Source organism: Culicoides brevitarsis, chromosome 2, assembly GCF_036172545.1.
Source record: "Culicoides brevitarsis isolate CSIRO-B50_1 chromosome 2, AGI_CSIRO_Cbre_v1, whole genome shotgun sequence".
In the NCBI taxonomy this organism is placed as follows: domain Eukaryota; kingdom Metazoa; phylum Arthropoda; class Insecta; order Diptera; family Ceratopogonidae; genus Culicoides; species Culicoides brevitarsis.
The window spans coordinates 33,046,193-33,118,281 of NC_087086.1; the positions used below are offsets into that span (position 1 = coordinate 33,046,193).

Genomic DNA, 72,089 nt, shown 5'->3' on the forward strand with positions numbered 1-72,089 from the left:
AATTATTATGAACAGTTTTAACAGTCATAAAAATTTGAAAATAAAGAAATAGAGAAAATGTTCAATGAAAAAAATTTTTTGTTTGTATTTTCTCGTAAAATTCTCCATCGCAGTTTATTTTTAATTCCATTTAGACTAACGTTTATCTAAAATAAACAAAATCTTGACCTTGGACCGTTTTTCTGTCATCGGCGCAAAATAATTTCGAATCGCATTCATCATCGATGCACCTGAATTATTTTTTTAAAAAATTTTTTCGTAACCATGAGTCAATTTTATTATTTAAAAGCTGATATTTATGATTGTGATGACGAGTTTAAAATAAAAAAAAATCCACCTACGAGATAAATGTCGATCAGCAAAAAAAAAAAATGAGAGAAAATGAGCGTGAGAGTGGAAAAAATTAAAAATCATTAACACACTTTTTTATTTTTATCACATCATCCAGACATCTCGCAACTCATCTGACAACAACAACAACAAAATGGACTCAGTCGTCGCGCGGTAACGAATAACAATCGAATGGATGATTATTTATAAATTTCTTTATTGCTTCACACGCATGCAGAGAATTTTCTTGTACTTTTTATTACACTTTTTTTTTATTACTTTTGTGAGCAATTTGACGGTAAAAGATGTGAAATTGGGTTTGTTTGGGAAATGATAAATTTTTTCGTGGATTTTATTATTATTTTTGTTTTTTCAAGTGTTAAGGTTGGGCTTCAATGAAATTTTTGGGCTGAAAAAAAATTTTTAATATAACGAGGAAATGTCTTGTTCTGTAAAAAATATCTCATTGTCAAAAATATTTCCTGAATTGAATTCCATCAACGCAACTCAAAATGATAAATGGTGTCCATTGGTTACTGTTTTTTGCGTTGTTTCCAAGTGAAGTATTATCAAAAAAATATTTTTTAATGTTGAAGTGGATTGGAAAGAAAAGCTGATCTGAGTTTGAGTGAAAAACTTCACTTTTTTGTACTCCTCACATAAAAATTTTAATTTTTTTAGATGAGTTTTTATACTAAAGATGGATTTTTTGTCTTCAAAATATTTAAATTTCACTTTTTGGTACTCCTCATTTAAAAATTTTATGATTTTCAGAAATATGTTTATGATAAGAAGGATTTTTTTTTTGAAATATACTTTGGCTCCTCATTTAAAAAATTGAATTTCGCATTTGGAGCTTCAAAACACAAAAATTTCACATTTTTGTACTCCTCATATACAAATTCCATGAATTTTAGAGAAAATTTCTTTCTATTGAAAGATTTTTTATTTGAAATCACATTTATGTACTCCTCAATTCATAATTTTAAACTATTTAAAAAAAAAAAAACTTGGATATTAGAGCTTTTATTGAAAGATTTTTGATCCAGAAGACTTTCTACTTTCATATTTTTAAATTAAAATGCAAACTTTTCACTATTTAGTACTCCTCATTGTTCAAATTGAGGTTATCTTTAAAAAGTTTAAACTCCAAATAATTAAAGGATAATTTTCAAAGTCACTTTTATACTTTTCCCTCATTTTTAGTACAATAATTTAACCTTTTGTACTTCATGTTTCACATTTTCTTACTCCTCATGAGAAAAAAATCATTAACTGTAAACAATTTCATACTCCTCATGATTTAAAATACCTCATTTATGTCTAATTTAATCTTTCTTTGGTATATTTTCATTTTAAAATACAAATTTTGCACATTTTTGTACTCCTCATTTTACATTTTCATACTCCTCATAACTAAAATCAATTTTTTTGTAACAAATTTGGAAAAAAATATGTAAATTTAATGAAATAAAAAACTTTTTAATGAATTTTTTTCAGTTTTTAATAAATTTTTAATGTTCGAATAAGACTTTAAAGCTTTTGATAACGAATTTTATCTTAAATAAACCTCACAAAAAATTATTTCAACGACACTCACTACACAAGAATTTTTTTAAAACATTATTTCTGTTGTCAGAGCTAAAATAAAAATAAAACAACAAAAAAAAATCATCTCACTCATCACATACGCACACCTGAACGCCTCGCATCTCGTGCACGATCAAATAGATCATCGTGAAAAGTCTCTTTTTTCTCACTTTTTGTCACTTTTCCTCCATCCCATGCTCACACACATAATTTTTCGAGCGTTTTGGCGATGATCGTGTCAGTCGATTGCAGGCCTTCGGGCCTTACTGATCAAGAAATCTAAGCGAAAAAAAATTTCGTGCGTGCGAAAGAAAAAAAGAAAATCGGTCAAGAGAGTGCAAACCGCAAAAAACGCAAGAAGGAAAAATCCTTCGCCAAAAAGGATAAAAAGACAGGGAGCCCCCAAGGATTATCTTACGATCGAGCGGCTCCCTGGGAAGAAGTTGACGCAAAAAAAAAACTTTAATTTTTTTACGTAATACAAATGTGAGTTCAACATGACGAATTATTGGTTGGTTGGTTAGTGTTGGTGTAGTTTCCTCACGCAGACACAGAAATCATGATACACAATAAAAGAGTTACGATAAGAAAAATTTCACATGTGCAATGAAAAAATAATAAAAAAAATCTTTCTTCTTCGTCTACTTTCACCGTCTTTGTAGATAAATTACACGAATTGAGTTCATCTCTCATCTGCTTAGTTCTAGCGGCGCGCGGCAAATAATAGAAGAGAAAAAATTGAAAATAAAAAGTTTTGTATGTTAGAGACGGAAAATGCGAAGTGTGCCGTTTAAAATGAAAAAAAAGCGAAAAGAAAATAAAGTGAAAATTTATTAGAGAGAATGTGAAGAGTGGCGTTTATACAAAAAGATATACGAAATAATGAAAAGTTAGTTTCAGAAAAAAATAGTAAGTTTTCTGTAGATTTTTACTTTATCTGCAGAGTTTGAAGATCGACGAAAAATAAGTGTTCAACTGAAATAAATTTTAAGTTTAATATAGCAAATTTTTTAAAATATTTTTATGGAAAAGTTTTTAAATTGGAATTAAATATGATTTAAACTATTAAATTTATTGGAAAAATTATATAAAATGAAATAAAATTTAATATAAATAAATTTTAAAAATATAATTTTTAGTCAAACTTTAAATTCTTGATAATTTTTTTATTGCAAAAAATATATTTTTAAAGAATTATTTTATTGCTAATTTTTCATATTTTAAAAATTTTTTTTTTAAATATTTATTTATTTTTTTTAAAGTTTTTATGAAAAATTAAAAGTGAAAGTATCCAAAAATATTATTCAAATGCATTAAACATTTTAAATTAATTTTAATTAAAATAATTATTAAAAAAATATTTTTTTGTTAAAATACGAGTTTTTAATTAAATTAATAGTTTTAAATAATTTTTTTATCAATCAAAAAATATATTTTTAAATAAAAATATATTACGAGAAATAGAGTTTAAAATTTAAATTGATTAATATTAAAATTAATTAAAAAATTAAATTAGATTAAATAATATTAATTTAATTTTTAATTAATTTTATTATACAAAAATTCAATTATCGGTATAGATTTTTTTTAATTAAAAAAAAGTAAATTAAATTAAATAAAAAAATAATTGGAATTAAAAATAAAATTTTCTTTTTTTTTAAATTTTTTTTCAGAAAGATAACAGATAAAAATTATTTTTTTTAAATTATTTTTTTAAAATAAAAGCCCATTTAAAACCTATGATTTTATAAATAATTTTATTGATTTTTTTTTCATAAAATTTTTACTATTTATTTTTTTTTTTTAAATAATAAATCTATTTTTTTAATTTTCTTAATATTTAATTAATTTTTAAAAATTTAAAAATGCATTTAAAAAATTTAAAAGATTCAAAAACTTTTCCTATTTTTAAATCATCAATTTCAACTTCTTCACAACTTTCGAGACTTTCACGCTTCCCGCCTAACTACTTGAACACCATCTTTCACATTCAGCAACGAAAAAATAAAATAAAACGAAACACAGTGCAAATGAAGCCTTTCTCAATATTTTCTGCATTTATCTGCTTCAAACGTACAACTTGTTAAAAGAAAGAAGCGAAAAAAAATTGTTAACAAGTAAGTTGAAGCCCCAACAACGAAGGGGTGCGAATGACGAGAAGCGAAGCAGAAGGAGGAGGAATAAATTCAATTTGCAAAAGTGAAGTGAATTAGCGTTGTTTGTTCGTGAATAAAATATTGAACTTGAACTATCATGCGCTAGCGAAGAAAAAAGTTTTTATTGCATTTTTATTGAAAGTTCCTTAACTTTATTAGATTTTTATTTTTTTTTTTTTTGGATCAAATCAAAGACCAAGAAATAAAACTAAATTGAGTCGAATTGAATGAATTTCGCGAGAAAAGATTTTTTTCAATAAAAAAAATAATTTTCTGAGATTTTGCTATTTTTTACATTTTTTTCACATTTTTCATTCAGTTCAATGAAATTTTTGATTGAATTTCGTTCGTGATTTGAGTCCAATAAATTTCGAATAAAAGTAGAAAAAAACTTTTTTTTGATAAACATTTACATCGTAGAAGAAGTTTATTATTTACATCATTCGTTTATTATTCGTCGATCGTTAAAAATACAAAAATTATCTCATTTGTTTGAGTAAAAAAATAAAATAAAATAAAATTGGTGCGTTGGTCGTAGTTTTTTTGTTGACGATGATCGCCGACAAGAATTATGATCGAAACACATGAAAATCTAACAAGTAGGCGTCTAATTTACGATGACGTCACGGTTTTTCTCTCTTCGTCTCAAAAAATCGAGAAAATTTCATTTTCCACGAATTTTTGCTTAGAAAACGTCAGAGCGCGACTGAATGAATGAATTAACAAAAAAAATCTTCATTCTATTTTTAGAAGGTGAGAATCGCGTGTGATGTTCATTAATTTTGAGTTAATCATTCGTGACTGTCTATTTTTCCGTTTATTTATTTATTTACAAGAAAGAAAGGAGAACGCGCGACTGAGAGAAATTTGTGTCAATAAATCGCGATGCAGTTCAAGGATGCCTTGAATGGCGCCAAAAATAAACAAATTTTGCTTGAAATTTTGTGTCGTTTGAACTTTTTCCTCTCTGTGTTCCTTAATTGCTGCCTGCTGCCATGTAAATTAAATAATTAGCAAAATCTGTGTCTCTGCTGGCGTATTTAATGAAAAGGTCAGAAAATTTGCTAATTTAATTTGATGAAACAAACGGGAAAAAGAGCAAGAAAATGTTACAAGAAAAATTTCGTGGAATTATTTATTTGAGCGTATTTTGATGATTTTCTTTTATTTTTTAATAAAAATTAAAATTATTTTTTTAATAAAATTTTTGATTAAAAAAATTTCAAGGTTCATAAAAAAATTACAAAATTTTAAAAAATATTTAAAAAAAAATTTAAATAAATTTTTAAAACATGTTCAAAGATTTTTAATTTTATTTTTTTTTGTCAATTTTTTTTTAAATTAATTTTTTTCAATTCTCATGTTTTTCTTAAATTAATTTTAATAAATTTTAAAAATTTCAAAAAATTAAAAAAAAAATATTTAATAAAATTTGGAATTTTTGATGAAAATTTTAATCACTTGTCTTGTTAAAAATTATAAACTAAAATTTTTTGTTAAATTTTGTCTTTTTTAGATTTTTTTATATTAAAATTGATGCAAAAAATAAAAAAAATTAATTAATTGAAATTATTAAAAAAATTTTTTTTTATAAAAAAAATTGTTGAAATATCATCTGAAAAATAATTTAAAAAATTAAAAAAAAAAATTAAATCTAAAATTATTTTTCATTAATTTTTTTTAATTAAATTTTATTTAATTTTTTTAAATTTTATTTAATTTTTTTTAACAGACAGACGTCAATTTGAGCAAAAATTTTTTTTTACATTTTCTTCTTATGAATACGTTACAAAAAAAGTCCTTTCTAATTACCTTTTCATCCAAGCCACCTACTAAAAGTCACACAAAAGTAACCTTGGTTGCACCGTATCCCTCGCAATTTGCACGAAGCCGCTGCCTCATTAGCACAAAAAAGCAGAAATTTTCTTTGTAGCTACTTTGTGTTCCAGCACGTGTAAAAAAAATATGGATAAAGTTAAGAGAGCAAAAAAAAAATAATTATCATCACAAAAAAAATAAGCATATGTAACTGAGGGTGAAAAAAAAAATCTTTTATTATTAATTTACATCAACTTTTAAAACCATCACAATAAAAAAAACAACAACAAAAAACTGTTGTCTGGAAACTTTTTAATTAATTCCAGCGAATTCGGAAATGACAATCGATAAATTTTAGATGAAATTACCGTAAAATGCCTCTTAAAATGGACAAATGACCAAAAAAAATTTCCATTTTTATTCCTTTTGATTTTTCATGTGAAAATTCGTCGTGCTCGTCGTACGGTTCCGCCAAAAAAGGACCTAATAAATAAAACAAAAGACACACAGAAAAAATTCAATTAATTTTCCGAGACATTTGAGACGACATACCTATATCGCTTTTCCTTATTTTTTTTTGTTGGATACAAAAAAAAGATGAACTCAGAAAAAAAAATTGATCTCTCTCCTCATAAGAAGTGAATGAGCGGCGGCAAGTGTTTATCTAAATGTTTCATCTCATTTTCATTATTTTTATTATTTTTCTATACAAAACAACAACAAAACACGCACACGTCATCAATATATGTACATGTGACTCGAAGACAACATATCAGATGTGAACACTCAATTTATATGAAAATTTATAAGGAACTTGATATGAACCGAAAACCATACGAGTTATAAAATAAAATAAAAAAGAGGCGAAATTGGTGGTGTGTATGTGAAGATATTTCGGGAGATAATAAAAAAAGTGACATATTAAATTGGGCTTGATTGTTTTGATAAAACGTTAAAGATGACTCTTTTGTTGTTAAAGAGCGTGAAGGAAAATTTTTCAGATTAGGTTTTTTTTGTTGAATTTTTTAAGAAATAAAATTCTTGAGAATTTTTTTAAAATTCTTTTCGAATTTTTAACGGTAATTTTTTTTAAATTTAATTTAATTAATTAAATTTTATTTAAAAAAAATAAATAAATTGTAACATTAGAATAAAAATATTTTTTTATTGAAATTCATAATTTTTCATCAATTCGTTATTTTTTTTTAATTATTTAAAATTTTATTTTTAACTTAAAATTATTTTTAAAAATTAAATTAAATTATTTAAGTTTTTAAATTATTTTAAAAAAAAAATTGCTAAAATAATTTTTAAAATTTATAATTTTTTTTAATAATTCAATAATTAAATCAATTAAAATTTTTGTATTAAAAATTTATTTAAATTTAATTTTTAAAATGTCAAATAAAATTTTATTTAATTATTTAAAATACTTTTCTTTAAAAAAATAAATGATTTAAATAAATTTATAAAAAAATGAATTTAAATTTTATTTTATTTATTTATTTATTTTTAATTATTTTATTAATTTTATTATTTAAATAAATTAATTTTTAAATTAAATAAATATTATTTCAATAATTTTAATTTAACTAAAAACTGAATTATCTGCCGAATTTCTCTCAAAAAAATTTAAAAAAAATATTTTAAATGTCAAAATTAATTTTAATTTTATTATTTTTTAAACAAATTAAATGATTTAAATAAAATTTTTTATTTAACTTATTTATTTATTTTTTTCAATTTTTTATTAAATTTAATTAAATAAATAGTTTAAATTAAATTAAAAATTTGATTTTTTTTTCAAATTTTTAACAAAAAAAAAAATTATTTTAATTTAATTATTTATTATATTTTTTTTCTAAATTTTTTATTCAATTGAATTTTTTAAATAATTTTAATTAAAATAAGTATTGAATATTTTCTCAAATCTCTCTCTCAAAAAAAAAAAAAAAAATAAATTTAAAAAATTTTGCCAACCTGTCAAAAATTTATGACAAACACTTCAAATCACCTGACAATCATCAAACATTTTTTTTTTGTAATTTCCTAATTGTCTTATCTTCAGACAACAAATCACTTTTCGCACTGAAAAATGAGGTTACTACCCCAATACAAAAAAAATCTCGTTAATTGACTTGTCACTTAAACGAAAAATAAAAAAAAATACGCGTCAGTCGCCGCCAATCTCAGGCAAATCGACTCATCACAAAATACCGCGACACGTTTCTGTCGCTGCTGAAATTCATTTTCTCCGCTGCACGATTTTTCTCCTCATCCGAGAAAATTTTGTCTGTAAAATGATCGTGATCTCATTTTTCAATTGTCTCATTGCTCAGCGTTCATTTTCAATTTACATTTACATGTTTTGATTTTTTTTTTTACGAAAATAGAGTGAACGAGAGAGACGAGACTCGCTTTGAAAATGCGTTTTGTACGTGATCCGATCAGTATTAATTCATCTGTAGTGCGATTCTTCGCGATTTTTCCGTGTTCCGCAAGAAAATTTTAAAATTTATTAATTAATTTTTTTTTTCTAATAAATTGCATTGATTTCCGTGAAAAAAAAGTTTTTTGCAGGCATTTTTAATTAAAAGCCTTGTAAGAAAGTCAAAAAAAATTAAGAAGAAATTTTTTAGAAAAATTGAAGAAATTCTTCGTTCTCATACGTATACGGAAAAGAACATACGGCAACGTGAACAAGACGTGAAAAAGTTATTTTCGGATGAAATTTAATAATAATACGGCACAGTGGTGCATGTGAGCGAGATTATTTACTTGAACATACCAAAGACGTGAGTGTGAGAAAAAAAAGTAATAATAATAAAAAATTGCGAATAATTCATCATCATCTGTTGTTCAAACCCAACTATTTTCGAAGAGACTTTGAAAAGTGAATCAAAAAATCCTTGGATTTAATTTTAGCAGATCGAGAAATATTTTTTTGACCGAATTTCCGCAAACAACAAAGTAAGATATTGATAAAAAAAATTTACAAAAGCACAAAAAAGTTACTTTTCCATCAATTTTTATGACATTTTTTACGATTTTCTTCCAATTTTCTCGCCATTCATTGCTATCAACGAGCGAACAACGACGACGATGACGACGAAAAAAACAAGTACAAGATCATTTCTCGTGAATAATTTATTCACTGAAACATTTTCTTTTCGTATCTCTTTTTATTTGTTTTCGAGCAGCGATGACGACGACGAGCAAATTTTCCAAACGAAAAATATGAATATATGATCACTTTGACACCCATCATCATTTCCATTTTTATTGCCGATGCTTTTTGTCACACATACAGGCCCCAGCATTTCGTCATAAAACGAGGAAAATGGCATATGTATGTTATTGTCACTTCAGTCTCATAAACTGTTATTATTATCTCGACTTCGGAAAGAAAAATTGAAGATGATGACTTCAAGAAAAAAAAATGTTCTTGATGATGACTTTGTTGCCATGAGGAAGTGTCATGTCGCCATTGATAGACAGTGAGGATTTTTATTGAAAAAAAAAAATGTGAGGAATCAAAGATGTCTCGGGAGGAAAGTTTTTTTCTATGAAAAATTAGATATTTTTGCAATATTTTGAGCTTTTACAATTTTATTGAGAAATTTTTTAAAAAATAACTTTTTAATTTTAAAAAAATTACAAAAATAAGTTTTTTGTTAAAATTTGAGAATCGCTTAAAAAAATTTTTGAAATTCACATTTCTTCTAAAAAAAAAATTAATTTGAAAAACCTTAAAAAAAAAAAAATTTATGTTAAGTTTGACTAATAAAGTATGAAGATTTGTCAAAAGATTTGCAGGAAGAAAATTTTTTTGTTAAAAATTTGAGAATTGCTTATTGCTAATTCAAATCTTTCAGTTTTTTTATATTTTAAAAATTTTTCTTATATTTTAAAACAAAAAATTAACAATTTAAAATACTAAATTTTATGAAAAAAAATGGAAAAAGATAAATTTTTCGTTGAAAATTTGAGAATCACTTATTGCTAATTCAAGTTTTAAAAATTCACCAATTTTTCTCTATTTTATTTAAATTTAGAAAAAAATTAAAAATTATAAAAAATACAAAGTTTGAACGATAAAATGTAAAAATTTGTTCAAAAATTTGCAGGAAGAAAAGTTTTCAAAAAAATTAAAAAATTTGAGAATCGCTTTTTGCCAATTCAATTTCCAAAATTTTTCGTTAAATTAAAAAATCTTCTTGAATTTATGAATTTTATTTCTAAAATTGAAAAAAATAACTTAAAAATTATAAAATTTTTCTAAAACAAATTTTTACTTTTCATAAAATTCGTAAATCGCTTCTCTGCTAATTCAATTTTATCTTTCGCGTATAAAAAAATCAATTTTTCTCACATTCGCATCCAACTTTCCACAATTTTCTTGCAAAAACAAATAAAACCGCCACATTGTAGCGAAACAAAGAACGTCACCGACCTTGACCAAACATCAATGTTCCATAGAGACTTTTTCTCTCGTACTCGCCTTGCACTGGCATCGGATGACATGAATTTCCAAACAAACGTATATCTTTTACTTTATTTTAGTTTTATCATCATGCCATCGTTTCGTTCGTCGATGTCATCGTTAAAGTGCAGCAGCAACAAAAAAAAATGGGAGATAAAATTTTTACAATATTTCGATTTTTATACGGCGAAGAAACTAGTTGCATTCGAACGAGGCACGTTACTTCTGTTTTTGATGTCAATCGAAATGAAACTTTTTTTTGTTGTTGGAAAACTCACAAAAAAGAGGAGATTATTTTTCCCGATATATGAGCGAAAAAACATTGAACAGAAAACAACTCGTTATTCGGATTTTCGTTTCAAGTTGAAATAAATTGCGTTTGTTTTTCTTCTTGTTTTTTTGAAGATTGTTGCGCAATTTGACGTTTTTTCGTTTGCGTTTGGAAGATGTCAACAAATGATGTTTTTGAGAGAGAAAAAATTGTTTAATCAGATTAGGATAAGGCTCTTAAAATTACCAAGTTTCTCGTTTAAAATTTAAAAAAAAAAAATTATTTAAAATTTTTAATTAATTTTTTGTTAATAATTTCAATGCTTTTAATGAATTTTTATTTTTCTTGAATTAGCAAATAAGCAATTTACAAATTTTTTAATTTTTTTTTTTAATTTTTCTCTTTGAAATTTTTTGACAAAATTTTATATTTTATCGTTCAAATTTTTGAGTTTTTCATTATTTTGCTTATTTTTTATTAACTTGAATAAATTAGAACTTTCTAACATTGAAAAATTATGAATTAGCAAAAAGCAATTCTCAAATTTTTAACAATTTTTTTTTTAATTTTTTTTTCGTTCACTGTAATTTTTTTCATTAAAAAAATAAATTAATTATTTGAATTAAATATTTTTTAATTTTAAAACGTTTTTTTGCAGAATTTTTAATTAGGTAAATTAATTATTTCTGAATTTTACATTTTTTTAAAAAAATATATTATTGTTTTTTGAACGAATTTCACAAAAAAAGTCAAATTTATAGCAAAAATAATTTTTTTTTTCATTAAATCAAATTAAATTAGAAATATAAAAATAAAATGAGAAAAATTAAATAAAATAAATAATTTTTTTTTTGATAAAATTTATTAATTTGAATAAAAATAATAAAAATTAATTAATTTAATTTTTCAATAATTTTTAAATTTTTGCAGAAATTTTTTAATTAAAAAAATTATTTAATTAAGGAAAAATAATTTTTTATGAATTTGAATTTTCGTATATTTTTGTTTGAATTTCTGCATATCTTAAAATTCTCAATGGAGACGCCTTTTCAATTTTTATTTGAAAAGACAAACAGAAAAAAAAACATTTCTTCCAAATTAACAATTCAACATCAAAAGTCATGCAAACACTGTAAAAACTCAGTCGTAACAAAGCACGCACAAAGCGACGACACACAAAGAGAAAAAACACGGATCTGTTGACTTACATTACCTCAAAGTAGATTCATCAGTCACATCATTATCATACATTTTCACCGTTTTCCATCGTCGTCGTCATCGCAGCAATGTCACAGTTAATCCATTATTCTATCTATCTTTTGAAAAATTCTCTCTTACTTCTTTGTGAAGCACCGACAATTTCTCGCGTTTTTTTTATTTTTTCGCACACACACACACGAAAAAAAAATGAAAAGCGAAGATGAAAGCGGCTCGAAACACATGTTTTCTTTTGTGTAATTGCGGGACTGATGACTTTACCTGCGAAACGTTGCAAACGCTCAAATATGCTAATTAACTGTTATTTTTTGTTCGTTTCACGTGTTGTGTTAACGATGACGACGAAAACTGAACAAAAGGAAGCAAATGAGTGAAATTGCTCTAGGATCTTCTGTGTGTTTGATTGCTGCTGCTGCTTGCCTTCTGTGATGATGATGAGGAAACACAAAACAAATACGAAACTAATTAACATTTTTAAAGCGACGATTTTTTTTATAAGCATTTTTTTTCTTTCAATTTTTTTTTTTCAGTGAACAAAAATGGAACAATTTGAGCAACTGTTGACTTGTTGCGTGTGTCTCGACAGATACCGCAACCCGAAACTCTTGCCATGCCAGCATTCGTTCTGCATGGAGCCATGCATGGATGGACTTGTGGATTATGTGCGGCGACAGGTGAGTTTTGTCTCGTTTTTTAGAGCATTTTAAAATTAAAGAAAAAAAATGATTTTTTGCCCTTTATGTTGTCTTGCCATATTAATTTTGGTCACGTGGTTAATTTTTTAAAAAAATTTTGTAAAAATAATTATTTTAAGTTTAAAAAGTCAAAAATATCTTCATATTGATTAAAAAATTTAAATGTGCAATGGAAAGAAAATTTTTAATAAGTAATTTGATAAAAATTAAGATTTTCTATAAGTTAAGTCACGTGGTTGAATTTTACGAATTTAAGATATTTTTAACATTTTTAATAAAAAAAACTTCAAAGAAATTATAATTTTGAATAAAATTATTGTTTTTGGTTTATTGGCTTTTCGTTTAACAGATTTAGTTCAAATTTCTAACGCATTTTGAGCAAAACATGGTCACGTGGTTTGAAATTTGTATAATATCAATTTAACAAAATTAATTCAGAATTTATTTAACTTTTATTGGGCAAGGACGTAAAATTAAGAATTTTATCAAGAAAATACCTGAAATTGTGACAGTCAGGATAAATTTTATAAGCAAATAATATTTTTTTAGTCACGTGGTTTAAAATTTGTATTAATTAAGAACTGTAATTTTATTATTTTTTTCGAGAAAACATTTGAATTTTGGTCGGTTTAAATAATTTTAGCACGGAAATGATGATCACGTGGTGTAAAATAATTATTTTCAAAGATCAAAAGAACTTAAATTTGTTTAAAAAATAAACAAAAATAATAATAAAATTAAAATACGCTTAACTTTTGCTGCAACTTCAAAATTTCATAATGTCAAGTCATAAAAAGTGAGAGTTAAAGCAACAAAACGTAGATTTAATTTATCATTTTTGCATTTTAAAAACACTCACGAAAAATTCCCGTTTATTAATAGAATTTGTTACGAACCGGCTGGGAAATTTAACAACATGTGATTTTTTTTCACGTATTTTTTTTTTGTTTTTCGTCAATTCTTTTGGATCAGCATTTGAATTGGTGACAGGACGCGGAAATGTGTGGGCTTACAAACAAAAACTAAAAAATATTTTTGATGTCGTAAAAATAATAACAAGTTTTTGATTTCGTCAATCGGACAAAAACAAACTAGCCGAGTCATTGCCGTGTAAAAATATAAATATGAGCAAAAATTTGCATTTGCGTCTCACTTACGTCAATATTTTGACTCTTTTTTGTGTCACTCACCGCAGCGGATTTTATGACGTTGGGTATCAAAAATATTTTTAAAATAATTTTTTGCACGTACAAAAATTTTTTGTTGGGCAGATGGAAATTTGCAATATTTTTTTTATGGCGCTGACGTACAAATGGCGAGTTTTTTTTGTTGGAATTTGTTCAAATGATTGGCGAAAAATGTTCAAGAAATTAATTTCTTCGATTTATTTGTGAAGAATTTGGAATTGGCGTGATTTGATTGTTAATTAAAATTAAAAAAAAATTAAAAAATATTTTTGGCAATTATCAAAAAAAAAAAAAAAAATGTAATTTAATGAGTTTTTAATAAAAAAAAATATTAAATTAATTATTTTTTTTAAATTATGATTTTTTAAATTTTAATTAATTAAAAAAAAAATAAATTTAATTTTAAAAATTAATTAAAAAAAATAATTTAAATTTTTAATTTTAAATAAAAAAAAAATTAAAATATTTTTTAAATAAAAATAAAAATAAAATTTTAAATAAAAAAAAATAAAATTAATTTTTTTAATAATAAAAAAAATAAAATTAATTTTTTAAATAATAAAAAAAAATAAAATTAATTTTTTAATAATAAAAAAAAAATATTAATTAATGTAAAATTTAAATTAAATTTAATTTTGTTTCGGGAGAAATTTGAACAAAAAAAAAAATATTTAAAAAAATTATTCACAAAGAACAAAGCAATTTGTCATTAAAATTCCTTAAATTCCCATATTTTTGCCAAAATCGCACGTCGCCATCATGACTCCACAAAATATCGTTAATTCACCTTTAATCCCAAATTAAATTAAAAATACACACATTTCCATAAAATGCGAACATTAACAAAGAATATTGCCAGAAAAATAAACAAAAATATCTCGAACGTTAATCCCATAAAAGAAACGTTGACGTGGAAGCGAAATTATTCGCACGAAAAACTTTGAAAATTCAGGGTCAAGGTCATTTTCAAGGTTTTCCACACACAAACACACAACTCTTTGTTCTGTTTATTTTACTTTATTAATAAAAAAAAATATTTGTCTATTAATAAAATCGATGATGCCGCGTCATGCCGTAAAAGAAAGAAAATCTTCTTCCATCGACCTTGAGTTGAGTGGATTTTCCCGAGATAATTTTTTTTTTTTGAATAAGAAATCAGAATAATTGAAGAAAATTGTCATTTAATTGGAGGGAAAAGAAAAAAAGTTGGTAATTGTCCGACTTGATATCAACAATTATGCGCTGTGGATTTAAATGGAGTCAAAAAAAAATATTTTAAAATAATTTTTAAGAAATTTTGAGTTGAAAAATTTTTTTTTCTCGACATTTGATACTTTAAATTATTTTTTTTTAAATAAAAGTCTTAAATTCCACTCTTGATAGATAAAATTTACTCCTTTTAAATTTTCTGGGCACAAAAATGGAAAACTCGTAAACAACTCTTAATTGGACATTGTTTACAATTTCCTTGCAGTTCAACTCTCGTTGCACTTCCTCTGTTTTTCATCCAATTAAACGCAAATTTTCTCACAATTTTCATATTTTTTTTTTGCATTTCAGGTGAAATGTCCGGAATGTCGTGCCGAACATCGGATACCGTACCAAGGCGTACAAGGATTTCCCACAAATGTCACGCTGCAACGTTTCCTCGAGCTACACATTGAAATTACCGGCGAGCTTCCGGATCCAACATCAGGTAAAAAAAAAATATTCGGCATTTTGCGTCACCGGAGAACAAAACGAAGCAAATATTTGTCCTCTTTGTGGTTTATTGTGGCAATCAATTAATTTTCTCGTTCGAAACCTAATGTTTGAATTTAGGTGTGTGTTTTTGGTAATTGAGTAACGGAGACAAGAGTGAAGAAGCCTAAACAAATAAATTACAGGTTTCGTGTGACTATTCAATTAAATTTGCACAGAGGCATCAATATCAACAACTTTACAATAATAATAGACGGCGTTTAACGCATCAGGTGCCAGATAATTGAATCAATTCTCTCTGTTTCTCTTTCTTTTATGGTTCCTTTAAGTAGTTTAGGCGAGACATGTGTGAGTGGGAGGATTTGATTGAGTAAGGACGATGCAATAGTTTGAAATGTTTTAGATTTTGTCTTAAATGATTTTTTTTAGCTTTCAGAAATTAGTTTTTTGCTTCTCGAAATGAAATTTTAGGTCTTCAAAGAACTTCTCAGCCCTTTTCAGCTTTTCAAATGAACTTTTAGCTCTTGAAATTAGATTTTCAGCTCTTCAAATTTACTTTTAGCTCTCAAAACAAACTTTCAGCTCTTAAAATTAGCTTTTTAGCTCTTCAAATGAACTTTTAGCTCTTGAAATTAGATTTTCAGCTTTTCAAATTTACTTTTAGCCTCTCAAAACAAACTTTCAGCTCTTAAAATTAGCTTTTTAGCTCTTAAAACGAACTTTCAGCTCTTGAAATTAGATTTTCAGCTCTTTAAATGAACTTTTAGCTCTTAAAACGAACTTTCAGCTCTTCAAATGAACTTGTAGCTCTTGAAATGAACTTTTAGCTCTTGAAATGAACTTTTAGCTCTTGAAATGAACTTTTAGCTCTTAAAACAAACTTTCAGCTCTTGAAATTAGCTTTTTAGCTCTTCAAATGAACTTTTAGCTCTTGAAACAAACTTTCAGCTCTTGATATTAGATTTTCAGTTTTTCAAATGTACTTTTAGCTCTTGAAACTAACTTTCAGCTCTTGAAATCAGATTTTCAGCTCTTCAAATGAACTTTTAGCTCTTGAAACAAACTTTCAGCTCTTGAAATTAGATTTTCAGTTCTTCAAATGAACTTTTAGCTCTTAAAACGAACTTTCAGCTCTTGAAATTAGATTTTCAGCTCTTCAAATGAACTTTTAGGTTTTAAAACGAACATTCAGCTCTTAAAACGAACTTTCAGCTCTTGAAATCAGCTTTTTAGCTCTTCAAATTTACTTTTAGCTCTCAAAACAAACTTTCAGCTCTTAAAATTAGCTTTTTAGCTCTTCAAATGAACTTTTAGCTCTTGAAATTAGATTTTCAGCTCTTCAAATTTACTTTTAGCTCTCAAAACAAACTTTCAGCTCTTAAAATTAGCTTTTTAGCTCTTCAAATGAACTTTTAGCTCTTGAAATTAGATTTTCAGCTCTTCAAATGAACTTTTAGCTCTTGAAACAAACTTTCAGCTCTTGAAATTAGCTTTTTAGCTCTTCAAATGAACTTTTAGCTCTTGAAATTAGATTTTCAGCTCTTCAAATGAACTTTTAGGTTTTAAAACGAACATTTAGCTCTTAAAACGAACTTTCAGCTCTTGAAATCAGCTTTTTAGCTCTTCAGATAAACTTTTAGCTCTTGATATAAATCTCTAACCAATAAAAAATCGATTAAATCCAAAACAATTTCAATTATTGCATCGCCCTAATTTAATTTAACAGAAACTGATTTGACATGAAAATGATGAGAAAATTCGCACGCGAAAAATGTCACTCGAAAGGAAGATTTATTGGCTTTTTGTCGAGGTTATGTCGTGCAGTCACACTCACTTAACTGATTTCTTGCCATCGTTCAATGTACCTATCGTTGCTGATTATCATATTTTATTTTATTAAAATTGAGGTTATTTACTGCGATTTTACGCCAAAACTAACTCTGCAAGGAAAATTCCTCGATCTCCCATTGTGGACAATTTTTCCGATAAATTTTCTCCTTCGTGTGACAGATTTTAGTAACTGATGGAAATGTTACACGACGAGAGTAGTGAATGAGTGACTACATGCGACAACCAAGATTTATTGCTTGTGTAATGAGAAGTGATTTATTTAGCTTCTTCTATGAATTTCTTTCGGGTTTTTTTTTCTTCGTTGAATGATGAGATTCTTAGCTAAATAGGGTTCTGTTGCTTCTTCTGACTGATGAATATCTTTTTTTTTTCAGGTCAAACGATGGAACGCTGTAATGTGTGCTCGGAGAAGAATTACTGCACGTTGTGCGTTCATTGCGAAAAGAAGATTTGCCCAGACTGCAAATCGGCGCACATGGATATCCTTCGTCGGGAAATTGTTCGTGTGAATAATCAAGTAGGTTTTTTTTCTGAATTCTGAATTAAATAACAAAACAACAATTTTTGATAACTTCTTAGATTCGTCGTGGCATCCATCGTTTGCAAGACACGCTGGCACTCGTCGAGAAAAACATGCAAAATCTCTCGACGAACTGCAATTGTGTGACTGAGGAAATTGATGAGATGAACAAACGTCTGTTCCGTGCCTTGCGGGATCGCACAGACTACCTGAAAGGAGAAGTAGATCGTTATGTTACGACAGAAATGAAAAACTTACGTACGCTCAAGGAGAACTTGGAGCTAGAAATTGCCAATATTACGAGTAATTGTGATCTAGCTGACAAACATATGACCGACGCCGTCGAATGGGATGACTGCGAACTCGTCGATACGAAGGAAATTTTCCTCAAAACTGTCGAGTTTATGCGTAATTTCGAGTACGAAACTGCCGACTATAATCGTCGTGTGCGTTTCACGATGGCGCTCGATCCGAATCAGCTGGTTATGAATGTCGCCAATTACGGTGACCTGAATATCATTCACCCAGCGCCGAGCTCAGGCACGAGCGGTTTACTACAAGCGCCAGTCGGTCCGGGATTGTTACGCAGCAAATCCGATCATCGTCTGGCAACACAATTCCGACAACAAGAAGCTCAAGGTTTGCTCAACGATGACGAACCCTTGCTTGGAGGTCGTAAATTCGGCGAAAGACCCGTAAAAGCAGCTGCTTCGCATAACGATCGTTATGGCAGAGGAGGAAACGACTATGGGGGCGGTGATGATTACGATAACGAATCGACATCATCTCGTCCGAAATCTCGTTTCCGTTCGCGCTTTGTACGCGGGCATCAAGACGACAACGATTCCGATAACGAAAGCGCTCGTCAACTCGAAGCGGCGAAAAGTCAAAAAGATAAGAACAAGATAACGAGTACGGAAGACACTTCCAAGGGACCTCTAAGTGGTATTTTCCGCTTGATGGATTCGCCGCGTGTGATGAAACGTTTACAAGACATGGAACGTGGGCCAGTACAGAAAAAAGTGACACCGCCGCCGACAGCAGCGCCTCCAACGGCGAAACAAGCGACAGCAGCGCCTCCTGTGGCGGGTCAAAAAAAGACTACAAACCGCCAAATGTCAGAAGATGAAATTGACAGGATTAAGCGACAGAATAAGGGAGCAAGTTCAAGTGCGACAGCGGCAGCTACAGGCGTCACAGAGCCTGAACGCCCAACGGCAGATCGCGTAAGTGCACTCAAACGTCAACCATCCACATCCACAGAACACTCATCATCGCAAGACACACAAAACACTGCAAGCGAGCAGGTAACATTTTCACCTTTATCGACGACACGAACGACTGTCATTCACCTACAGATCAATGTCATGCTTCTTTCCTCCTCATGCTTTCTTTGCTTTTTACTGTTTCTCTTTTTTCTATCTTTTTCGACAGACACGATGACGAAATAACCGACGACGGATTGACTGAAAAAAAATTTTTCCTCCAATAAAAGACTTGAAACTTGAATTTTTGTCGTTTTTTTGTGTTTTTTTTTATTATTTTAAATTTTTGAGATTTTTTTCTTATTTTTTTTCCGCAACGCTAACTTCCATACAATCAAAAAATCACTCATTCATGCTTAACCCACGAAAGTCTACGCTGTTTAATGACATAAACGAGGGCGACGAATCGTCTGACAACTCATTATCTAATCCCCAATCCAACTCCATTCAACAGTCCAAGACACCGGCGACAGCTGCAAATAAGCAGACAACGCGTGCCCCCAGCAACGAATCCAGCGCCTCATCCGATAGTGCAAATGCCGCCGCCGCAGCAGCAGCTGCTTCTGCCAATGGGACGCAAGAAAAGAAACCATTTCAATCGCGATTTCTGAACCAACCTTTGACCACGGAACCGCCGAAAAAGGAGGAAACTGAGTCAAGTAGCGAGGAGGAAACGAGCGAAGAGGAAACCGAAAGCGAAGAAGAGTCTGAGGAAGAATCAAAGCCCGCAGCGAAACCATCAACGACAACAACGCCATCTCGTGCTGCCGATCCAAAGCCTGATACGAGCTCTTATCGCACCCGAAGCTCTCAAATGCAAGATGAAGCTCGAAATGATTCGCGAAGAAGTTCACGAGAAGAACCGAGATCGGCGTATGGACAAAGTGCAGCGAATGCGTATAAATCGAGTCCGACGCATAGCAGCTTTGAACGGGATGAAAGCCCCAAATATGGAAGAGTAAGAAATTCAGCGACGACAGCGACAGTTCCCGAGCCAGAGACGGAAAGTCGTTACAGTAGCAGGTAAGGTTTTTTTGGGTTTGAGAATTTTTTTCTTGTGAAAGTTTTATTTTTTTTTACACTGACACTTGCCTTTCCACAGAACACAGAGTATCTAATAATACTAAAAATTATAAAGAAACTACGCCATAACACTAGAAACCAAAAAATAAAAATAACAGTAGTATGCCAATGCCGATTCCTTGATCCATAAGTCATTGTGATTCCAAAAATTTATCTCTAAATATTAATAAATAAATGATTTTATTTGATAGAAAAATTTTTACTTAAAAAAATAAAAAAAAAAAATCGAAATTAAATTTTAAATTAATTATTTTAAAAAATACATGTGAAAAAATAGTTGTAAAATATTTATTTAAATCAAATTAATTAAATATTTAATTTAATTTTAAATTTAATTAATTTTTTATTAAAAAAAATAAATTTTTAATTAAAAAAAAAATAAATAAATAGATAAATTTAAAAAAAAAGAAAAATAAATATTTAATTTGAATTAAATTAATAAAAATTAATTAATTAAATTATTTTATAAATTATTTATTAAATAATTTATTTTATAATTTATTAATTAATTTTTTTTTAAAAAAATATTCTTTCTTCATAAAAAAAATTAAAAAATTCAAAATTAAATTTTAAATAAATTAATTTAAATAATAAATGTAAGAAAAATAATTGTAAAATATTTAATTAAATAGTTTTATTTTTTTAAATTTTATAGTTAAATATTTTAATAAATTTTGATATTTTATTCACTTGCGATTTATTTTTAAAATAAAATATCAGAAATTAAAATAAAAATTATTAAAAAATTAAATTATTTAATTTAATATTTTATTTTTTTTTAATCTTAAGAATTCAATAGAAAAATTAATCAAAAAAATTCAAAGTTTTGGAATTACAATTTTTTTTAAAATAATTTTTAAAAATTTAAAATTGGCAAAAAATTAATTAATTTTTTAAAATTGGAAAAATATTAAAAAATTAAATTATTTAGTTAAATATGTATTTTTCAATTAATTTTTCTAATTTTAAGAATCAAATAAAAAAAATTCGAGCTTTAGGAATCACAAATCACATGACTTGATGGATCAAATTTTTTTTTTACACAAAAACACTTTTAACCCTACTAAAAAACCTGTTTTGTCCTTTTTTAGTTTTTTTTTACTTTTACATTTTTGTGAAGTTGACTGTCTAACAATGTCAGTAGATTTTTCGACGACGTTCTTTCTCAGTCAAATTTTGCGCTTTTTCCTCGAACATCGCTGATCTCTCTCTCTTCATACCAAAAATTTCGAAAAACAAAAAAAAACTTACATTTTCAGTGGGTACTCCAGTCGATTCCTCAACAAGAGTAAAAGCACAGCAGTTGTGCCTCCGGAAGAGGAGGAAGACTCCGATAGTCGCTACGGAACGGGACGCCAACGGTACATGGCGCTAAAGGAGCGTCGTACACGCTTGGCACGCAGCAAATCCTCGCACAACTTTGGCAACGACGACGACGATGATGATCCGCCGTCGCCAACAACTGTCTCTCCAGCCGCTTATCTGGCATCCAGGTGGGATTTTCTTCATTCATTCTTCTCATTTCTTCTTCCTTCTTCATAAATTGTTGTTCTAAAAAAAGAGAAAAAAAAATATTGAGAGAAGGTTTTTAATTTACTTTTTTTTTTAATCAGAATCGTGCTTTCATTAACACGAATTAATTAATGAGGAACTAACTTGAATGTTAAATTTTATGAAATTTTCTTCAGAAGTTGAAAGGATTTTTTCTTTCTTTTGAATTTGATGTAGATACGGACCTTCATCAAGTCTGGCTGGAAGTGAATTGTCTCGCAGTCGTTCAACGCATGTCTTGAAGTCGAGAGAAAATTCGCCCGAACGAGGAGCTGCAGGATGTAAGTGATTTTTTTAATATTTTATTTTTTTGTGAATTTAAAAAATTAATTGAAAAAATATAAAATAAATTAAATTAAGCTAAATTTAATAAAATGAATTACTTTAAAAAAAATTATATTCAAAGACATTTTTTTAAATTAAAAAAAAAATTAAATTAATTGATTGTTAAATTATTTTGTTTTAAATTTAAATTTTTTTTCGAAATTAAAAAAATAATAATAAAATAAATTAATTAAATTAGAAATAAAAAATAATATTAAAATTTATTGAAATGAAAGTTAAATTTAATTAAATTAAATTAAAATTAAATTAAAGTTTATTTTTTTTTTCAAAATTTAAAGAAAAATATAAAAAAAAAAATTAAAGACATTACTTTAAAATTAAAAAAAAATATTAATAATTTAAAAAAATATTAAAACTTAAAAATGAATTATTAAATACTCAATATTTGATTATAATTAAAATTTAATTAAAAAATATATTTTTTTTCAATTGATAAAATTTTAATAATTATTTTAAAATTTAAATAAAATTGAACTAAAATTAAATTTAAAATTAATTGATTTTAATCAAAAATTATTTATCTTAAAATTATTTTTTTTTTGAAATTTATAGAAAAATATTAAAAAATAAATAAAAAAAAATTAAAAATCAGTAAAGAGCAAAATGCATGAATAAACTTAAATAAATAAATTAAATTAACTTAAGTAAAATAAAAATTTCAAAAAACTTGAGCAATTTATAAAAATAAAATTGAAAATTTGAAAATAATTAATTGAAATCAATAAAAATTGATGAAATTAAAATTTTATTTTTATTTTCATTTTAGCATCTGGCAAAGATGGTGCTGAGCTCAGTTCTTGGGCACGTTACTTAAAGAACAAATATGGCACAAGATCGCGCGAATCCAAAGATACTCCGAGCGCCTCAACATCCGATCGTCATGGCGGAAGCAGTTCCTCCTCAAGTGCCGTGACACCAACATCGACAGCACGTCGTCTCAGTTTGGGCTTGCCCTTGCGCCAAGCCAACGATTTCAGTTCCGACGACGATTCAAAAAACGCGCAAGGCTCCCCTACCTCTCCTACGGTAGCAGCCGCTATAGCAGGCCTGGCAGGTTTGTCCCCTAGGGCACATTACCTCCAGAAGCGCCGTCAATTGTTTCAAATTGGGGGCAGGGGAGCAGAACCCGGCTCATTTACGTGGCCACGTGGTATTGCCGTCGGCGCCGATAATGCGATTGTCGTTGCCGACTCGTCGAATCATCGCGTTCAGGTGTTCGACGAAAACGGGATTTTCCAAAAGGAATTTGGGCAGTACGGAAACAGCGATGGCGAGTTTGATTGTCTCGCCGGCATCGCTGTCAATCGCATCGGGCAGTTCATCATTGCCGATCGCTACAATCACCGCATACAAGTGCTCGATCCGTCGGGACGCTTTGTGCGTGCGTTTGGGTCCCAGGGAACATCCGATGGGAAATTCAACTATCCATGGGGCATCAGTACGGATCAACTTGGATTCATTTATGTTTGCGACAAGGAAAATCATCGTATTCAGGTGAGATTTTTTCTTCAATTTTTTAAAAAATTTTTAATTTACTTGAGAAATTTTGAAGGTTTTCCAATCCGATGGCACATTTGTTGGCAAATTCGGCACTTGTGGCAATAAAGAAGGTCAACTTGAACATCCTCATTACATCGCTGTGTCAAATAATAATCGAGTTATTGTCTCTGACTCGAATAATCATCGAATTCAGGTATTAAAACTTTTTCATTTTTTTTTTTAATTAATTTTATAAATTTTTATATTTTATTAATTAAAAAAAAAAATATTAATTAAAAAAAAAATTAATTTAAAAAAAAAATAATTTTAATTTTTTTAAATTTTTTTAATTTTTTAAAAATATAATTAAAAAATTAAAAATTATAAATATTTTTAAATTAATAAATAAATTAAATTTATTTTTTTATAAATTTTTATTTATTTATTTTTTTATTTATATAATTTTTACGAATTTTATTTTTAGCAAATTTAATTATTTATTTAATTAAATAAAATATAAATTAAAATAATTAAGTTTTTAATTTTTATAAAATTTTTTTTAATTTAATAAATTTTATTTCATTTTAATTTTTTTTTAAATAAATTTTTATTTTATTTTTAAATATTTTTTTAAAATTTTTTAATTATTTAATGTTTAAATTATTTTAAGTAATTAAATTAAATAAATATTCAAAATATGAATTTAAATTAATTTTTTCAAAATTAAAATTATTAAAATTTTAAAAAATTAAAATTTAATTTTAATTATTTTTTTTCAGATCTTCGACATCAATGGGCGCGTTTTGTCATCATTTGGCAGCGAAGGATCTGAAGAAGGCCAATTCAAGTTTCCACGGTAAGATTTCTTTCTCTATACTCTTACATAATTTCCGTCGCCAAAAATGCCATAACTTCTAATTACAATTACTCATTATTACGTTCGATTCTCGTAAATTGCTCGTCGCCATCAGAAAATATTTTTTATTATTTTTTCTTCTATAAAAATTTTTCTCCATAACACAAAAAAAAAAGTTTTTTTTTCTCGACATTTATGTGGCTTGGTTGGTATTATAACCCACAAAAAAAACATAATAAAAATAAAAATAATGAAAAAATGTGTAAGATCATGATGATGATGGCACTCGTTTACAACAACGAACAAAAAAAAGTTTTTTTTTGTTGGCAGTCACCCGTAATGAACTACGAACTATGGCGAACCTACGACGAGTATGGAGTGAAAATTACGATGATATGTGGAAAATTATGATTATTAAAAAAGAGTAACAAAAACATTAGCAAACAACCTTGCTGCTGCTGCTTCGTGTACATAAACTATGTGAATTGTTGTCGCTTGTCGTATTAAAGTGACATCAAATATGAAGTAATTTAACATTAACGAGGTAATGTTCATAAGTTTTATGATGTCGAAAGCGGGCGTTTAAATAAAGAAAAACGAGCACGAGCACGGAAAAATGTGAAATATTACGAGGTGTAAATCATTCACAGTGTCGTTTTCTTTTTTGTCAGAATGCAAAAGGGGGAAGGAAAAAAACACGGAAAAAAGAATGCCTTTGTCAGATAAGAATCTAGGAGTAAATTTAACATTATTATTATTGTTAACCCTTTTTAACGATATCAAAGTTACCTGTACTTCATTACTGAGTAGGGGTTTTTGAATTTTAGAAGAAATTTGAACAATTTTAAGGAAATGCAGATTTTTCTAGACGCTGCATGGCACTTTCAATTACAAAATTTGAACAAAAACCTATAGATGTCGCTTTAATTCTTCAAAATATCGATAGAAGGCAGTTAAAGTCTTCAAAATATCGAAAGATGTCGCTTTAATTCTTCAAAATGTCGATAGATGGCGCTTTAATTCTTCAAAATGTCGATAGATGGCGCTTTAATTCTTCAAAATGTCGATAGATGGCGCTTAAATTCTTCAAAATATCGATAGATGGCGCTTTAATGCTTCAAAATGTCGATAGATGGCACTTTAAGTCTTTAAACTGTCAACAGATGACACTTTAATTTTTCAAAATGACACTAGATGGCTCTTTAAATGTTCAAAATGTCGCTAGATTAGATGTCGCTTTAATTCTTAAAAAAAACGAGAGATGGCGCTTTAAAAGAACAAAAAATCTGTAAATAGCGCTAGATGGCTTCAAAATGACAATAGATGGCAATCTAATTAAACAAAAACCTGTAGATGGCGCTTTAAAAGTTCAACTTACTCCTTAGATGGCGCTTTATGATATTGAAAATTTTCTTCTAAAATCCTTTAAAAAAATTTCCTACCCCTACTTCACACGTTCCTGCATCTTTGACAATTTATGAGCCATGACACATTATTCACAGAAGTAGAAGAAGAAGTAGAACAAAAAAAGAAGTATTTCTCGTAAATTCATTAAAATTTTCCGTACGCGAAGCAATTTCAAGAAATCCTCTTAGAAAATAAAAAGCAAAACTATTTTCATTAAAAAGTCATATTTGATGTTAATTAGTGAGTACAAGAAGTTTGGCGCAAGAAGAAACCTCTAAAACTATAAAATAAAATAAAATGACAAATTTTAGGAGCATGAGAAAATTTTTGCTTCAAAGTGCATCGCCACGTTTCACAGCAAGGCGGCATCATCACAGCAAAAGAACAATATACAAAGAAACTGAAAATTACTGTAAAATACAGAAAAAGGAGGAAAACTATAAAATATCCTTTGTTTGTATTGTTTTGTGCACTATTTTCATGCTCGAACAAATACAAGACCTCTCTTTATGATTTTTTTTTCTCTTCAGCGAAGAGCTTCAAAGCCAAACAATTGAATAGAAATAATTTCAGCTGTAATTAATGTTGTTTTCATCAGCTTTTTTCATTTGGATTTGAACAAGTTTTCAGTAAACGGAATGCTTTTCAATTTTAAAAGACTTCATAAAATGAACTTGGAAAATTCTTTTTGAGTGTTTTAAAAGATTTTAAAGGTTTTAATGAAAATCCAGGATGAAAAGAATTTAGGGAATAAAGAGCATTTCCGCATTTTAAGTTTAACTTAAAATTGCATTTTTTTTTTATTGTGAAGTTTATATCTCAAAGCATATTTTAATATTTTCGCTTAAGACTGTAATCTTGTGTTTCATTCGTAATTATTTAATTCTTAATATTCAAAAATAAGAATTTATACGCTTTGAGGAAAAAAATGCTAATTTTGAGTCATAAAATTATTTTTTTTATTATTTTAATTTTTTTATAAGTTTTAATTTTATTTAAAATAATTTTTATTAAAAAAATTAAAAAAAAAACTAGAGAAATTTATTTTTGATTTATTTTAATTTTTTAAATTATTTTTTTTAATTTGAATTATGGAATTTTAAACCATTATTTTTTTAATTAATTTCTTTATAAGTTTTTTAATCAAAAACACTTCAAAAAATTATAATAAAAAAGTTTATTAATTAAAAAAAAAAAATAAATTATTTTTTGAAGATTAATTAATTTATTTTTTAATTATTTTTCGAATTATTTTTAATTAAAAATAAATTAAAGTAAGTAATTAAATTTAAATTAAAAAATTTAAAAAAAAAATTAATAGCTAAAATATTTTTATTTTTTAAATTTTTTTATTTTAAAATATTTTTTTTTTTAAATTATTTTTTTTACATTTTTTTTAAATTATTTTTTTTATATTTTTTTTAAATTCTTTTTTTTAATTTTTTAATTAAAAAAAAATTTGGTTAAAAAAAATTTAAAAAAAATAATTAATTTTAAAAAAATTTAACTATTTAATATTTTTTAAAAATATTAAAAAAATAAAAAAAAATTAAAAAAAATTAAAAAAAAAATTAATAGCTTTAAATTTAAATTCAAAATTTTAAAAAAAAAAAACTAAAAAATAAAAAAAATTAAAATTTAAAAAAATAAAAAAAAAATTGGAAAAAAAAATCTAAAATAAATTTCTTTAGTAAACACTTTTCCTCATAAATTTTTAATACAAAACACCTGAAAAGTGAGTGACGACGACAAGGTAAAGTTACAAGCTTTAAACTAAGTGCATATTGTGCCCATTAAACGTTAGCAAAAAAGAAAAACACAACAGAAAAAAGACAATCAAGAGTAATAAAATAAAAGCAGCATGCAGAAAAAATAATAGATAAAAGCACTTTACTCCTTTTATAATGTTATTCTTTTTTTTTTGTCTATCCACCAAAAGGATAGAAATCTTTCTCGACATAGTTTGCTCCTGTTATTTTTATTATTGTCATGATGTGATAAGCGGTACGTGTTCTTTTTTCTCTACAACTTTTTTTTTACTACTACTGGAGAATTGCGAAAGAGCAAGCAAGCAAGCGTGAAAAAAGAGAGCGAAAGAGACAAAAAAATTAAATGACGACTAACACATTTTACAACAACAACACAACTACAATAATAATAATAGTAAGACACACATTCGTTCAAACCATTTTAATGTCTTACAAAAGTGCATCATTTCCTTAAATTGTGAGAATTGATGTTGAAGAGAGAGAGAGAGAGAAAAAAAAGAGGACAATACGTGGTAACGACAGTTTTTCTCGACTCACTTACTTATTGTTGGTGCTCGTAAATATATCCAGAGCAATTGGAAGGCGAAAGGAAAAAAAAGGAAAGGCAGGAAAGACATTAACCAAGGATATTTAATGTAATTTCATCTTAAATGGTTAGAGATGAGCAAAAAATTTCCACATTGAAAGTTTTTTTTCCTTCGCATCTTTAGTACCAAAGTTCATTCTCATAAAATGCTCTTATGGTAAAAGCAATGATGCACCCCCTTGAGATATATGCGACTTGAAGACATTTGAATATCTAGCTGTGGAAAGATGTTGAGATGAGATGACAATAACAGTCAAAGTTTACTCTAATGATATTTTTTTTGCGACTTGCTTCGGTAAAATGAATCTTTGTCATTTTAGTTTTTTTTTTCGTTTAAGCTTTGTTGATGATTTTTTTTCTTCAAATTAAAAGATGATGAGAAATTTGCAAGAAGAAAAAAAATCATCAAAGGAGGATCAAAAACTTTTCAAGAGCTTTTAAATTAAAAGATGTCCTATGATTACGCAAAGAAAAAAATGTGCAATTTTGAAAATGAAAAGGATTGAACGAAATTACAGATAAGCGACAACAATTACACGAGTTACCTTAAATGTGATACAACGATTAAAGGCACACGAGTGGAATAATGACAAGGAACTGTCTTCTCATTTAAAAGATGTAATTTTGTTCTATTAATTTTTTATTACGCATTTCAGATGAGAGAAAATGATCTAAGAGGAGGTTTGAAGGAACGATCTGAAGTCTAAACAACTCAAGGAGACCTTTTTTGACAAAAAAAATTTTTAGAAGTCACCAAATTCGAATTTAAATTCAAAAAATCGAAGTTCAGGATTTTTTTTTTCAGAAGAAATGAACACCTGGACTTCACTGAAATGAATAAAATTGAAAAAGGAAGAACTTTAAAAATTTTTTAAAGATTATTGAGGAAGACCTGAACTTGAGAGAAAATCTGAACACTGTGATAAAAAAAACCTGCCAAGGAAAAAGCTTTCTTTAATCGGTTTAGAAGAAAAATTGACAGAGATACAAGACTGATACTTTACAAATCCATGATTGGCTCACATATTGACTACTGCAGCTCAATATTGATTTTGAACAATGAAACTGATTTAAATGAATTACAAAAAGTACAAAACCAGGCGTTAATTGAGTAAATCTGAAAGTTTTACAAAAGTTGAGGTTACCTGTAAACTTCGTTCTACCCGTCGACCTATTTTTTAATTTCAAAATCATCATTCCATCGGAAAAAAATATGGCATGAGATTTTTTGATGGATTTTGTGTTATTTAGGTCTAAAGTAGTCCAAAAAACCTAAATTTAAAATTCTTGAATGAGCTTTAGTGTTTTTAAGCCATTTTTAGTACGGTTTGGTATGCCAAAGAGGTACTTGAAGATACCCAAACCCACTAAAAAATATCAAATATCAAAAGCTCATTTCAGAATTCTGTATTTAGGTAATTTTTGTTATCTTTAAGCCTAACTAAGACAAAACCATCAAAAAATCTCATTATATATTTTTTTCAATGAAATGATGTGCCCGTAGATCTTTTTTTTTTAATTTTAAAAGACGAAATTCATCCTAAAGTTATGCAATCAATTTCTCACACTAAATTTAGGATTTTTTAGTTTTTCACGAATTTTTTTATATTTTTTTTATTTTATTTAATTTTTTTTCTTATTTTTTCAAGACCTTCATTATTAAATTGTATTTTGGTGAATTTTTTAAACTTTTTTTTTACGAAAAAAAATATTTGATAATTTTTTAACTTTTTAATTATAATTAAATTAAAATTTTTGTTTCAAATTATAATTTTTATCGTAGTTCTGACTTTTTAAGGATATTTTCGAACTACTTAAAAAAGATTTTTTAAGTAAAATTTAAACAAAAAAATTTCTTAAAATTTTACATCCCGACAAATTTTATGATATTAAAGCATTTAACCCTTCAAAATTGGTCACAAACCTTCCCTCATTTTTTTTTGTCTCATAAAAATCACGACATCGTGACCCAAATTTGATCGTCATAACTTAAGCGTCTCCATATTTTTCGTTTTTGGGAATTTTCTTGCTGGAATATGCAAAAACATGTCTTTTTATCACACACACAAAAGGTCGAAGACGAGCGTCGTCATCGTAACCACTGATAGCTACTTTTAATGCCTAATAAGACCTTTTTAATAAAATAAAAATTAATGAAGCGTGTATTTGATGTTGTGCTGCCTCTTTGTAATGATGTCGGTTTGTCATGTGTGTGTGTTTTCCATTTCGACAAAATTTAACAATTTTTTATTCTTTTGAAACTCCTGAAATGGAATTTGCTTCAATGATCAAATTTGGTTTTTTACTTAATTGTATTTTTGTCTACCGATGAATTTGCATTGTTGTTCATCTGACGTCGGACGAATTTATTAAATTATTTTATTTACAAGTTTTGTGTGTTGATGCGTAGTTGAGTTAAAATTTGTGCCGTCGGTGCATTTTTTTTCTTATAAAAAATTTTTTTTTATAGAATTTCTTAGTTTTTTTCAAGTTTTGAGTTTTTTAAGTCTAAAAATTGGATTTGTCAATTTTTTTTTCTTTATTTCCTTACTTTTTGAGCTTCTTTTGATAAAAATAAACAACGAACGATGCTACTGGATGTCTTTCCATATCTCTATCAAATTAACAGAAAATTCCCATTTGCATCTTAGATGACAGAAAAATGCAAAATAGACATTCCAGATTGACGTTGATAGAAATTACATTACAAAAATTCCATTAAAAGTCGAAGGACTGACTAGACTAGACATTTCCGGAAGCGTTTCGCCCAAGAAATTAATTCAATAAAAAATTCCGTTCGATAAATCGTCACTATACCAAAATTAAATTAAATGAAAAAAAAAGTTGGGACCAAGGAAAATTATTCCCGCCATCCCTCAAATATGTACAAAATATGCTAATGAATATTTGAAATAAATTGGATTGGAAAATTACACCATAAATCATTGAATGTTGTCGTCTCCATGCAAAAATCGTCGTCGCCTCGGTAAAAATATTTTCTAAAAAGAAATAAATAAATACAATTTAATTTTACATTTGAATGGCATGACAGGAGACTCCAAATCCTACTAAAAATTTTCTGACAATAAATTTTCATTCAATTTTTTTTTTCTTTTCAGCGGCGTCGCTGTGGATGAACATGGCTTTATGGTAGTCGCTGACAGCGGTAACAATCGCATCCAGATTTTCCATCCGGATGGCAGCTTTTTGCGCGCCTTCGGATCTTGGGGAAGCGGCGATGCCGAATTTAAGGGATTGGAAGGTGTCGCGATCATGAATAATGGCAGCATTTTAGTGTGTGATCGAGAAAATCATCGTGTCCAAGTTTTTTAATTTTTTATTATAAATTTTATTTTTGCCCACGAATTGCGAATTTTTTGTTTCGTACAAAAAAGTTTCGTTAATTCACTCAAAACAATAATTATTAAAGTCCCGCTCTTTCCAACAAATTTATGTATAACAAAAGAAATCGCATTTTAGGTAAAATCGTAAAATCTTCGCAGTCAGTTAGATTTACAAGTATTTGAAGTTTTTTTTTAACACACAACTCCACTCATTTTCTGTTTTTTAGACAAAAAATTATAATTAAAACACTTTTTTATTATTGTAGACAATTTTGTTTGACTTTCATGAAAAAAATAATTTTTATTTAATATTAAATGAAAGAAAAAAATGTTTTTAAAATAAATAAATAAAAAAAATGTATAAAAAAATATTGTTAACTTTTTTGTGAGAGAAATATTAATAAAAATCATTAAAAATTCAATTATTTTTTGATTCACCGAGAATTTGTAAAGAGAAGTGTGAATGAAGGCTAGACTTTTCTATTTAAGAGGCATTTGAAAAAAAAATTGTATGAAAAACGTGAGTTGAAAAGTTATATAATTTTATTCAAATATTTTGTGTATAGATTTTTTTCTGTTAAATTTATGACATTGACAATTTATTAAGGTAAATCGCCTGTAAATTATTTTTTATATTTTTCAAATCAAAATTATTAAATTGTAGATTTTGTTATTGAAAAAAGATTTTTTTTTTTCAATTTATTATTTTTTTATTTTATAATTAATATTTATAATTTAATAATATTTTTTTTAATTTTTTAAATTTTTTTTTTTTTTTTTTAATTTTATTTATTTTTAATTTAATTTTTTTTTATTTTTTTTTTTTATTTTATTTTTTTTTTTTTTTTAATATTTTAATTTTTTTATTTTTTTTTTTTTGAATTTTTTTTTTAATTTTATTTTTTTAATTTTATTTTTTTTTTTTTAATTTTTTTTATATTTTTTTTTTAATTTAATTTATTTATTTTTATTTTTTTTTTTTTTATAAATTTTAATTTTTATATTATTTTTAAAATTTTTAAAAATATTTTCTCTCAATAAATTTAAACATTTCATCTAAACTAAACCAATTTTCTAAAATGAAACAAACTACCCTGAAGCTCGACGTTTTTTTTTCAATCATGGTCGATATTGCCTCCAAAAATTGTCATTAGATGCAATAAAATTACATCCAGCAGCGTCAAAAAGTGATAAAACATTTCAATCACTTTACTATCAAAGCTGCACATTTTTATTTGTCTTTCCATCAATCTCCTTTATTGCATTTTTTTCTGATTTTCTCAATTTTTCCAAACTCCAAAGCTGAAAATGAAAAAAAAACTTTCAACCGCATTGGCAACACGAGCAAATAAATAAATTTCGAAACACAAAAAAAAATTGTTTACAACAATGTCATCATCATCATCAGTCGGTTCTCCAACAAACTATACTGTAATAATAAAAAAAAATACACAGCTATAACAACAGCAGCAACATCAGCAGGAATAATAACAACAACAGAAGCATGTGGTTTTTATTTTCCAATTGTTATTTTTTTTTTGTATTGCATTTCGAAGAAAAAAAGGGATTTTAAAGATTTTTAAATGTCTGTTAAGTCACGTGGTTAAAATGTCTTTAATTATATGCACTGGGTCGATAAAAAAATTTAAAAATGCATTAGGGTGAATTTTTGAATGTAAACTGGGTCAAATATTCAACATTAAATGCAAAAATATGCATTGGGATCAAAATTTTAAATTTAAAGTAAAAGTAAAGGTCACGTGGTTTAAAATTTTAAATCTTATGCACTGGGTCGAAAAAAAGTGAAAAGTGCATTGGGGTAAAATTTTAAATGTAAACTGAACCAAAGATTCAAGATCGAGAAATAAATTATGTATTGGGATGAAAATTTTAAACATAAACTAAAGTTGAAATGGTCACGTGGTTTAAAATTTTTCTAATTTTGCATTGGGGTAAAATTTATTTTATTTTTCAAATTTATCAAAGAATTACAAATTCGCATTGGGTTAAAAATTTAAATTAACCATTGTTGCATATTACATTGTTAAATAATAAAATTTAATTTTTTATGAAAAGTCACGTGGTTAATTTTTTTCAAAAAATTTGTTAAATGTGCAATAAGCTGAAAATTTTAATTGCTCATTGGGTCAAATAATTAGAATATGCATTAGGATAAAAAATTTAAGACTTTCAATAAAAAAATTGTAAAATATTCATTGAGCTCATTAACTATGGTCACGTGGTTAAAAAATGCAATTTTATCGTCTTTTATTCTTCCGACGACAACTTTCTACGTACTTCAAATAACCGAGTCGCATTTCGAAAAAAAAAAGAATAATAAAAAAAACACTTTTAAAATCTGAGCAAGATAAGATCAAACCTTTTCCCGTATCGTGCATGACTTTTTTTCCACATTTGACTGACACACACTTGTACGCTTTTGCAAATAAACCGAGCTACGGACCATGTGAGGAGGATAGAGAACCGATGCAGAGTTAGGCCATTAACCAATTTAAACCAATTGAAATCAATTAAGAAACAGTGTAGAGAATTTTTTATGTTGTATTCTTTTTTTTTTCTCGTGAATAGTCGTCGCAGTGAGTAAAACCGTTACTTTGTTCAAGCACATGTGAAGCATATCAAAATAGTCGGTTGGTAATAAAAAAAAAAGTATCTTATCGCTTACATTTCGCTTCGACTTTTGTTGTTTGTCTAGCTCTAACGAGTGTGTGCGAGAGTAGTTTTGAAACAACGTTCGGGATGGAAATGAAGTAATATGATAGATTTGCTTTAAATTTGTCATTTCAAGTATTTTTTTTATGTAATAGCTTTTCCTTGTTTGACGATGATTAAGCAAGTGCTCGGGAATTGGATGATAGATGCGTGTGAGTCAGATTTTATAGTATTTTTTTTCGTTTGTTGGTTGTTAAATGGGATTTATAGGTTCAATGGATCAAGAATTTATGAAAATGAGACCTTAACAAATTTATTTTTTTTTACTTTGGCAGCTTTTGCTTATTTTAAATCAATAAATTTTGACTAAAATACCTAAATAAAGTAAATATATCAAAAATTTTAAAACAAATTTTACAGTAATTTTGAGAAAAATATAATTTTGAGTAAAATTAAATATTTTTATATTGTTATTAATTTTATCTGATTTTTAATACATAATTAAAAAAATTAATTTAAAATAATTATTATTTATTAATAAATTAAATATTAAAAATTATCTATAAAAATAATTTTAATTTTTAAAATAATTTATTTTAATAAATTATTTTTTAATTAAATAAAATATAAATTTAATAATAAAAAAAAAAAAAAATTTAAAATATTAAAAAAATTTTCAAAATTTATTTTATCTATTTTATTTAACCTTCTATTTTCTTATTTTATTCAAGGGAGCATTTTTCAGATTTTAAATTAATTAAATAAAAATAATAAATAAATAAATAAAATAATAAAATAGTTATTTTTTATTAATCGAAAATTTATTTTAATTTAAATAATTATAAATCTGAAAAAATAATTTAATTAAAAAATAATTATTTTATTTTTTTTATTAAAACTTAGAAAATAAAATTAATTAGATAATTAAATAAAAATAAATTTATAAATTAATTTTTTATTCATATTATTTTAAATTTAATTATTTACTTTATTTCATAAATAATATTTATTTAAAAAAATAATTAAAAAATTTTAATAATTTAATTCAAATAAATATTTAATTCAAATTAATAACAATAAAATAAATTAATTTTATAAAAATAATTAAATATTTTTAAATATTTTTTAAAAAAAAAAATTATTTTAAATTTATTTTTTTTTTAATTTTAATTATTTTTTTTCTTTTAAGATTTTATTTATTTATTTATTCATTTTTTGACGTATTAAGAACCCTCGTTACAAAATCCAAGTCATATCAAAAACGTCAAATCACCAACATCATCAACACAGGAAAAAAATACTTTCCCGAGAGAAGTCAGAAAAATCTTCAAAAAAAAAAAAACATTTAAATACCGGCATAATATTTTCTGCAGCGTTGCATACCACCATCATCATCATTAACATCTTCTTCTAGTTCAACATTTATCCGTATATCCGTGTGTGTACGTGTGTGTGTGTCTATTCACGTGATATATGTGAATGAACTTTTTTTTTCGACTGGTATTGAATTGCATTGCGACCGGGGGTTGAACATGTTGCATGCACTTTTTGTGAATGAAGTTAATGGGAATCGATTGAAAGGGGACACACGACTAAACTGACGCTGAAATGAGTATTGACCCGTATTGTAACAAATTTTTGTCTCACGATTTTCTTCAGTGATTATTATTTATGCGTGTGTGACGGCGATTTTTTTTTTTTTTGAATATCATGCAGAGAAATTTTTTTTATTAAATTTCTTTCTTCATAATTTTCTACAAAAAAAAAGAAAATATATCAAAAGTGCACTGAACTCATCATTTTCCTAAAAAAAATGAAAAATCAGACGACCTTGAAAAAATACGTGCTCGTATAACGCAAAATCGTGAAAAATGAAACATCTTTAAATAAAAATATAAATTTACACTTCCTTTGGCTTCGCAGACATTTTATGTAGAAAACTTTTTTCCAGACGAAAAACGTCTGAATTTGTCTGAAGTTTACGCGCACCGAAAAAAAACTTACAAAAAACAATAAACAATCGACATGAAAAAAAAACGCCAGGCAAAAACCATAAGTGCTAATAGGGGTCACGTGTCCCTTTTGTTCCATTTTATTACCATAAAAAAAATCATTTTTTGTCTGTTCTTCGATTTCCGACCGAAAAAAATTTATTGAATATCGCAATTTATTGAGATTAAAATTTTTTCAAGTTTTTTTTTATGAATACTTGAGAGCAAAACGGACCATGTTGTTATTTAAAGATTACCTTACCATGCGTTTGTTGTGGTAATTTCCATCCCCCTTTTTGTTTCTTTTTCTTCTTCGTCGATTGTTTTCTGTACTTTATTGATGTTTGTTGGGCACAAATGAGGGTTTAATACACTCAGCGTCGCATGGTGTGACGATTTGCGTGTGCTGCGTGTTATGTGATGATACAGGTAGATGCAACGAAGGGTGTTATGGTCCGATAGCGATGAGAAATTCAGGATCCTTTTACTTTGTGGCGGTGTGTGAAATTTTTTTTATGATATCTCGATGCGGGTTTTGGAAATTTCCAAGGGGAAAGTTAAGAAATTGCATGAACTTTTGGAGGTTATCGCGATTTTTTGATCAAATTTTTGCGAGAATAAAAAAAAATTAAATTTTTGCTGAAAAAAAAATAAAATAGAAGCAACAAGTGTCAACAAAAAACTACAAAAAAATTTTAGTTTCATTAAAAAACACAAAAAAAAGAAAAAAAATGAATGACAAAAGAATCGTTTTTCATCATCATCATCATTCAAACCTACAAACTTTTTTGTTTATGAAACTCTTTTTTTATGAATTTTTCTTCTTTTGTTACTTCGAGTCACTCATATTCTATCTTTGATGTTGGTTTTTTTTGCTCTTCCACTTTTTTATTCATTATTATTTTTATTAATATTGACCACTATCTTTTGTTGTTGCGTAGAAGAATAGAAGACATGCCGGGATGAATATCATATCTGAAAAGAAAGAGAGCAAAATATCACGAGAAAATATGCATAATAACTTTCTGACGACTTCTGGTTCTTTTTCAAAGGCATTACGGAATGAAAATTTATCAAAAGTGAACTTTTTTGGGTTTTTGTCTTAACTTGATCGGATCTAAAAATGGCGATCAACTGATCGGATCTAAATATGGCGATCAACTGATCGGATCTAAATATGGCGATCAACTAATCGGATCTAAATATGACGATCTACAGATCAGAAGATGGAGATTCGATCAGCTGATCGCAATTTTTAGGTCCGATCAGTTGATCGCCATCTTTAGATCTGATCTGTAGATCGCCATCTTTAGATATTATCTGTAGATCGCTTTTTTTGGATCTGATCAGTTGATCGCCATTTTTAGATCTGTAGATCGACATTTTTTCAGAGCCAAAACAAAAAAGCGCTTCTATCACATTTTCCCGCCAAAAATTCTCGTTCGCTGAATACAAAAAACAACCAAATTCACATCACACAGAATGTCAGCCAACACTTAATCATCCAATTTAAGCTTGTTAAGATTAATTAAAGTCCCGCATATTTCTCGTGTTGTTGTTGTTGTTGCTGCTGCTGCTCGTCGCTGCTTCTTCCCCGCAAATGTTTGAAAAGTTTTTTACTTGCAAGTTGTTTGTAGTCGTCACTATTTATTATTATTGTCTCTCTCGCTCTTGTGTAAACCAACAAAAAAGTTATTAAATCGGCTTTTTTTCTGTTGTTGTTATTGTCATCCGTTATATATTGAAAAAATTTCCATAAAATGAAATAAAATAACAATTGAGCGGTGAAAAAAAAAATATAAAGTGTGTGACACAAAAAAATACATTTAATAATGTTTGAGTCATCTCCATCATAATTACATGTCAAGTTTAGTAATGGACGACGACGAGTCATTCTTCCTTCTTAACGTTTTCTTACGAAATCCGAAACGACCGACATTTTGTGAGGCACGACATCGTTCGTTCTAGATATTGTGTCTCAAGGGATCTTCAATCCAAGAAAAAAGTGATTTTTTTTTAAATATTTTTTTTCTTCAGTCTAGAATATTTTTTCTCTTTAAATAAAATTTAAAAAAAAATCATAAAAATACAAAAAATTGAATAACCCAGATTTTACGTAACTTGTTGATGGAAGACATGCTAAGATCATCTCAGCCAACCATCACGCGTAATATCGTGAAACAAATGATAGGAAGTCGATCATCTTGTTTTGTTATAAAATTTCAAGACGTTTTTTTGTATTTGAAAAAAAAATACTCGCGAGGGGAGATTTTATGAGTTTGTGTTACAATTCTTATCTCTATTGTTTGTACAAAAAAAAAATAATATTTTAAAAAATGTGAATTATTTTAACAAAAAAAAAAAAATTTTTTTTAACTTGAGATTCATTTATAAATTTTATTTAATTTTCAAAAATTTAATTTTTTTTTATCACTAAAAAGCTTTTTAAGATAAAAATATAAATAAAATACTAAAAAATGTTTTTGTGATTTTTTTTTAATAAAAAAAGTTATTTTTTAAAATAATAAATAAATTTTTAAATTAATAAAATGTATTTTTTATTAATTAATTAAATTAAATATTTGTTTAGAAAATTTAATTTAATTTTATTTTTTGCGTTAAAAGAAAAATAATATTTAAAAATTCAATTAAATTTAAAAATATTTAAAAAAAATTAATTTATTTAATTTAAAATTTATTTTTTTAACTTTTTAAATTAAATTATTAAATATTTATTAATTTAATTGAATTATTAAATAAAATTTTTTTAACGCCAAAAATTAAAATAAAATTAAATTTTCTTAACAAATATTTAAAAATTTAATTTTTAATTTAAAAATTTATTATTAAAAAATATATTTTATTATTTTTTAATTTAATTAAAATAAATAATATAAAAAATAATTAATTATGAATTAAAATAATTTTTTTTAAATTAAAAAAAAAATAATTTGAAATAATTTTGAGCAAATTTTCATAAAAAATTCAAGTTCAGAGCATTTTTTCACTTTTTCTACAAAAAAAGTATTTACCAATTAAAATGTTTATCTCAAACAAAAAATCTCATTATCTGATAAGATCTTTTTTTTGAACATTTTCCAATAAGAAACACCTCCATCCTTCCCAAAGTGACAAAATTCGCAATTTCACACCAATTTAAATCAAGATCAATCCTCCTTCCCGCTGTGTCTTCTCAAATTTTCCCACTATTTGATCTCTTCAGGACCTGTTATCATGCGATCTTGCAACAAAAAATAAACATCTATTCCCCCTTTTATATTATTTCCCACATGACTTCACACACATTGACACACATGTCGCTCGATCGCCGTACGCTCCTCCCCTAACAGCGGCAGATCGTGCTGCTATTGGCCCGCGTCTTATCATACCGCATGCATGCAGTAAATTGGGTATAAAAAGCGGTCATTTTATCCAATTTATTTCATTCATTTAGATCAATTGATCGCGTTTGTGTTGCGCTCCTTCTAAAAAAAAAATCAGAGAAAAAAATAATTTTTTGATAATTTTTTGGGAGCCACAAGAAATTAAAAAAAAAAAAGAAATCAGAGTGAATTGATATCAATTTAACACAAAATTGTAGTGAGGATTTCCCCGCAGTCACAAAATTAATAAGAATTAAATTGAATGGAATTAAGTGAAGTGCGCCGCGCTACGATATTTTTAGCAATGGATACGACGCGTCGTGCTAATCGAAATTAATTAATAAATTGGGAGAAGAAAATTATTAGTTTTAATCTGATTAAAAAAAAAGTAACAAGTAAATCTCAAACATTTTCGTTAAATGAATTAAAGTGATTTTTTTTCGTTTAATTAAAAATTTAAAAAAAAATAAAAATGAAAAAAATTAAATGAAAATTTTTTGAACATTTAAAAAAGTTAAAAAAGTGACTTTAAAAAAAATTTAAAAAATTATTTTGAAAAAAAAACTTAAAAAAAAATTTTTTTTTCTTCAATGATGGAATCACAAGGCTTCGACGATCAAATTTTCGGTGAATTTTCCGGACCTCTGAGTCCCATGGGAGCAAAAGCCATCATCGCGCATCCTCATGCCACGCTTTCTTCGCATCACACGGGCCATCATCACACAACGCAAGGTCACAGTATCCAAGTAATGCTCGGAATGTCGCACGATCAGCAACAGCAGCAACACCAACAGCGTCTTCCTGAAGTTCACACGTTGCTTCCGGGATCCCCAAAGCTCGATCATTACAAAACTCTGAGCTACGATTCACGTGACTACCAACCGAACGGGCAATATTCGCCTCAAACGCTCAACAAATCGGATTATTCGCCGCAACGGATCGAGTACACGAACGACGGCAGCGGCATGCAACAAGTTTTCCATCAACCATCGCAGCAACAAATGATGCAAGCAGCTGGAAATTCCCCGAATAACATGAGAAAAATGGAAAAATTAGACGCATCGGGGGCAAGTACGCCAAATACGACGGCATCAAGTACCTCGAGCAATGATGCAGCGGCAACTTCAACGACGAACGGGAAGAGTAAGGGAAGCGATAATAAGGGAAAGGGTAAAACTGATAGTAATGGCGTGAAGAAGAAGAAGACGAGGTATGAATTTTTTTAATTTTTTTTAAAGTGAAAATTATGAAAAAAAAAATATTTTTAAAAATTTTTAAATTTAATTCCATTTAAATAAATTTTTTAATAAAAATTTAATTTTTTCATGTAAAGAACGACATTTACGGCGTATCAATTGGAAGAATTAGAAAGAGCTTTTGAACGTGCTCCATATCCAGATGTCTTTGCACGTGAAGAATTAGCTTTAAAACTGAACTTGAGTGAGTCGCGAGTGCAAGTGTGGTTTCAGGTGAGTGTTAAATTATTTATTTTTACAATTTTTCGTTAAAAAAAATTTTAAAAAATTTTAAAAAATATCAAAAAAATTAAAAAATTAGGTTTAACTGACAAACTTTTGTATTGTAAAAAATAGAAATGCGACGGAAAGATAAATTGAACAGGGAAAATTTGATTTTTTGACAATTTTTTTAATATTTTGAATTTGAAAAATTAATTTTTTATTTTATTATTTTTATTTGATCCAAAATTTTAAAAAATATCATAATTTTTTAAAAGATCAAATAAATATAAAATTCAAAATAAACAAAAAAAAAAAAAAAATAAGTCAAAAAAATTTTTTTCCTAACCTCTAAATCTCTTACTAGTTTTATGATATTTTAATCCGTGACATAATTTTTTCTCATACAAAATAAAAAATTGTGTATTTTTAAACTCGAGTAATAATAAATAATTTTTTTTATTATAATATTAAATTTAAAAACGAGCCAATATTCAATTAAATTTTTAACTTTCGGCTTTACTTTAGTAAAAAAAATTTTTTTTAATTTTTTTAACAGACAATTTTTTTAATATTTTACGATCAGTTGAAAGTCTTTGAACATTATCGAACAGTTTTTTTTAATTTTTTTTTTACAAAGAAGCAAAAATTTTAAAACTAAATTTAATTTTAATAAAAAATTTAATAATTTATTTTAATAAATAAAATTTTTAATTATTTTTTTTTAATTTAAAAAAATAAAAATTGATTTTTAACCTCAAAATTTTTTAAAGAGCAATTTCTTTAATTTAGTAAAGCCAAAATCTTTATTCTCAAGCCAAAAATTAATTTTATAAAAATATATTTATTTTTGTTTTAACTCAAAAAAGCAATATTTCTAACATAAAAAAAATTATGTGAAAAAAATTATAAAAATATTTTTAAATTTTTTTTTTATAAATTTTGAATTTTTTTTTTATTTAGAATCGTCGTGCAAAATGGCGCAAACGTGAACCGCCGCGAAAAACGGGCTACATCAGCACCGCCAACAATCCTTCGCAACAACAACAACTTGGCGCACCGACAGCATCTTTTCCGCAATTCGCTCCGCAAGCAACGACTGTATCGCCCAACGGCACTGTCGAAGCATGGACTTACAATCAACCGACGGCGTACGAACTTACTCCACATTTTAACATAATTTCGCCCGCAACGAGTCCTTATGGCACCTTCAGTGGGCAATACGGTTCCTTCGAGTCGCCGCTATTTCCGACAGTGACAACGGGCACGCGACACCAATACGAGTACAGCAGCAGTCCGGGCCGCGAAGTGCAACAAGGCGTCGAGCATCTTAAAGTTAGTGAGTACACGACAATGGATCCGCATCATTGCAACGGCGAAAGTAACAACAGTGACAAGTGAGAAAATTATTTAAAAAAAAAATTTAAGAAAAAAAAATAAAATTTTTAATAAAATTTTAGCAAATACGAAGTTGACTCAAAATACGTGCATCTGGATGAACCCAAGTACACAAGTTGCCATCTCGAGGACCAAGCGATGAAATATCACACGGGAAGTCACACGGAAGAAGGCGACACAATGGGCGTCATTAAATCCGAAGAGAGTCATAGTTATGTGTTACCGCCGTTCATGCATTAAATAATTATTAGTTTGTAAGTTTAAGAAGTTTTTTTTTTGTAAATATGAATCGTGAATTCGAGCAAAGTGCCTTCTAGTGCCTTATTTATTAGAAGTTTTTAGTTGTAAGGAAGGAAAACCAAAAAATAAGGAAACTTTGAAATTCCAAAGTTACTTTTCTTGTACAAAATGACAATTGCACCAAAGTATGCCTTAGGAAAATATAAGTTTGAGATGAGATTTGTTGAGAAGCCGCAGAAAAAAAGGAAATATGCAAAAAAAAATATTATTTATTTATTTTATATTGAATTCGTACTTTTTATTTAAAATTTTATTTTCTTTTATATTTTATGTTTTATTTTTCTTTAATTTATTATTTTATTTTTTTTTAATTATTTAAAATTTTATTTTCTTTTATATTTTATGTTTATTTTTTTATTTATTATTTTTTATAATTTTATTTTCTTGTAAATTTAGTTATATCTTATTTTGTTTTAATTATTATTTTGCTTAGATTTTTATAATTTTTTGAACTTTATAATTTTACATATTTTTTTAGTTTTTATGTTCAATTTTTTCCAGTTTACGTTCAATATTAAATTAATTTTTAATTTTAATTTGGGTTTTAAATTCAGAATTTTGTATTATTTTTTAAGTATTATTTAATTTAGTTTTCAGTTATTCAATTTTTTATTTTAAATTTGAAATTATATTCATATTTTTTTTATTATTATTTTAAAGTTGTAATTAATATTGTTTAATTTTTTTCTTAAAATTTATTATTTTTTTAATTTTGTTTTAGTTTTTTTCGTTAATTTTTTGTAAATAATTTTTTTTTATTTTTTGTTTGTATTTTTTTATTATTTATTCAATTTAATTTTTTATTTCGAACTTTTTTATATTTATTTTTTTAGTTATTATTTTTATATTATTTTAATTCGTATTGTATATTATTTTAAATTATTTGTAATTAGTTTTCTATATTTTTTTTATTTTATTTTATAATTTAAGCTTTTATTTTTTATTCCTTAAAATTTTGAATTATTATTTTATTTTTTTTATTTTAATCAAAATTATTATTTTCTTAATATTCTTTATTTTTTACTATTTTTTTTAATTAATATTATATTTTTGTATAAATTAAAACATTTTCATGAGTTATCAAAGTCATTACCATTTTAATTTTAATTAATTAATTAATTTTTTAAATTTAATATTAATTATTTTTTAAATCTTCTTTTATAAATTATTTTTAATTAATTTAATTAATTTTATTAATTAATTATTTTTTAAATTAATTTTTATATTTTTTTAGAATACTTTATTTTTGAAATATTTTTATTTATTTTATGATTTTTTTAAATTTTATTTTGTTTTAAATAATTTTTTTAATTTTTTTGCATATTTCCTTTATAAAAATACCTCAACAAATCTCCAAAACAAATTTAACCTATTTTTTAATAAAAAAATGTAAATAAAACCAAAGATCATTGGGTAAAAAATGAATCCACAGTCTTGCCAAAGAATAGCTCAGAAACTAGTTTTTAAGTACAAATTAATCTTTACAAAAAAAGTTGTTGTATCCAAAAAAATATATTCTTTTATTTTATATCAAACTTAATTTTAATTTTGACAAACGAAACTTTGTCCAGTAATTGCTTGTTGAACTTTGTGTAAAAAGAAAATTGTATTTAATTTATAAGAAATAAGGCAAAAACGATGCAATGTAACCTACATAAATAGCGATAAATCTCATTTCAATTGTAAATGTCGTTTTAGTTTGTAATTCAATTCAGTATTAAGTTTAATTGTAATTTAACTTTTTTTTTCTAGCCTTAAAAAAATTCATCTTGTTATTTGTTTGTAAAATTAAATAAAGAAAAAAAATGTACAAAGAAGAAAAATTCGAAATTAAAATGAAATTCAAAAAGTTTAAAATTTTTTCGTCTTTCAAAGTCAATCAAAACAACAAACAGCGGTTTGGTTACTCTTTGATCGCACTCGTGAATCAAATAATTTCTATCTCACTAGTTCCGAATGGGTTGCGGTTTAATCATAATTTTGCGTTTCATTATATCTTAGCTTAGAATTGCTTGCTGTTCAAACGATTTTCTAACTCATCAATTTCGAATGAAAATCGTTTCCAAGAGGAAATTGGCTTTTTTACATTTTCTGATTTTTAATTTAAACTTTTTTCTTTGATTTTTAGTAAATTAACGTTAAAAGGAAAAAAATTCATGAGAATTAAAAAAAATGCATTTTTTTGAAGAGATTTCTAACGAAACGCCACTGATTTCGTGTAACCGGTATATTTGTACCGTACGTACCGTATATGTACCATACACGTGTACCGTATACGTACGTTGGCGCGTTCGGGTGAATTTCCTCAATTTCCATCTAACGTACGAACAGATGTTTCTATTTCGTACATTTTCCGTATACAAGCTCCATACAGTGACCATGAAAATCGTCGTCACTCACCAAACTCTAACTAAAAATCCTGAGAGAGCAAAAAAATCGAGAGAGAGAGAGAGAGAGAGAGAAAAATATCCCTTATCAGTAACGGCACACTGCCAAGGCAGGAAATTCAATGAAAATGATAAGAACGCATGTCTCACCCATTGGCACTCATTTTCGTCGCTCTCTCTTGGTTACATTGTTGTCTCGTTGCTGGATGTTGTTACACACACTGGATAAAATTTTTTGGTTGGGATAACGCTTTTCCGTGTGTGTGAGTGAAATCTTCTTCATCTCAGAAATAAATAGACAGGCAAGTCTTTAGTAAGGGTGTTGCTTTCACGGTGTTAACAAGCAACCTTTTTATTTTTCCGTAAATATTCAAATTAACTGCGGGACAGCAAAAAATTTTAATTAAGAAACTTTTCATGAACTAAAAAAAAAATTGTGACAAAAAAAATATTTATTAAAAAATTAAAAAAAAAAAATAAAATTTCTCGGAAAATTGTCAAAGTAAATAAATTTAATGGAACATCAAAGTGCATCGTTTAATAAAATAAATACGAAAAAAGGTAGAAGTAATTAAAAGTGGTGCAGTGTGTTTGTTTGTAAATAAATTTCCATCAAGTACCCACTTTGGAGAAAAAAACAATTTTTTATTTTTTTCGCTTTTTAAATAAAAAAAAAATACAATTCATGGGATTTTTTTTTTCAAATTAAATCAAACAAAAAATGGTGAGTACATTTTTTTACACAATTATGCGCCTGAAGGATATGCAATGAAATGTTTTTGACAAGGCAACTCCATTATTTTTTGTGAAAGAGATTTTTTTTTTCATTAAAATGGGATTTATTTAATTGAAGTAAAATGAATAAAAAAAAAGTACAATAAAGAATTATTTTTTTTATTAATATTTACTTTAAAAAAAAAATTATTGAAAAAAGATGTGAATTCATTACTGATAAAAAAAAGTTGGTTTTTGTTCATTATAATGTGGTTTATATTTTTAATGCGAGAATTATTCAAATATTTTATTGGAAAACAAAATATTTATTTGTTTTTGTTATTTTTGTTTCAATATTAAATTTTTTAAATAAATTAAACTAATTTTCTAATTTTCGAAGTTTATTATTTAAAAATTAATTAAAAAATTAATAAAACTGCAAAAAATAATAATTTTCTAATATTTTCTATTATTTTATGTAAAAATTGAATTTTTGTTCAATTTCAATTTGCGTTATATAAATTTTATTATAAATTAAATTAATTTTTAATAAATTTTATTTAATTTAGAAATTCTTGTTCTTTTAATACGTATAATAATTTAAGAATAAATAGTTTTAGTTGCACATAAAAAGTTTTTAAAATTGTTCCAAAATAAATAATTAAAAAATAGTTTACATGATCAAAATTTAATTTGATCAAAATTCAATAAAAAATAAATAGTTTGCATATAAATAGTTTTGCATATAATTGTTTACAAAGTAAATAATTTCATGAATTAAATATACCTAAAAGTTCTGGAAATTTAATTTTGTTTTTATCTAATTTTAAATAAAATTTAAATTTGTTTAATTAATTTAATTTTTGTGTAGAAATTTATTCTTTAAATTCAAGAAATTTTTAAATTTATATTTAATAATTTTTAAAAATTAATAATTTTAATAAATAAAATTAAATTAATAAAAATAATAAATAAAATAAGTAATTTTTATGAATTAATAAATTTTTAAAATTTAATTATTTCATTTTTTATTGACTTTTAATATTTTTTGTTAATTAATTTATTTTTTTAAAAAATTATATTTATTAAACATTGTATTTTTTTATTAAAAAAATTCTTTATAATTTATTTTAAAAATTTTTTTCTACAAAATATAAAAAAAAATTATATTATCTTGAGCTATAGATTTTTCTCCATGATGAAATGACGAGAATTTCATTTTGCAATAAAACCCTGAATAACAATAATTCCAAAAACTCCGTAACAATACCAAAATGAACTTCCATGTTCTCTTAATAAATTGTTATCCTGTTTCTCGTTAAATTTTATTGTTTTATGATAATTCAGTGTCATTTGTTGCGAAAACTTGTTACTAAAAATTATTATTATTGTACAATATTTTTATTATTATCCATTATTTGTTTCTCATATTTCTCGTCGTGTTTCTTGTCATGATCCAAAAAACGAAACAAAAGTAACTTCAGACATTTTGTTTCAACATTCTCGTAAAATATTAAAACAAAGATACGTCCCCATTGTTCGTTCTCTGACAACTATCACGGATGATGGGTCGTTCATTGTTGTTCATCGCTCGGATCTTTCTCGCACATCATCTCTCTCGAATGTTGCTGTTGTTGTTAAGTCATGATTATTACCATCGCCGAAAACACAAGTTTTCCGCGCTCGCAGATTAAGATATTATTTTGTTAATTCGACGAAAAGAGGAAAACTTTTCATTGTTATCGCAGAGCAAAACTTTTCGGGTAAATATTTTTCGACAAAACAATACAAAAAAAAATTTTTTTTTTGTAAAAGTTACAAATTTCATTATTTCGCGCATTTGTGTTATCTACCTGTCAATTATTCCTCGATTTCAACGCCAGTTAGTTCCGTTATTTATAATTCCCGGATTGCTCATCACAAATTTGGCATATCGCTTGTTGTTTTATTTTGCATATAATGCAGGCAATTTGCGCCAAACAACTCGCGTACGGTATAATTTAGTGATGCGATTGACATGTAATTTTCACATGCAGCGCGCAATAAATTATTATTTGCATCGGATGATGGAAATTTGCATGGGGAACAAATTTTCGTGTTGTGTGACGCTAATCAATAAAGTGCCATGCAAATGTAATTCTTTGAGCGACTTAAAGCGAATTATGGGAAAATTTGCCTTTTTGTGTGTAACGTTGATTGCATATCTCGCAGGGACTAATTTTAACGTACAAAAGCAATTTATTGCCAATTTCGAGTAATTTTTATCTAACGATTGTAGAGATGCAAATTTGCAATAAATTTTAAGCTTAAAGCTGATAATGTTACATTGACAATTGCAAATTGGCATTTTGGCACAGAAAAAAAATTAATTTTTATCAAATATAAATTTAATGTTCAAGAATATTGATAAATTTTTTTTAATTTATTTTAAATAAAATTATTTTTTTTTTATTTTTATTAATTTAATTTATTTCATTTAAAATTTATTAATTTTTAAACTTTAAAATAATTATTTTTTTTTTGTAAAAAAAATTTAGATAAATTTTAATTAATTTTTAAAATTTATTTAAATAATATAATTTTTTATTTTATTAATTTAAAATTATTAATTGTTTAATTTTTAATATTTTAAATAATTAAATTTAAAATATTAAATAAATAATTTAAAAAATTAATTTATTTCTTAATTTTAATTTTATTCTAATAATTTTCCAACATTTATTTTAATTAAAATTATTTTTAATTTTATAAATCTTAAATTAATTAATTAATAATTTATCAAAAAATTAAAATTAAAATAATTTAAAATAAATATTTTTTTTAATAAATTAATGAAATAATATATTTAATAATAAAATTATTTAATTTAAGTACTCTTTAAATTATTTTAATTTTTTTTAATGCAAATTTTTAACTTTTGACCCTATTTTAATTAAAAAAAATTGTCTTATGAACTTAAATTTAATATGAATTTTTTTTTTCATTACAGACTTTTTGACAAGATCACCAAAACTCCCAGCAACGTGAAAAAAATTAAATAAAAATCAATCAAAGTCATAAATTGAACGCATCAAATACAAATCAAATCAAAAATAGAAATAAAATTTGAAAACCAAAAAGTAGTGCAGAAAAAAAACAAAAGACCACACTGACATCTGCTTCGCCACGAGCAATAATTCGACATCTGCTCGATTCAAATGAAAAATAAATGAATTGGCTTGCAGCCGAATGCACAACGGCGACGGCAACAAAGTATCATCATCGTAACTTTTAGAGAAAAAAAAACCTGCAAAAAAATAAATAAATTAAAAAATAATAACAAAAAAAAAAGATAAATATTCAATTTTTATTCGCACAGTGAATTAATTTGAAGTGAACCAGAAGTGAAGTGAATGCATTTATTTCAGCTTATTGTCAAAAAGTGGAAGCATCATTGTGTAGCGGAAAGATAAAAAATAATACGAACGCACGGTAAGTGAATTTATTTATTCAACTATTGTGATGATTTTGAACAGATTTCAAACATTTCCGATGATTTGACGGCGGAAATTCATGTTTTATTCACTTTCTTTTATTGAATCAGAGTTTTGTGGATTAGAAAATTTTTTTATGTTAAAAAAAATATTTTTTGATTAAAAAATTTTGAAATGTCAATTCAAAAAATTACCGTTAAAAATTTGAAAATCGCTTTTTTGCTAATTCAAAAAAGATTTAAATCAAATTTAACCAAAATTGAGTTACATAAGTAAAAGCATTTCATTAAATTAATTTTCGGGAACCTCATTCAATTTTATTGGAGAAAATTTTCCAAACAATTCAATTTACATATCTTACAAATTTCCCAAGAATCGTTCGATCCCCATCAAATCATCATCAAAATTGATTGTCCTAAATGTTTGTTCAGACGCATTGGAACTACTCGATCGACATAAAATGTTTAAATAAATACCAAAAACCAAAATTTTGTTGTGTCATTAAACAAGTTGCACGCCAAATTGCATCAGTTTTATTGTATTGAATCAATTGTGTTGGGACATACGCATGAACACGTAGACAATGAGAATTTTGAATTTATGCAAATACTGGGCAAATGTTATGTTTTTGTCTATTATTTAAATTTATTGTATGGCTATAACAAAAGGGATCAAATACTTGTGTTTATTAAAGCAGCTCATTGTGTTGATTTTCTCAACGATGAGATGGATGAATCTATATTTGAAACTTTCTTCGTTGAATGTTGGATTTTATTGGTTGCCTTGTGGGAAAAAAGGGTAGAATTTTTTTTAATTTTCTCAACAGAAAGTAATCAAGGGTTCAAGATAGAATTTAAAAACCTCAGAAGAGAATTTTAAGACCTCAAGAGAGAATTTAAAGACCTCAAGAGAAAATTTAAAAACCTCAGAAGAGAATTTTAAGACCTCAAGAGAATTTTAATACCTCAAGAGAGAATTTAAAGCCCTCAAGAGAGAATTAAAAGACCTCAAGAGAAAATTTAAAAACCTCAGAAGAGAATTTTAAGACCTCAAGAGAGAATTTCAAGACCTCCAGAGAATTTTAAGACCTCAAGAGAGAATTTAAAGACCTCAAGAGAGAATTTAAAAACCTCAGAAGAGAATTTTAAGACCTCAAGAGAGAATTTTAAGACCTCAAGAGAGAATTTAAAAACCTCAGAAGAGAATTTTAAGACCTCAAGAGAGAATTTAATACCTCAAGAGAGAATTTAAAGACCTCAAGAGAGAATTAAAAGACCTCAAGAGAGAATTTAAAAACCTCAGAAGAGAATTTTAAGACCTCAAGAGAGAATTTTCTGATCAAAATAGTTTTTTTTAATAACTTCCTCTTATTTACTGAAAATCTCTACTTTCATTACAACTGATGTTGTTCAAGTATCATTATTATAACATTCCACATGCGTTTTATTGATTTTTCTCCTCTTTAAAAATACACAATGAGCAAGACTAGTCAATACATAATTTATATTTAATACAATAATTGATGGGAGATAAATGACATTGATTTCACTTGAAATGCGCGCGGCCTCGTTTGTGGAAAAAAAAATATAGAAACATCTGTCGCACATTTCTCCCCCAAAACACTTTTTTTCTGCGTTACCGATAAAATTTTATTTCCGCGATCATCAAAATGCCATAAAATGCAACAACCTTGAGTGTATTAAATTTACAACACAGCACGAGATGGAAGTAAAATTTCTTCGGTATAATTAAGAAAAAGTCTGAAAAAATTAAATTAACATTCGAAGGAAATTCGTTCAGACACCGAGAAATGAAAGAAAAAAAAATCGGGAGGGAAAAATTTTATTGCCGCAGGACGACGTCTGATGATGACGTTTTCTTTTCTTTAAATATTTTCTTATCATTTTCCGTTTCATTTTTTTTTCTTTATTTAAAGAAAATGACGAAACCTCACCAAAAAATGGCAAACGAGTTAAAACAACGTTCCACAAATTAATTTTTGCTTTCTCGCACTTTTCACATCATTTTGCGTTACGTGTCGCGCCTCACACAAAATATTTATATAAACACATTAAAAGACATTTAAACTTCTCGTTATGGTTAATTAAACATTCAATATCCTAATTTTTCGTCGTTGTCTTTGCACGCACAGTCATGTAATTATTCTGTAATAGAAATATCAAAAAAGTTTCGCATTTCAAAGCAATTTCCAACATGACACGAGGGGAGAATATGATCCGTGACACTTTCTAAGCCGCAACACAAACATATGAGCATGATCTTGTCAAAAGTCATGTTACACTTTATGTGTGTTTTTGTGTTCATTTTTAAGTCTCTTTTCGGGGTTTTAACGCATTTTTAATGAAAGTTGAAAAAAATTATTTTTTGTTCGTTTTTGGTCTGTCTGGAAAAAATTAATTAAAAAAAATAAAAAAAAATATAAATTATTTAAAAATTTTCAAAAATTTAATTAAATTTATAATTAAATTAAAATTAAATAAAATTAAATAATTAGTTTAAAAGTTATTTTAAAAAATTAGAAATTAATTTATTTAATTTCTTTTTATTTTTTTAATTTTTAATAATTTTTTAAAAATAAATAAAATAAAATAGAAAAAATATTTTATAATTAAAAAAAATTAATTAATTAATTAAATTTCGAATTAAACTTAAAAATTAGTTTCAAAAAATTTAAAAATTTATTTATTTAATTTTTATTTATATTAAATTAAATTAAAAATTATTTTTTTAATTTTTTAATTAAAAAAAAAAAATTTTTAAAAGAAAATTAAATTAAATTGTAAATAAAAATATTAAGTAAATTAATTTTTATTAATTTAATTTCATTATTTTTATTTTTAATTAAATTTTAATTTCTAAAAATATTTTTTTTTTTAATTTAAACAAAATTTCACAAGAATGGCTTTAAATTATTATTTTTGTTGACAAGACGAATTAATCTTTTTTAAACAAAAAAGTGAAGATTCCGCCCAAAAAAGTGAAATCTGAGCAAAATTTCATTATCGTCATCATCATCATCATCAACAAAAAATCCCCAATGTTTGTCTGATATATTACAAGTTTTTTTTTCACTCTTTTGTTCAAAAAGTCTGTTTCGAAAAATTCATAACTGGAACACAGCAGAGGAAAGTTGTGTGTGTGTGTGGTTCCGGAAGTATCAGTTAGGCAACCACAATTTTGTGTGTGTTTTTGAAACATATACACGACTGCAAAAATATTTCTGCTCTTCTTCATTTTGTGCGGCTATACATATTTTTAAACAGAGACACACAGAGCAAAAAACACGTAGAAATATGAGGAAAATTTAAAACAAACATTTATAGAAGAAATTAATCATTTTTTACGAGTCAATGTTTTCTTTCTTCCTCTGTGTGAGTGTTTAAGACAAAATCGTAAAATAAAAAAAAAGTTTAAAGCTCCTCGTTCACGTCGACATTGACATCGGCAACACGACTTCGACTGATGAAGAAAAAACAAAAGGAAGTGCTTTAAGGAAATTGGAAAATATCAGAAAATGTACACGTTGCACGCGGAGAGAGAGATGAATCGAAATGAGGCAAAAAAAAAGGAGGAAGAGAAAAATGAAATCTGTATGATTTCCCTCTGCGCTTAAAGTTTTTCATCGTTTTTCTTGCATTTTATCGCTTTTTAATGCTCGAGAGAATTGCAACAATAAATGTCTCTTTCCATTCAAGGTCTGTTATCGTAATTTATTGGCATTGTTCTTGAATTATTGGACAAAATATATATTAATTTTTTTATGCGGTTTTTTAAAGGATTTTTTAAACTCATAATTCAATAGATTTTTTAAAATTTATTTTGCAAAACATTTCGTAATAAAATTAAAAATTTAAAAATCAAAGAGGTTTGAAGTCTTTGATAGATTTAAAAAAAAAATAAAAATAAGTTAGAATTAAAAATAAAATAATTTAAAAAAAAATTTTTTAAATTATTTTTAATTTAATTTTATTATTTAAAAAAATAATTTTATTTATAATTAAAAATAATTTTAAATTTTTTCAAAATTTTTTTTATTAATTTTAAATATTTTTATGATTTAATTTTAAAATTAAAAAATATAAAGCTTATTTAATTGACTAAAAAAAAAATAAATAAAAAAAATTATTTTCAATTATAAATAAAATTATTATTTTTTAATAATAAAATGAAATTAAAAATAATTTTATTTTTTTATTTAAATTATTTTTTAATTTTCTAATTTGAACTTATAAATTAGAGTTATGAGATTTAATTTTAAAATTAAGTAAAATATTATGAACTTTATTGTGTTAAAAATCTTCTTATTTAAGCTTTAATAAGGCTTTAGTTTAAAAAAAATTACGAAAAAATATTTTTTTTTAATTTTTTAAAATTTTTATATTGATTTTGCCCTACAAAATTTGTTCCTGAGAGGTAATCTCGAAAACTATACGTCTCAGAGCATATGTTTTATGGAGAAAAATGTTAGTTATGACGCGTCCAATGTTATTCGCGAAGAAATTGAAAACTTCAAAAATATTTTAAACTATTTTTTTTTTATTTTTTTTTACATTTTTTATTTTTTAAATATTTTTTATTGATATTTTTTAAAATAAAAGTGATTTTATTATTGTTAATTAAATTTAATTTGATTGCAAGTAAGACTTAATGTGAAATTTATCTAACAATAACTCGATTAATATTTTCATTTCAATTATAATTTTAAAAAAATCATTTAGTCAAGATTTAAAAATTTTTAGACCATACAATTATGAGATTGTTGGGATGAGGAGTACGAAAATGTGAAATTTGTCAAAAAATTGTATTATATTGTAAATGAGGCGTACAAAAGTGTGAGAAATAGTTTTCAGATATTGACTTCCATCAAAAATTTGAATGAAAAAACGAAAAATGTCAATCAACAAAACAAAGATTGATTCAAAAAAGAAAAAAAAATTGAAAAATATTTTACTGCGTCACAAACAAAAAAAGGAAAAATCTTTACATGAAATTCAATTCAATTCAAATTTCAAAACTTCAAACTTTAATAAAATGCATTCGTTTGTCGCCAAAAGCACCTGATGTTTTTTGCACATTGTAAAAAGTGCAAAAAAAAGTGAATCAATAACGTTTGAAGGCACGAAAAATTTCATCACAAAAGTTCTTTCATGCGTTCATGTCGTCTCAAATTAGCTTCAGCGACTCACAAAATCGCATTGAAACGCAAAACTAAAGGAAATAGCATTCTTACTCACTCAAAAGCGCGTACTTTTAGTGCACAGACAACTACTTAGCTCAACATCAAAAGTTCAAAGAGTAAAAACACGACTGTATCATGACAAAGGTTGAGTTGTTTCATTTCGACTAAGAAGCGAACGAGTATGTTAATAATAAAATAGAGACAGAGAGTAGTTTTTCGCATAGTCTTTGATGTTTTTTATTCCGCGCGCATTTATTTCAATCCCGGGTTTTACAGCTTCAGTCAAGAACTCTTGTAGGTTTCTGTGAGGCGGCGCGCGTGTGAGACCAAACAAACACTTTGAACAATCGATTTTTTTTTGTATTTGGATGAAAACGTAAAAGTGACGTGGAAACGTCTGGTTGTTTACTCCAAAAAAGGTAATTTGTATTTTTTTCCCAAATTTTATTTTAATCTTGTACATTTGATTGGCAACAAAAAAAAAAGTTAAAAACAACAAAATGAGGTTGCGTCCTTTTTTTGTGTGTGGTAATTTGATTGGAATAAATTGGAAACAATAAATAATATTAAGTGACTTTCTGTTTTATATTTTGTTGTTTTCTCCCCTCTTCCGAAATTTACGTTTCTGACACACGTGGGAAAAATGTACTTTTGATGACTGACCAAACGACGAGAAAAAAACACAACTTGATAAATTACCGGTAATAATTTTTCAACAACAAAAAAAAAGTTTATTTTTTAAACGGCAGCTATTCAACGCTGATGACGACGAAGGACGACGAAGGTGAATGTCTTGTCAAGTACCTCTAAAAGCAAGCAAATGATGCAAAAATAAAAAAAGGAAAATTGAAATAACGATATTTGCGGTACACAAAGGTGATTTCAACGAACAAAAAAAATTACCTTCGTTATCGGAGAGTGAGCCACGATGACGATGGAAATCGGTCATTTATCTGATTATTTTCCTTTTTTTCTGTTATTTGTGCACTTTGTTGGAAAAATCATAAAATAAAATACTTTTAGAATAAATACGACACACAGAGTAAGAGAGAGCGAAATGCGATAACAGAAAAAATTTAAATGAATAGAAAATCTGCGGGATTTTAACATCATAAAAATTATGAAAAGAAGTGGGTAAGGATTATCTCGTTGGTGTCGGTCGTTGTCGTTCGCCTCATCATCATCATCGACTCGAATGATGATTATTATTATTTTAATGGGCATTTGTTTGTACAGCGCTACAATTTTTTTTTTGAGTGAAAAAGTTGTACGAAAAAAGTTACTCGAGAGACACTCGATAAAAATATTTCCCATGAGAAGTAAGTTGTAGGTCCAATTCAAATAATAACAAAAAAAACTCACAGTCAACAATGTCATTAAATTAATGTAATGTATACAGAAGAACGCGACTTGGTCATATTTAAAGGATTTATGAGGAAATTTTGACTTGAGCGCTTTTTTTGGTTCGTGTTCAAAAATTAAAAAAAATATAATTTAAATTTGCTCGCACAAAATTTTTATATTTCGAGTGCGAGAAATCTTTTCAAATTACACAAAAAAGTATTTATTTTTTAATTTCTCAATTTTTTTTACGAATAAGAAAACAAAAATTTTTAATTTTTATTTCGTTAACTTGTAGAGTAAATTGGTTACATAAGTTCAATTTTAAAATTTCAAAATCAAATCTCAATTTTCATTTTAAATCATTTTAAACTGAAAAAAATTGAAAAAAAAATTTTTTTCTTTGACATAGTTTTGATTTGAAAACTAAATCAAGAGCAAAAAAACTGTGTCAAAAACTTTGTCAAAGCAATTTTTGTCAAATCTTGCTCCAAATGGATAAAAATTTGTCAGAGGGCTCTAATTTATCATTTTTTTTATAACTCAAAACTGCCAAAAAATTGAAACTGAAAAAAAATTTTTTCTTTGACATAGTTTTGATTTGAAAACTAAATCAAGAGCAAAAAAACTGTGTCAAAAACTGTGTCAAAGCAATTTTTGTCAAATCTTGCTCCAAATGGATAAAAATTTGTCAGAGGGCTCTAATTTATCATTTTTAATCATTTTATAACTCAAAACTGCCAAAAAATTGAAACTGAAAAAAAATTTTTTCTTTGACATAGTTTTGATTTGAAAACTAAATCAAGAGCAAAAAAACTGTGTCAAAAACTGTGTCAAAGCAATTTTTGTCAAATCTTGCTCCAAATGGATAAAAATTTGTCAGAGGGCTCTAATTTATCATTTTTAATCATTTTATAACTCAAAACTGCAAAAAAATTGAAACTGAAAAAAAATTTTTTCTTTGACATAGTTTTGATTTGAAAACTAAATCAAGAGCAAAAAAACTGTGTCAAAAACTGTGTCAAAGCAATTTTTGTCAAATCTTGCTCCAAATGGATAAAAATTTGTCAGAGGGCTCTAATTTATCATTTTTAATCATTTTATAACTCAAAACTGCCAAAAAATTGAAACTGAAAAAAAATTTTTTCTTTGACATAGTTTTGATTTGAAAACTAAATCAAGAGCAAAAAAACTGTGTCAAAAACTGTGTCAAAGCAATTTTTGTCAAATCTTGCTCCAAATGGATAAAAATTTGTCAGAGGGCTCTAATTTATCATTTTTAATCATTTTATAACTCAAAACTGCCAAAAAATTGAAACTGAAAAAAAAATTTTTCTTTGACATAGTTTTGATTTGAAAACTAAATCAAGAGCAAAAAAACTGTGTCAAAAACTGTGTCAAAGCAATTTTTGTCAAATCTTGCTCCAAATGGATAAAAATTTGTCAGAGGGCTCTAATTTATCATTTTTAATCATTTTATAACTCAAAACTGCCAAAAAATTGAAACTGAAAAAAAAATTTTTCTTTGACATAGTTTTGATTTGAAAACTAAATCAAGAGCAAAAAAACTGTGTCAAAAACTGTGTCAAAGCAATTTTTGTCAAATCTTGCTCCAAATGGATAAAAATTTGTCAGAGGGCTCTAATTTATCATTTTTAATCATTTTATAACTCAAAACTGCCAAAAAATTGAAACTGAAAAAAAAATTTTTCTTTGACATAGTTTTGATTTGAAAACTAAATCAAGAGCAAAAAAACTGTGTCAAAAACTGTGTCAAAGCAATTTTTGTCAAATCTTGCTCCAAATGGATAAAAATTTGTCAGAGGGCTCTAATTTATCATTTTTAATCATTTTATAACTCAAAACTGCCAAAAAATTGAAACTGAAAAAAAAATTTTTCTTTGACATAGTTTTGATTTGAAAACTAAATCAAGAGCAAAAAAACTGTGTCAAAAACTGTGTCAAAGCAATTTTTGTCAAATCTTGCTCCAAATGGATAAAAATTTGTCAGAGGGCTCTAATTTATCATTTTTAATCATTTTATAACTCAAAACTGCCAAAAAATTGAAACTGAAAAAAAAATTTTTTCTTTGACATAGTTTTGATTTGAAAACTAAATCAAGAGCAAAAAAACTGTGTCAAAAACTGTGTCAAAGCAATTTTTGTCAAATCTTGCTCCAAATGGATAAAAATTTGTCAGAGGGCTCTAATTTATCATTTTTAATCATTTTATAACTCAAAACTGCCAAAAAATTGAAACTGAAAAAAAAATTTTTCTTTGACATAGTTTTGATTTGAAAACTAAATCAAGAGCAAAAAAACTGTGTCAAAAACTGTGTCAAAGCAATTTTTGTCAAATCTTGCTCCAAATGGATAAAAACTTGTCAGAGGGCTCTAATTTATCATTTTTAATCATTTTATAACTCAAAACTGCCAAAAAATTGAAACTGAAAAAAAAATTTTTCTTTGACATAGTTTTGATTTGAAAACTAAATCAAGAGCAAAAAAACTGTGTCAAAAACTGTGTCAAAGCAATTTTTGTCAAATCTTGCTCCAAATGGATAAAAATTTGTCAGAGGGCTCTAATTTATCATTTTTAATCATTTTATAACTCAAAACTGCCAAAAAATTGAAACTGAAAAAAAAATTTTTCTTTGACATAGTTTTGATTTGAAAACTAAATCAAGAGCAAAAAAACTGTGTCAAAAACTGTGTCAAAGCAATTTTTGTCAAATCTTGCTCCAAATGGATAAAAATTTGTCAGAGGGCTCTAATTTATCATTTTTAATCATTTTATAACTCAAAACTGCCAAAAAATTGAAACTGAAAAAAAAATTTTTCTTTGACATAGTTTTGATTTGAAAACTAAATCAAGAGCAAAAAAACTGTGTCAAAAACTGTGTCAAAGCAATTTTTGTCAAATCTTGCTCCAAATGGATAAAAACTTGTCAGAGGGCTCTAATTTATCATTTTTAATCATTTTATAACTCAAAACTGCCAAAAAATTGAAACTGAAAAAAAAAAATTTTTGACATAGTTTTGATTTGAAAACTAAATCAAGAGCAAAAAAACTGTGTCAAAAACTGTGTCAAAGCAATTTTTGTGCTCCAAATGGATAAAAACTTGTCAGAGGGCTCTTATTTATCATTTTTAATCATTTTATAACTCAAAACTGCCAAAAAATTTTTGACATAGTTTTGATTTGAAAACTAAATCAAGAGCAAAAAAACTGTGTCAAAGCAATTTTTGTCAAATCTTGCTCCAAATGGATAAAAACTTGTCAGAGGGCTCTAATTTATCATTTTTAAACATTTTATAACTCAAAACTGCCAAAAAATTGAAACTGAAAAAAAAATTTTTCTTTGACATAGTTTTGATTTGAAAACTAAATCAAGAGCAAAAAAACTGTGTCAAAAACTGTGTCAAAGCAATTTTTGTCAAATCTTGCTCCAAATGGATAAAAACTTGTCAGAGGGCTCTAATTTATCATTTTAAATCATTTTATAATCGAAAATGTACTTACCTAAAAAAAAAGTTCACTAACCATTAAAATGATTTTTTTTTCCACTTTTTTAATCAGAAACATTTTTCTTCTTTTTACGACTGAATGACGGACTACCTGATGATGCTGATTCACGTTTACTGACCTGTATTTGCGCGTAATTTTTACTGTCAAAGTTTATTTATTTTGCTGTTTGTTGCGTTCCATTGTGCCCTGCGAAAAAAAAATGTTAATAAAGTAATGTAAAAGCCAACGCAATGTTGAACATAAATCAGTTGCGTTAAATTTTTAACTACTGTTGCACGTTTTTCATTGGTGACTCGGCATAAGATGTTTACTGTATAAAGAAATTTTTATGGTGATATAAAAGTTGTGTGAGAGCGAGTTGTAAATGACTAAAAATTAAATGAGATTTTTCGAAAAATTTCTCGTCTGTCATTTCCTTACCAACATCGCTCGAAGGCATTTTTCCAAAAAAAAATCCAAACTTTTGTTGATCAAATTTCGAATTTCGCATCAATAGTCCAGTCAGTCACTCAATTTTCACTTGCGGCACTAAAAAATGTAATTAAATTTCGCCGTGATTAACGGAAACACGGCGGCGAACAAGTAAAACTTTTTTTTTCGTGTTAAAATTTATCATGAAGAAGAGATTTGTATTGGTACCCCTCCTCGTCGTCGTTCCGAGATGAAAGTCGTAAAAAATGTATGAAAATTGTGTGTGGAATGAAACCCACGTCAAATTGCATGATTTATGTGCGTTTGGAAAATTTTAATGGGGTTGGACCTTAAATAAATGTGAAAGAGAGAAAAGTGACAGCTTTTTGCTCTCAAAAATTTTTTTCTGCTTTGTTTTTATTCCCCAACATTTTATTATTACATAAAATTTATGGACCGAAAAAAATTGATTAGAATTCTGGACGATCTGCGAAACGATATGGATATTCAAATATTGCTGGATTTGGCGAAAAAATTGGCATGGCATCCATAAAATACAGTTTGGCGATAAAATTCTTCGTATTTTTTTTTTGGTTTTATATCCATCATGAGGACGATGCCGCCAATCAATCATGCGAAATGTATTTTAAAAGGACTGGATTAGCTTATTTATTGTTATTAGGTCCATTCCGGAACGAAGAAAAAAGGATAAAATTGAGTTTACTCTCGAACTCGAGCAGCGCTTAGAACGAGGTGTGAATTCAAAATTTCTCAGTCAACTGAATTTTATTCACGAGAAAAAAAAACGAAAATTCTAAACGAACGAGAGAATTTTGAATGTCAACAACTTTTGTTTGTATTCATTTTCAAAGCAAACTTTTCCATTTGGTTTTGTAATTTGAATCAATTTGTGTAAAGCAATACTTCGTTCAGAATTTTCCAGCAAATATTAAATCAAAGCAATTCTGACAGTTCCTTTTGTTTGTTTGAAATTTTGCGATGCAAATCTAGTTTGTTGTGAACGTGTGTTTTTGACTGATCAAATTACAAATAATTTTCGGTTTTGTGGTCCCTTTTGAATATGTTTTTGATTTCAATGGGCTTCAATCAAAGCAAGGCTATGGCAGAATTGTGGTTTTCGTGCGGAACGAAGTTGGGAATTGTGACAGATTTTTTGATTTTTGGAAAGCTGTTAAAGGACCTTTCAGTTGACAAGTTTTAATTTTTAACGTGAAATCAAACGTTTTTTGTTAAAGAACAAAGTTCATGAAATTTTTGGTCTAAAAAGCTTAAAAATTATTTTAAAAATCATAAAAATAAAATAAATATAAATTAAGTTTCTGAATCTTTTATGAATTAAATTAAAAATTTTTTTTAAAGATTTTTAATATAATTAATATTTCATTTATTTTAAATGTCAAAAATTGTTCCTATTTATAATTTTAATTAGTTAAAAAAAATTTTTTAATATTTTTTTAAAAATTAATTAACTTTAATTAAAAAAAATAACTAAATATTTTTTTTTTAATAAATTAATTAATTAAATAATTAATAAAAAATATTAATAATAGTTTTTAATAAATATTTTAAAAAAAATTTATTCAATTAATTAATATTTAGAAATTATTAAAAATTAAAGAAGTATCAAAATTATTAAAAACAATTATTTAATTATTTTTTTCTTCAATGATTTTTTTAAAATAATTTTATTTAAATTAATTTAATTATTTAATTCAGTTTTTTATTAAATAAATATTTTTTTTTAAAACTATTAATTCATTTAGTTTAATTATTTAATTTAAAAATTAAAAAAAAATATATAAAATTTATAAAAAATTATTATGAATTAAATTAATTTTTTTCTTAAATGATTATTTTTTAATAATTTTTTAAACTATTAATTAATTTAATTTAATTTTAAATTAAAAAAATTAAAAAAATTATAAAATTTATTAAAAATAATTATTTGATTAATTTTTTTCTTAAATGATTATTTTTAAAAAAAATTATAACTATTAATTAATTTTATGAATTATTTAATTTAAAAATTTAAAAAAGATTATAAAATTTATTAAAATAATTATTTAATTAATTTTTTAAAATAATATTTTTTTTATATTTTTTTAAAATTTTTTTAATGAAATTTTAAGATAAATCTTAAGAAAAAATTTGAAAAAAATCATCAAACAGCCCTTTAAAATTTTAAATTCAACTCACCATCCAGCACAAAAAGCCATAAACTTCGTGTACCATGCTGATAAAACATTCATCAGTCCATTTTGTGTCATGGGCAGCCAGCTCTCTTTCTCTCACATGCACACCAACTTTCACACAAAAATTAATTTATTTTGAACGTCACAGTGATCTTATCAACTGCTTCGGCATCTCTCTCCCACACTGCAAAAACTTTCTGTAGTACTTTTTGTGAAATGTGTAATAAAATTGAATTTCAAGCTTTTCGGATCCCCTATTTCATTATTCAGAAATTGATATGTGCTCTTGTTGTCTCTTATCCATTGTCATTTAATTTAAAGTTTTAAATAATAATAATGTGTCTCTTATCCGAACATTTTCTCCTCCTTTCTCATCATGATGACTTGATTTTTTGATTCTTTCGTTGCACGTAAAAATTGGATCAGCGCCAACTTCATGAAAACGAAAAACCAAAAAAAGTTTGCTGTATTACTAAAAGTTAATTTTCACGCATCACTAGACATGCATGACCAAACCGGCAAGGTAAATAATCCCGTTGTTGATGATCTGCCTGTCGAGAGCACACGCGAAAAAAAAAATAAAATGTTAACCCAACAGCAATGAAGCAGTCACGTTAATATTTTATCCGTCCAACAAAAATATATATAATAAAATCGACAACGTCTCTTGTGTGTAATATTTATTTATTTCAAATCAACATGATGAAATGTTGTCGAAAAAGACCCGAATTTCAAATTAAATAATGATACACCTGTCGCAATGTAACAGGAAATTTTTTTTATTAATTTTCGTTAAAGCGTATTTTTTTTAATATAAAAAAATTAAAAAAAAAATTAAATAAATATTTAATTAATTTAAAAAATTAAATTTAATTTAAAAAAAAAATAAACCACGTGATCATTTAGAATTTTTTAAAATTTTTTTCGAGTTTTTAACAAAAATAATTTTTTTATTTCAATAAAAATTTGTAATTATTTTGCCCCAATGAACATTTTTTTAAAATTTAAACCTTTAACGGATCAAAGATTTTGGATTTGAGGCAAATTTTTAATTTTTTAACCACGTGACCTTCGTAAATTTATCTGATATTTTTCTCAAAAATAAAAATTATTTTTTTTACCCATTTGGGTCCCAATGCAAATTTTCGATAATGCCCTAATGCACATTTCAAACTTTTGACCCAATACAAATTTTACATTTTTTTAACCACGTGACCAAAATCTAATTTTTTTTCTTCTAAAACATGAAAATGCGCAAACCAGACTTCCATGGAAAAATGGGACAAGAAAAATTTAGTTGGAAAAAAAATTTCATTCACGTACACGAAAAAAGTAAAATAAATTTGTTATTTTGGTCTCATCTGTACGAATATTTATAACGTGACGAAAGCTGGTTATTTACTCGATGGGTAGACATTCTACGTGGAAAAGTATTGAAAAAATGTCCGATCGCATCATAAATTGATTAAAAAAAGTTCGATACAAAAAAAACCATAAATAAAAAATTTGAAGGAAAAAGAGTTCAATCACATTAATTTTTCTCTATTCAGAGAAAAGAATAAAATAATGACTTTTTCTCTACTTTGTTTTGCTCTGAAGCGAATGTCAAATCAGTGAATCCTCAAATAAATTTTTAATTAAAAAAAATGAGAAAAAAAGAGAGCGAAAAAAAAGTTGTCCTATGAATATTTAGATGTTAAAATTTTTTCTCTTGCAAGATTTTTTTTCTCCGTCTTAATTAATATTTTAGGCAGACATAAAAATTACAACGGAGCAGCAGAGAGTAATTACACCATCAGGAACAAGATGTGGACGCAAAAAAGATGTAAATTAGATTCGGAGACTCTTTATTAATAGAGTTCGTTCCGCTCTTTGAGAAAAGGTTTAAAACAAGCGGTGATAACAAACAGAAAAAAAACAACAAGACAAGTTCCGGGTAAATATTTCACGGAGGCGTTCAATGCCTTAATTTGTGAGTAAAATATGCCGTCGTGTAATTTATTTTCGTTCTCATTAATTAAAATGGGACTGTAAGCCTCTGAGATTATTTTTTTCGTTCATTTTTTTTTGACTGACGAAGAGAAAAAATCTTATTAGTTCGACCTATCATTTTTTTTTCATATTTTAGGTAAAATATTTTCTATAAATGGCTTTCAACTATATTTGTTGAAAAAATATATAAAAAATTGAAAAAAAAATTAATTAAATATTTAAAAATTTTCGTAACTGTCAATTCAAAAAATTTCCGTTAAAAATTTGAAATTCGCCATTTCGCTAATTCAAACAAAAAATTGATCTGTCATATCTATTTAGTAAAGATCCGTGATACGAAAAATTTTTTCTCTTTAATGTTCTTTTTAAAAAATTCTGAGAAACATTCAGTAACAATTCTCAATTTGAAATTTAAATCAACTTTGGCGCCAATTTTTTCACATTTTCTCTTTCCTTTCGCACGCGAACTGTTCTTAGGTAACACACAGGAATCGCTTCTCACAATCTCTCCCTGATTTAATCTTCATAAATCTCGAGAAAAAAAAACAAGAAACGGAAATAAATTAAATGGAATGATTTTTATGTGAGGCTAGTTACAGCCAACTCTTCTTGTAATAGTAATAGCAACTGTAGTGATGACGACAAGGACAAAACCTCAGGCAAAATAAATTAAAGGGCATTTTCGGTCCATTACCAATTCTCGTCATAAATTTTATGGAATTATTTCCATTGTTTATGTGCGAGGAGAAACAAGACGATATTTTATGATTTGTTTAGCATTTCAATGGTCTCGCATCATATGCGCTTAATGACTAATAATTTAATTTAATACTTCCATTTTTAATTGCAAACATTTGTAAATAATTATTGTTATTTTTTTTTTCTTGTTTCGTTCAATATGCCGCCGCGCTCTGAATTATAATTACCTTTGGTTGGACAAGAGCTTCGAGCAAAGAAGGAGGAACAAGAATAGTAATTACATTCTAATTGAATTCAATTTCAATTTATCATGTTTAATGCTTTTCTTCTGATGGCACTAATGGGCAAGGTGATCACTTTTGTGGAACAAAAATTACATGAAAAATATCAAAAGGTCATTTGAAGGTCAAATTTGATTTTTATAAAAATTTGGTTGGTTTAATTCAATATGCTTGGTTTGAATTAATTGGAATTAATTTTGAGAAATTTTTTAAAGGCTTAAATTTTTACTTACCTGATTCTAAATGACTTGAATCTTGACCTACAAAGAAAGAAATAAACTAAAAATTAAAAATAAATCTAAAAATACGATAAAAGTAACTCACCTCATTGTCTATAGCAGCATTAAAACACCTGAAAAGTCAAGAGAAAATGAACAAGGTAAAAAAGGACAAAAATCACAATGTCAGTCTATATTTCATTTTATCGTGCGATCATTTTCTACTTTTCTCTCTTCTTCTTCCTTTTCACTTTATTATATTAGACGCTTCATATAGCTGCCAGATTTACTTCGCATCTCGTGTCCTGATAAGTATCCAAAACTCCCTGCCAACGAAGAGAAATAATAATAATAAAATATTGTTTATTACTATTTTTCCTTTAGCTGTTCGTTGCTGAACTCGCTCGAAGAGCACGAACACGAAAATAGAATCACTCTCGGTGAATGGCATGAATGGAAGCATGTTACCCAATCTTGGGCCATTAATCATTTTCAGCATTATTAAATAATAAAATATTGGATGCTTTCATTGCGTGTTGTTGTTGTTGTTGTTGCGTCTTCGTTTCTTTTGTCAGAGCAACAATCAAGTCAATGCGGCGACGGCATCGCTCAGGAGAAAGAGTAAGTGAAGTGTAGTCGATGATGATGATGATGAAAAAGATGAAGAAATTGCCTCTTATTTAATTGAGCTGAGGGGCGGATTGAATTTACAAAAATGTTTCATTATCCTGAGTTTTTTAAAATGTTAAAAAAAAATATTTAAAAAATTCTGAGGATAATGAAACATTTTTATAAAAAAATATTTTAAAAAATTCTCAGCTCAATTCAATAAGAGGCAATTTTTTAAGTTGAATTAGCAAAAGAGCGATTTACAAATTTTATAACTTTTTAATCAATTACAAAATTTGTAAATCGCTCTTTGCTAATTCAAATTTTAAACGGATTGAATTTAAAAAAATAAAGAAATTTTTTTTACAAAAATTTGAATATTTTTTTCAGGACAATGAAATATTTTTTAAAAATTGAATCCGTCACTTTGTTCATTTAAATAAGAGCAATTTCTCAAGTTGAATTAGCAAAAGAGCGATTGACAAATTTTGTAATTAATGAAAAAGATGAAAAAATTATCTTTTTCATCAGTCATGTAATTCGTAAATCGCTCTTTGCTAATTCAACTTTAGCAAAATTTAAATTTTTTGTAACATGAAACATTTTTTCCAATTTCTTCAGCCTACAAATATAATATTTTTCGGAAAAAGACTTAAATTCAAGGAGAAATTGTGTAAAAATAAAAGTAATCAGTCAAATTGGGTTGTTTTTGTTGTTATTATATCATTGTCTCGAAGTCACTCTACCCATTATTCTACATTTCGACATTAAAAGGAGAAATGTATTCATAAGCAAAGTAGCACTTGTTGACGCTAACCACAGAAAAAAAAGCATCAGAATGAGACAGCAGCTTTTCTCCTTCACGCAAAGTGGACAAGAAACGGAAATTACGAATATTTGCGGCGGGAGTCGAATGATGACTATTGAAAAAAAGAGTAGAAACCAGAAATTTTACACACACACCCCTTTCATTACCGTAAATTAAGTTTTCTTTCTCTTTCATTCCTTCTCTCTTTCTCCCCGGGAAAAGGAACCCAAAAAGCCGCATGTATCTAACAAAAAAAGGAAAAGTTTATCCCAAAAAGTTTTCTCGTTCGAACAAGAGAAGAAAAAGGAATCTTACCCGACTTTAACAAACAAGAATCCCTCGTAGGAGAAAACAAAGTGTCTCTTCTCGTATGACAAGAAAAGTAAACTACTCACTACAAGAAAAATTTTATTTGTCATGACATCTCATTTCATTTCAATTTTTGAATCTTGCACAACTTTTTCAAGTAAATTTAAACGAAAACTCGTGCTTTGTCGGAGTGAAGTGTATCAATTTCTCAAATGAAAAACTTTTTTCGTTCTATACAACTTTTATTAGTAAATAGATCTCTTTTTCTTCTTCTTCTTCTTGACAAAAGTTGGGCACGAATGAAAGGTAAAAAAGAGGTAGAACGGGCAGAAACGTGTGACGAATTGTAGTTTTATTGAAGAGAAAAAAAAACTTTTAAATCTTTGGAAGAAAAAATTCTTTTAATGCCAAAAGGTTTTTGTCCAAACAAGTGTGAGTCTTTGGCTTATTTGAAGTTACCTGGCAACGCTCAAAAAAAAAAGTAAATACCTAGCCGAGCACTAAACAAACAAACAAACCGAATGATTTTGAATTCATGCCAAAAAGTAAATAAATTTAAAGATTCACTTTATGAATATGTTAATAATACGCTTTAAATTTACATAAGTAGATCTTTCAATGGGCGAATGGCTTTCAAGCATGCTTGGCAAATGTATGGGTTTCAATGACATACGAAAGAAAAAAATTGAGAGAGAAAAGCAGCAGCAACAGGATAGTTTCATTTTTCTTCTTCTTTCATCGTACTTTTTTTTTTGCAAAATTAACCCATCAAATTACTTATAGCAGCATAAAAGAAATGTCTTTTGTGATGATGATTTGCATTCATTGGCTCTCTGTTCTGTTTGTAAAATGGGTTATTACTATTAGATTAGAGGGACTTTAGAAAATTAAAGAGAAAAATATTGATAAGGATGCAATTTAAAATGAACAAACTATTCAATTTTCGAAATTCGTCAAACTTTCGAAAATGAGCAAGATCTTACATTTTCGAAAGTTTAAAAAAAATTTTTTTTTTTTTCAAAAATCTTTTTAGTTTCATGAAATTTTCGAAAATGTATAAGAAATTTTTCAAATTTTCGAAAATAAACAACTCATCTTCAAAAGTTTTGAAAGAAATTTTAAAATATTCGAAAACTGACAAAATATTTCACAAATTTTCGAAAATGAAGAAATTATCTTCAAAAAATTTGAATAAATATTCGAAAATAAACAAGAAATATTTAGATTTGAAAAAATGTAGGACAAATTCATGCTTTATCGATATTGTTCAAAAAATTTTTTAATTTTCGAAAGTGTTGAAAATGATCTTTTTAGTAACAAAAATTTACAAGAAAATTTTCAAATTTTCGAAAATATAAAAGAAATTCGTCAATTTTTCGAAAATAAACAAGATATTTCTTAAACTTTCAAAAATTTTGAGAATGGTTTTTTTAGGAAATTTTTAAATAAAAAAATGTGTCGAAAACGAAAATATTTCTTACATTTTCGAGAATTTCGAAAAAAAAATCTGATATTTTCGAAAATCTTAATTGATTAATTTTCGAAAATGAAAAAACTTTACAAATTTTCGAAAATGTTGAAGAATTTTTTTAAGTTTTGAAAACATATAAGAATTTTTTCAAGTATTTAGAAGTAAAGAAAAACATTTTCATAATTTTCGAAAATTCTGTTAACATTCGAATTTTGAAAAATATAGTTTTTGAACACCCCTATTTGAAATATTATTCTGTTCGTGTGCCAGAGACATGCATGAACCACTCATTCATATGATTTCATTGAAAAAAATATGAAAAAGGCGAAAGAAACTCTTTACTAGCATGTTATTATTTAGAAGAAATAGCACACAAAAAAGTATCCTCTTATTTAAATTTGATTCTCAAAGGAAATTTCTATATCCTCTTATCATCCTTTTTCTCCGAATGCTGCTGGTACACAAGATATTTCTCAGATAGCCAATACGCATGCAACATCTGGAAAATGAAAAATTTGTTCAAATTTACACTTGAGTTAAATTCCATTTCATTTCTTGTTATCCAATCAATTTCGTCAGTAGCAAGAAACAAAACTTGATCGATTTCCGTGTACCGCACACACACGAGGAGAAAATTTATATTTGTGTTGACACGAACCGGATGTAAATCACAACAAATCCATAAAACAGCTATAATCATCACATTTTTTTTAACATTAAATTTATTACCTAACGATCCACACGTCAACAATGAGGGGGGAGAGAGCGATTGGAGGAGCAAAACATGACAAAAGAAAAGAAAAAAAAAACACAAAAAACTTTTTTTTTCTTTTCGTTACAAAGACACAAGTTCTGTCTTGTCACATACACAAACAACAACAGGGAAATGTTAAAAAAAAGAAGCAATGATAAAGCACAAAGTCACTTTTTTCGTCGTCGTCGTCTTTTTCTTTCTGTCATGTAAATATTGGGACGTGAAACCCCAATAACACATACAAAACTAATATCGGGGCAATAAACAAACAAAAAGTCAATCATTGTCATCACCTTGTCTCATGGATATTTTCTTTCGCTCTGTGATGTTTTGTTGCCTTACAAAAACGTGGAAAAGTAAGAAAAATGAATGAGATTTTTTTTGTTGTTGCTTTCTTTCGCTGAACTTGAAACAAAGTTGGCAAAAGAAGAAACAGACACATTTATATATGAAGAAATATTGGTTTCATTACTTCTGATCTTTTTTTCTTGTGAATAGTTTGGAACATTCGGATAGAGAGAAAATTAGAAAAATGTCTGTCTGATGTAGCTACTGGCGAAAAACTATTGGAAAAGTTTTTGAAACTTGAGTTCGTCTCTAATTGGAAGATTTATGATTTTTTTGAACAAAGACAAATTGGTCTTTAGATCACTAAATTTTTCAATAATGGAAATCTAAGACTATCTTGGAAATCTTAAAGTTGTTAGGTTCATTTGCTTGGTTTGGATTAATTAGTATAGATTTTAAGTTTTTTTTACAAACCTTCGTTTACAAAAAAAAAACGCTAAAGGGAAATCAATGTCTCGTTATGTCTCTTATATAAGCGAAAAAGAGCCAAGGTTAAGTCAAGGTTAAATTCAGAAAGTAGAATATTTAAACAAGAAAAAGAAATTTTCAATTCAATTCAAGAAAAATTCCTTTTTCTTGTTTAAATGTTCTACTTTCTGAATTTGACCTTGACTTAACCTTGACCTTGGCTCTTTTTCGCTTATATAAGAGACATAACGAGACATTGATTTCCCTTCAGCGTTTTTGTTTTTGATTATGTAGCGATATATTGCGATCAATTTGTTTTATTTTGGTCTTCATACTTCGTCTTCAAGTTCTGTGGGAAGCTTCATATTGCCTAAAGGATTTGACCTTGATGATGATTATATAGTGACCCACCTAAGCACACAAAAAAGGGCTTTTTGTGGGATTTCTTTATTTCTAACCTGTTCCATATTCTTCTTTAACCGTGCTGACGCTCTTTAAGAAAGAAAAGATTTATTTCAGAGAGAAGTTACTAAATTTTTCAGGCTCTAACATTCTTTTGTGTTCCAAATAAGGACAATCGCATAAAATGTGCTCTGCTGTTTCTTCTGCTGAGAGACAGATTCTGCAATCTGATGAATTCCTATAACCCATTCTATTCATTAATTTATTCAATCTAGCATGTCCTGTTAGGAAAGCAACTATGACTCTAATTTCAGTAATGTTCATGTTGATCAGATTTGACCTTGAAATGAATAATATTTTTAGAACGAAAAAAATGTATGAAAATTTGATTAAGAGTTTAAAAACCAGACCAAAAATTGTTAAAAACGCTTAAACTTACTTTCCTATCGATTACTTTTCCGTTAAACATCTATCCATATCTTTGAACCCTCTTTTTTTGTGAACTCGTTTAGTGAATGAATTCATGTCCCTTTTTTATCCTCTTACTCTCATTATTATTATTATTATTTACTACTACCAACTTCTTCTTATACTTACATAAATCCATTAATATCGAATCAGACACATGTAAGAAACTTTTTCTGGTCTGCACTAAATACTGTCCTTTTCAGATTTTTTTCGTTTCGTTTTCGTTTTTCTGGTAATTTTTCATCGGCTTGTCGGAAGAAAAAATCGCTCGAGCAGCAATGTTAGCTAAAGAGTTGTTGGTGTCATTTTTTACTACAAAAATCCTTCTTTGCCTGTATTTTTTCCGATATTCGAGCTGAATGTTAATTTTCTTGCAACAAAATGTTGCTTACTTGCTTTGACAGATCCTTCAAAACTTTCCAGACACGGGCTTCAAAAAACACAAAAAAACGCCCACGAGGTTTATTCTAATAATGCAAGTACAAAAAAAAATGTTTCAAAACTCGAAAAATTTTTTCCATTAAGATTCAAATTTCATCTTTCTACTGCGCGTGGCTTTCTAATATCACATGACTACGACGACGACGATATTGTGTGCTCGTATTACTTTTCACCTAATAAATAACGTTGCTCGCAGGCATTTATTTTGCATGTTGTTCGGCTCCTGTCTCTCTTCCTGGCGTACCGTATACTTTACAACATTTTAATCTTAATGGAAAATATTTCTCACCATCAATATATTATTTACGACATCGAAAGTTACCTATACGCTATAGCGTTGTGCTAATATACTGCGTGACAGTTGATGTTCGGAGTAATAATCGAACAAAAGGGATGGGGTGTGAGTAGGATTCTGTCCCTGAGGCCTAATTTCCAAAACAATTGCCGGACAATTTCTCTACATTTCCCGTCCCTGCAGTGTTTCCTTTCCACACACATAGCCAGATTTGATTACTATCAGCCGTCAGCATTTTATTTTCTCTAATATTACACCATCGAAAAAAATAAACGGCAAAATCGAGTTTATTATTGCTTCATCAGCATCGACAGAAACAACAACAACAACCATGATGATGATGACGACGAAACGAACCTAAAATCAGGCCATGATGGCAAGAATCAACGAAGGAGCGAAAAAAAGGCAAAGCAAGAAAAATTTTGTTTACGAGCGAGTGTTGAATATTAAAACTTTGCAATGGATCGAATTTCAGTTATTTTTCTGAAGAAGTAAGAAATTTCGTTCTGAAACTATTTTTCTTTATGAAAAATATTAAAAAATATTAACTTAAATATTTTAATTCATTTTTTATCTAATTAATTTTAATTTGAAATTATTATTTGAAATAT

General features: G+C 26.5%; 2 protein-coding genes across 4 annotated transcripts; both read left to right on the top strand.

Moving 5' to 3' along the window:
- The first annotated feature begins 2,283 nt into the window (after positions 1-2,283).
- LOC134829523 (RING finger protein nhl-1) lies at positions 2,284-31,764 on the top strand. Of its 3 annotated transcripts, none has more exons than XM_063842616.1 (12): positions 2,284-2,406; positions 12,397-12,540; positions 15,309-15,444; positions 17,675-17,817; positions 17,880-19,046; positions 19,540-20,108; positions 21,428-21,661; positions 21,897-22,000; positions 22,831-23,558; positions 23,617-23,757; positions 24,323-24,399; positions 31,281-31,764. In XM_063842616.1, exons 2-12 carry the CDS (start codon positions 12,406-12,408, stop codon positions 31,492-31,494), a joined length of 3,648 nt encoding a protein of 1,215 aa, XP_063698686.1. In that variant the 5' UTR covers positions 2,284-2,406; positions 12,397-12,405; the 3' UTR covers positions 31,495-31,764. The 3 variants fall into 3 exon arrangements, with proteins under 3 accessions (XP_063698686.1, XP_063698685.1, XP_063698687.1); XM_063842615.1 differs by lacking the exon at positions 2,284-2,406 and adding an exon at positions 8,513-8,864; XM_063842617.1 differs by lacking the exons at positions 2,284-2,406; positions 21,428-21,661 and adding an exon at positions 8,513-8,864.
- An 8,381-nt stretch (positions 31,765-40,145) lies between these two features.
- Positions 40,146-42,842, top strand: LOC134828985 (homeobox protein ceh-8). Its single transcript, XM_063841978.1, has 4 exons — positions 40,146-40,762; positions 40,886-41,021; positions 41,973-42,406; positions 42,470-42,842. The coding sequence occupies exons 1-4, from the start codon at positions 40,146-40,148 to the stop codon at positions 42,645-42,647; spliced, it is 1,365 nt and encodes a 454-aa protein (XP_063698048.1). The 3' UTR covers positions 42,648-42,842.
- Positions 42,843-72,089: the final 29,247 nt, after the last annotated feature.

Bases quoted from the DNA above. Each gene is read 5' to 3' on its own strand.
- LOC134829523 (XM_063842616.1), top strand. From the start codon at position 12,406: ATGGAACAATTTGAGCAACTGTTGACTTGTTGCGTGTGTCTCGACAGA. The intron at 22,001-22,830 runs GTAAGTGATTTT...TTTTCATTTTAG, and splicing joins CGAACGAGGAGCTGCAGGAT to CATCTGGCAAAGATGGTGCT. The intron at 23,758-24,322 runs GTATTAAAACTT...ATTTTTTTTCAG, and splicing joins CGAATAATCATCGAATTCAG to ATCTTCGACATCAATGGGCG.
- LOC134828985 (XM_063841978.1), top strand. From the start codon at position 40,146: ATGGAATCACAAGGCTTCGACGATCAAATTTTCGGTGAATTTTCCGGA. The intron at 40,763-40,885 runs GTATGAATTTTT...TTTCATGTAAAG, and splicing joins GTGAAGAAGAAGAAGACGAG to AACGACATTTACGGCGTATC. The intron at 42,407-42,469 runs GTGAGAAAATTA...ATAAAATTTTAG, and splicing joins GAAAGTAACAACAGTGACAA to CAAATACGAAGTTGACTCAA.